General features: G+C 50.5%; 1 protein-coding gene across 2 annotated transcripts; it reads right to left on the bottom strand.

Annotated features, from left to right (window-relative positions):
• Positions 1 to 2,203: 2,203 nt before the first annotated feature.
• Positions 2,204 to 29,151, bottom strand: LOC139392196 (F-box/LRR-repeat protein 2-like). Of its 2 annotated transcripts, none has more exons than XM_071139986.1 (14): positions 28,839 to 29,151; positions 18,176 to 18,237; positions 15,644 to 15,698; positions 13,469 to 13,543; positions 13,266 to 13,360; positions 9,872 to 10,036; positions 6,577 to 6,703; positions 6,417 to 6,491; positions 6,181 to 6,311; positions 5,040 to 5,100; positions 4,865 to 4,909; positions 4,455 to 4,511; positions 4,083 to 4,295; positions 2,204 to 3,832 (listed from the first exon to the last, which is right to left on the bottom strand). In XM_071139986.1, the coding sequence occupies exons 1-14, from the start codon at positions 28,866 to 28,868 to the stop codon at positions 3,725 to 3,727; spliced, it is 1,299 nt and encodes a 432-aa protein (XP_070996087.1). In that variant the 5' UTR covers positions 28,869 to 29,151; the 3' UTR covers positions 2,204 to 3,724. The 2 variants fall into 2 exon arrangements, with proteins under 2 accessions (XP_070996087.1, XP_070996089.1); XM_071139988.1 differs by having other exon boundaries at positions 3,502 to 3,832; positions 6,181 to 6,308; positions 28,839 to 29,110.
• Positions 29,152 to 56,394: the final 27,243 nt, after the last annotated feature.

Here is a 56,394-nt window from a genome sequence, read left to right on the forward strand (position 1 = left end):
ATTTGATTTATTTATGTTATATTTATTCATTTTCAACATAAAGCTCCTGTTAGAACAGCTGTCAAAGAGAGGCGTTAGTATCATTGCCACATAGTGAGGTCAGCAGGGTTGGGATCAATTCCATTTCAAAGACTGAATTAATAAAGAACTGACCCCAACCCTAGAGGTCAGTCAGCTTATTGACCTAGAACCAGAAGCATCCGAGTCAAACACCCATATTATATACTACACGCTGTGCACATGTCTGAGACTGAACACAGACAGGCCTTGTCCCAAACCCAAGACTGGCCCCTAGCCCTGACCCCTTCCCTTAGCCCCGGAACATCTGAAAGCACATGGTAGGTAATCTCGGACACCCAGAATGAAAAATCCTGTGCAATTGCGTTAGATGCTTAATTCATTTCTGGGGGCAGACGTTTTAGAAATATATACTAGAACGAGGATACGGAAGCAGAACTAGGAGCTCCACTTCCCTCTGCAGGTTAGAGGTGTATGGGTCAAATGTTCCCTACTCTTCCGAAATTCAAAAGACGCCTGCGAAATCATGATTTGTCCAAATGACCAGTGATGAAAGACCTGCGCACCTGTGGGCGCAACCCACAGTCTGCTGACAGATGCTACGGTATCAGTTATGTTATGCACATCTGTCCACGAGAGATTACATGGTAGGTACCAGTAAACATAGCAGTCTATATCTTGACCTCAATCTCCTTCTGGTGGACTGTGTGAAGTATCTGCCATGTTGCTCGAATCCACTGCTCCAGATTTATTTTTTATTTTTTTAAATCTAAAAGATCATCCCTTAGGCTCATACCTCTCCGTTTCATTTCAGTGAGGGTGAGTCAGGAGTTGCTTAGTGGTCAAGGGGCGTGTGGTCAGTTTGGAACCAGCCTGTGTGTTCCACAGCCACACAGGAGGCCCAGAGTACACACGTTCCAGGGATTTCCTTAGATGCTCGTTTCTGACAGAGACAGTCCCATTTCTGTCCACAACAGTAACCGTTTGTTTTCGTTATCTTCAGAAGGAGAGATGCACAGATCTGATCTCCCTCTGGATAGATAAGCATGGACAATAACAATACGCACTGAACAAGAGGGAAAATAATCATTTGTTACTGGCCAACTCCAATCCGAGGGCGAGTTGCCATAATGTAGTATTTTTGTTGCCCTCATTGTAAAACACTCTTACAAACAAAAACAGTCTCAAACAGGCAGGTTCTCAGGTGCACAACAAAAATGTCAAAATGTTCAGCTTTGTACTTCTGGTTTTCTGTTTGCCTCTGGATGGGCGGGGTTTAGTGGTGTCCCCTACATCGCCGTAAGTCAGGGCTATCCCAGCATCCTCTCTGCTCACACCCAGAATCACTACACTTCCCAGAATCCCCTTTTCACGCCCAAAGAGCTGCGCGTGTCGATTGGTTGCAGCAGATTGACTCGCAGCATGATCACACAGAGGTGGCATGTGATTGGTTCAGATGAAGTTCACCCAGAGTGATGTGTTGTCCAGGGGGTGTGGTTAGAAGGGCAAGACTGTGGAAACCTTGCAGATAGAAATGTAACATATGGAGCAGACACGATTACCAACGCTCCTCATCACGTCTCTTCTACACAACGTACTTCTATGTGCACGTTCCGTACCCTTCCACCTTCCTGAATAACACTGTCCAACATTTTGTGGGTTTAGTCTTCTGCCTATTTAGGATCATCCCCCTCATCCACGAGTCCAAGTATTGGAGAGGAGGGGTCTGGAAAGGCAGGGTAGTACTGGAGAGGAGGGGTCTGGAAAGGCAGGGTGGTATTGGAGAGGATGGGTCTGGAAGGTGAGAGTAGTTTTGGAGAGGAGGGGTCTGGAAAGGCAGGGTACTACTGGAGAGGAGGGGTCTGGAAAGGCAGGGTAGTACTGGAGAGGAGGGGTCTGGAAAGGCAGGGTAGTACTGGAGAGGAGGGGTCTGGAAAGGCAGGGTGGTATTGGAGAGGAGGGGTCTGGAAAGGCAGGGTGGTATTGGAGAGGAGGGGTCTGGAAGGTGAGGGTGGTTTTGGAGAGGAGGGGTCTGGAAGGTGAGGGTAGTTTTGGAGAGGAGGGGTCTGGAAGGTGAGAGTAGTTTTGGAGAGGAGGGGTCTGGAAGGTGAGGGTAGTTTTGGAGAGGAGGGGTCTGGAAGGTGAGATTAGTTTTGGAGAGGAGGGGTCTGGAAGGTGAGAATAGTTTTGGAGAGGAGGGGTCTGGCAGGTGAGAGTACTTTTGGAGAGGAGGGGTCTGGAAGGTGAGAGTAGTTTTGGACAGGAGGGGTCTGGAAGGTGAGAGTAGTTTTGGAGAGGAGGGGTCTGGAAGGTGAGAGTAGTTTTGGAGAGGAGGGGTCTGGAAGGTGAGAGTAGTTTTGGAGAGGAGGGGTCTGGAAGGTGAGAATAGTTTTGGAGAGAAGGGGTCTGGAAGGTGAGAGTAGTTTTGGAGAGGAGGGGTCTGGAAGGTGAGAGTAGTTTTGGAGAGGAGGGGTCTGGAAGGTGAGAGTAGTTTTGGAGAGGAGGGGTCTGGAAGGTGAGAGTAGTTTTGGAGAGGAGGGGTCTGGAAGGTGAGAGTAGTTTTGGAGAGGAGGGGTCTGGAAGGTGAGAGTAGTTTTGGAGAGGAGGGGTCTGGAAGGTGAGAGTAGTTTTGGAGAGGAGGGGTCTGGGCTCTGGAAGGTGAGTGATGGTCGACTCAGAGTTCTGTCACAGAGAGAAGACCCAACCCCTCCTCCCCTGAATAGGAACCTCAAAGAGTCCAATTGATAATTTATCAGTAGTGATCAATCAGTCTGTATGGATCAGAGACCAGTAGTGATCAATCAGTCTGTATGGATCAGACACTAGTAGTGATCAATCAGTCTGTATGGATCAGACACCAGTAGTGATCAATCAGTCTGTATGGATCAGAGATCAGTAGTGATCAATCAGTCTGTTTGGATCAGAGATCAGTAGTGATCAATCAGTCTGTTTGGATCAGAGATCAGTAGCGATGGGGGTCCATGTCCAGGGTATTGATCAGAGATCAGTAGTGGTGGGGGGTGTCAGACTGTAGAAAAACATTTAACATTAAAAGTAAAAATGGTGTTTAATCATTGGAAAAAGTTTGGGAAGAACCATTTTCAAAAATCTTAGTGCCTAGTGAACACGACCTTGCGGTTATAGGTTCAGGGTGTTGTGTCGTCGTGGCGGGGTTCAGGGTGTTGTGGCGGGGTTCAGGGTGTTGTGTCGGGGTTCAGGGTGTTGTGTCGTCGTGGCGGGGTTCAGGGTGTTGTGTCATCGTGGCGGGGTTCAGGGTGTTGCGTCGTCGTGGCGGGGTTCAGGGTGTTGCGTCGTCGTGGCGGGGTTCAGGGTGTTGTGTCGTCGTGGCGGGGTTCAGGGGGTTCAGGGTGTTGTGTCGTTGTGGCGGGGTTCAGGGTGTTGTGTCGTCGTGGCGGGGTTCAGGGTGTTGTGGCGGGGTTCAGGGTGTTATGTCGTCGTGGCGGGGTTCAGGGGGTTCAGGGTGTTGCGTCGTCGTGGCGGGGTTCAGGGTGTTGTGTCATCGTGGCGGGGTTCAGGGTGTTGTGTCGTCGTGGCGGGGTTCAGGGTGTCGTCGTGGCGGGGTTCAGGGTGTTGTGTTGGGGTTCATGGTCGGTCTCATCCCATGGCGGTGGGTTATTGTTGTTGGGGGTGGGGGTCACAGCAGTAGGCCCTGTAGACAGAGCTGTCCCCCCCGGGTCCTCCACTGTCAGAGGATGACGCAGCAGCGACACAGCCTATGGCCCCCGCCGTGCACCGAGGGAGGGGGCGTCACCGGGGCAAAGTAGGCGTGGACCTTTATCTCTGGGAGATGGGCCTATAGGGAGAGGTAGGAGCTACGTCATTTCAAATGCAGCAATATGTTGTACACTGTTGTATATTCTCCCATGTATTTCATTTGACAGCCTGCAACGCTGCAATACACTAAATAGGACTATAATACAACAGTGTGGGGGTAATTCTATTATTTCCATAGGAAACTACAATTCCCACCAGGCCATGCAGGAGCTTTGACATTACAGCTATAGTGATGCAGCTTGGGAGATGTAGTGATGGTGATGGCTGACCCGTATGCGTTTGATGCCGGCCCTGGTGACCTGCTGGCAGTCGTAGAGTTCTATCCTCTCCAGACGGTGGCAGTTTTTCAGGTGCTCCAGAGTCCCGTCTGTGATCAGAGGGCAGTTATCCAACTCCACCACCGTGAGGCGCTCCTGTCCACACACACTGCTGCTCAGCGCCCTGATACCGTCGTCAGTTATCAGCTCACAGTGGGAGAGGGACTGGTGGAGAGAGGATAGACGGTTGACACTATATTACATACTGTAATGTACACCCACAACAATACATACTGTAATGTACACCCACAACAATACATACTGTAATGTACACCCACAACAATACATACTGTAATGTACACACACACCCACAACAATACGTACCAGTGCTTGCAGACGAGGGCAGTGAATAGCGAGCTGGACTAGAGTGTTGTCAGTCACCTGTGAGAGGAGACAGACTCAAATCAAACCCAGATACAGTACATAGAATCAGACAGGCTCAATCAAACCCAGATACAGTACATAGAATCAGACAGGCTCAAATCAACCCCAGATACAGTACATAGAATCAGACAGGCTCAATCAAACCAAGATACAGTACATAGAATCAGACAGGCTCAATCAAACCAAGATACAGTACATAGAATCAGACAGGCTCAATCAAACCCAGATACAGTACATAGAATCAGACAGGCTCAATCAAACCAAGATACAGTACATAGAATCAGACAGGCTCAATCAAATGCTGATGGCCTCAATCTACGGTTGCATTAAACAAGAAGATGAAATCTTACCAAAACACATTCTTCCAAATCCATTTTTTCCATCTCATGACAATGCTGTTGAAACAAACCCACATCAGTTCAACATTAGGTTTTAATTAGTGACCTTAAATGTGAAAAGATTTGAAGACAAAAAGAAACGCAACAAGTCAAGACAGAGCGCTGAAGGAAATAAAGAACCACTTACCCTGGCCAGTACAGTAAACCCAGCGTCTGTAACATGTGAACACCGTGCTGCTTCCAAGATCCTGATACAAACACATTGGTTATGTGGACGGTATGGCGTCTTTTATCAGTAGGCCTCATCGTGTGTTGTCAGGGGGGGCCTCATCGTGTGTTGTCAGGGGGGGCCCCATCGTGTGTTGTCAGGGGGGGCCCCATCGTGTGTTGTCAGGGGGGGGCCTCATCGTGTGTTGTCAGGGGGGGGCCTCATCGTGTGTTGTCAGGGGGGGGCCTCATCGTGTGTTGTCAGGGGGGGGCCTCATCGTGTGTTGTCAGGGGGGGGCCTCATCGTGTGTTGTCAGGGTGGGGCTTCATCGTGTGTTGTCAGGGGGGGCCTCATCGTGTGTTGTCAGGGGGGGCCTCATCGTGTGTTGTCAGGGGGGGCCTCATCGTGTGTTGTCAGGGGGGGCCTCATCGTGTGTTGTCAGGGGGGGCCTCATCGTGTGTTGTCAGGGGGGGCCTCATCGTGTGTTGTCAGGGGGGGCCTCATCGTGTGTTGTCAGGGGGGGCCTCATCGTGTGTTGTCAGGGGGGGCCTCATCGTGTGTTGTCAGGGGGGGCCTCATCGTGTGTTGTCAGGGGGGGGCCTCATCGTGTGTTGTCAGGGGGGGGCCTCATCGTGTGTTGTCAGGGGGGGCCTCATCGTGTGTTGTCAGGGGGGGCCTCATCGTGTGTTGTCAGGGGGGGCCTCATCGTGTGTTGTCAGGGGGGGCCTCATCGTGTGTTGTCAGGGGGGGCCTCATCGTGTGTTGTCAGGGGGGGCCTCATCGTGTGTTGTCAGGGGGGGCCTCATCGTGTGTTGTCAGGGGGGGCCTCATCGTGTGTTGTCAGGGGGGGGCCTCATCGTGTGTTGTCGGGGGGGGCCTCATCGTGTGTTGTCAGGGGGGGGCCTCATTGTGTGTTGTCAGGGGGGGCCTCATCATGTGTTGTCAGGGGGGGCCTCATCGTGTGTTGTCAGGGGGGGCCTCATCGTGTGTTGTCAGGGGGGGCCTCATCGTGTGTTGTCAGGGGGGGCCTCATCGTGTGTTGTCAGGGGGGGGCCTCATCGTGTTTATAAGAAAGGGGGGGGGCCTCATCGTATTTATAAGAAAGGGGGACATTTCTTACTTGAGTCGGGGGCAGTTGAGGCCCAGAGCGGTGAGAGAGGCGTCTGTAATGTTACTGCAGCCAGAGATACACAGCATCTGCAGTTTGTGGCACCCCCGACACAGGCTGACCAAGCCATCATCAGTTATCTGCTGTAAACACACACAAAATCATCTGTCACCGGCTTTATAAATAAACACACGTTACACACACACACACACACACACACACACACACACACTCCATCTTTGTCTTACTGAGCAGGTCTGCATGTTGATAGTGGTTAGTTCAGGACAGTGTTTCTGAAGGGGTTTCAGTGCTCCATCCTCCAACTGTAGAGAACACAACATAGAGAAACCAATCACTACTGGCAATCAATACAATCATGTTTACGTGTGTGTGTGTGTGTGTGTGTACCTGTGTGCAGCCACGTAGGAACAGGGCTTGTAGGTTGTTACAGCCCCTGGTCAGAGCCTCGATGCCATCTCTGGTGATTTGGTCACACCACGACAGGTTTAATGTCTCCAACATACTACAGCCATCACTAAGCAGAGACACACAGTTTTCTTACTAAGAATTACACTGTTTCTGTTTCCTCCAGAATGTACCCGGTAATGATACGGTAACCACGGGGGGGGATCTGTTGTACCCGGTAATGATACAGTAACCACGGGGGGGATCTGTTGCACCCGGTAATGATACAGTAACCACGGGGGATCTGTTGTACCCGGTAATGATACAGTAACCACGGGGGATCTGTTGTACCGGTAATATTACAATAACCATGGGGGATCTGTTGTACCCGGTAATGATACAGTAACCACGGGGGGATCTGTGGTACCCGGTAATGATACAGTAACCACGGGGGGGGATCTGTTGTACCCGGTAATGATACAGTAACCACGGGGGGGATCTGTTGTACCCGGTAATGATACAGTAACCATGGGGGATCTGTTGTACCGGTAATATTACAGTAACCATGGGGGATCTGTTGTACCCGGTAATGATACGGTAACCACGGGGGATCTGTTGTACCGGTAATGATACGGTAACCACGGGGGGATCTGTTGTACCCGGTAATGATACAGTAACCATGGGGGATCTGTTGTACCCGGCAATGATACAGTAACCACGGGGGATCTGTTGTACCCGGTAATGATACAGTAACCACGGGGGATCTGTTGTACCGGTAATATTACAGTAACCATGGGGGATCTGTTGTACCCGGTAATGATACAGTAACCACGGGGGGATCTGTTGTACCGGTAATGATACAGTAACCACGGGGGGATCTGTTGTACCCGGTAATGATACAGTAACCACGGGGGGATCTGTTGTACCCGGTAATGATACAGTAACCACGGGGGATCTGTTGTACCCGGTAATGATACAGTAACCACGGGGGATCTGTTGTACCGGTAATGATACAGTAACCACGGGGATCTGTTGTACCCGGTAATGATACAGTAACCACGGGGGGATCTGTTGTACCCGGTAATGATACAGTAACCACGGGGGATCTGTTGTACCGGTAATGATACAGTAACCACGGGGGATCTGTTGTACCCGGTAATGATACAGTAACCACGGGGGGATCTGTTGTACCCGGTAATGATACAGTAACCACGGGGGGATCTGTTGTACCGGTAATGATACAGTAACCACGGGGGGATCTGTTGTACCCGGTAATGATACAGTAACCACAGGGGATCTGTTGTACCCGGTAATGATACAGTAACCACGGGGGATCTGTTGTACCCGGTAATGATACAGTAACCACGGGGGATCTGTTGTACCCGGTAATGATACAGTAACCACGGGGGGATCTGTTGTACCCGGTAATGATACAGTAACCACGGGGGATCTGTTGTACCCGGTAATGATACAGTAACCACGTGGGGGATCTGTGGTACCCGGTAATGATACAGTAACCACGGGGGATCTGTTGTACCCGGTAATGATACAGTAACCACGGGGGGGATCTGTTGTACCCGGTAATGATACAGTAACCACGGGGGGGATCTGTTGTACCCGGTAATGATACAGTAACCACGGGGGGGATCTGTTGTACCCGGTAATGATACAGTAACCACGGGGGGATCTGTTGTACCCGGTAATGATACAGTAACCACGGGGGGGGATCTGTTGTACCCGGTAATGATACAGTAACCACGGGGGGGATCTGTTGTACCCGGTAATGATACAGTAACCACGGGGGGATCTGTTGTACCCGGTAATGATACAGTAACCACGGGGGGGATCTGTTGTACCCGGTAATGATACAGTAACCACGGGGGGGATCTGTTGTACCCGGTAATGATACAGTAACCACGGGGGGGATCTGTTGTACCCGGTAATGATACAGTAACCACGGGGGGGATCTGTGGTACCCGGTAATGATACAGTAACCACGGGGGGGATCTGTTGTACCCGGTAATGATACAGTAACCACGGGGGGATCTGTTGTACCGGTAATGATACAGTAACCACGGGGGGGATCTGTTGTACCCGGTAATGATACAGTAACCACGGGGGGGATCTGTTGTACCCGGTAATGATACAGTAACCACGGGGGGATCTGTTGTACCCGGTAATGATACAGTAACCACGGGGGGGATCTGTTGTACCCGGTAATGATACAGTAACCACGGGGGATCTGTTGTACCCGGTAATGATACAGTAACCACGGGGGGATCTGTTGTACCGGTAATGATACAGTAACCACGGGGGGATCTGTTGTACCCGGTAATGATACAGTAACCACGGGGGATCTGTTGTACCCGGTAATGATACAGTAACCACGGGGGGGATCTGTTGTACCCGGTAATGATACAGTAACCACGGGGGATCTGTTGTACCCGGTAATGATACGGTAACCACGGGGGGATCTGTTGTACCCGGTAATGATACAGTAACCACGGGGGATCTGTTGTACCTGGTAATGATACAGTAACCATGGGGGGATCTGTTGTACCCGGTAATGATACAGTAACCACGGGGGGGGATCTGTTGTACCTGGTAATGATACAGTAACCACGGGGGGATCTGTTGTACCTGGTAATGATACAGTAACCACGGGGGGATCTGTTGTACCGGTAATGATACAGTAACCACGGGGGGATCTGTTGTACCCGGTAATGATACAGTAACCACGGGGGATCTGTTGTACCTGGTAATGATACAGTAACCACGGGGGGATCTGTTGTACCGGTAATGATACAGTAACCACGGGGGGATCTGTTGTACCCGGTAATGATACAGTAACCACGGGGGGATCTGTTGTACCCGGTAATGATACAGTAACCACGGGGGGATCTGTTGTACCGGTAATGATACAGTAACCACGGGGGGATCTGTTGTACCCGGTAATGATACAGTAACCACGGGGGGGATCTGTTGTACCGGTAATGATACAGTAACCACGGGGGGGGATCTGTTGTACCGGTAATGATACAGTAACCACGGGGGGGATCTGTTGTACCCGGTAATGATACAGTAACCACGGGGGGGATCTGTTGTACCGGTAATGAATTGTGTTTGTTGCACTGAATCCTAAAGAAACAAACATGTCATTTATTACTATGTAACTACCATTTTACCCTTCTAGTAAATACCTTGTAATTTCTGGATCCTAAAATAAAACTGCAACCCCTGAGCCTTGGCCAGAAGTAGTGCACTACATAGGGAATACAGTGCTGTTTGGAACACTCACCTGAGAGCTTTGAGGGAGTGGTTGGTAACAGACACACAGGAAGTGAGGTCCAGCTGTTTGAGTTTGCAGCAGAACTTGGAGAGGCTGAGACAGGTGCTGTCTGTGATCTTAGTGCAGCCGTTCAGGTTCAACACCTCAATGCTACGGCAGTTCAGGGAAAACGTCCTGCCAGGGGACAGAGACAAACACCAAAGTCACGGAGAGGTAACTGAATCACGAGGGAAGTGCATCTTTCGCTTTCAAGACGATTGGATGCTTATCTAGAAACATGGGCTCCGATACGATACAGGAACGATAGGGTTTAGTTTGAAACGATTCAGTGTGATTCGGTTTGAATGGGGGAACGATAGGGTTTAGTTTGAAACGATTCAGTGCGATTCGGTTTGAATGGGGAACGATACGGTTTAGTTTGAAATGATTCAGTGCGATTCGGTTTGAATGGGGGAACGATACGTTTTAGTTTGAAATGATTCAGTGCGATTCGGTTTGAATGGGGGAACGATAGGGTTTAGTTTGAAATGATTCATTCGGGTTTGAATGGGGGAACGATAGGGTTTAGTTTGAAACGATTCAGTGCGATTCGGTTTGAATGGGGGAACGATAGGGTTTAGTTTGAAACGATTCATTCGGATTTGAATGGGGGAACGATAGGGTTTAGTTTGAAACGATTCAGTGCGATTCGGTTTGAATGGGGGAACGATAGGGTTTAGTTTGAAACGATTCATTCGGGTTTGAATGGGGGAACGATAGGGTTTAGTTTGAAACGATTCAGTGCGATTCGGTTTGAATGGGGGAACGAATCGATGCTATACAATGTACTAACATTTTTTTTGCATAAACACATACATTTTCCATTCTAAACTCAAATCTGCTGCTAATGGAACTCATTAACACGGCCTCCTGAGCTGGATCTGTCTGAGCTGACGTGTGTGTGTGTGTGTGTGTGTGTGTGTGTGTGTGTGTGTGTGTGTGGGGGGATCTGTCTGAGCTGACGTGTGTGTGTGTGGGGATCTGTCTGAGCTGACGTGTGTGTGTGTGTGTGTGTGTGTGTGTGTGTGTGTGTGTGTGTGTGAGCTCAATTGTGGGGGGGGGGATCTGTCTGAGCTGACGTGTGTGTGTGTGTGTGTGTGTGTGTGTGTGTGTGTGTGTGTGTGTGTGTGTGGGGATCTGTCTGAGCTGACGTGTGTGTGTGTGGGGATCTGTCTGAGCTGACGTGTGTGTGTGTGTGTGTGTGTGTGTGTGTGTGTGTGTGTGTGTGTGTGTGTGAGCTCAATGCACACATTGCACAATTTCTCTAGAGACAAATCAGATCCAGCATGAATTGTGAGATGTTGTGGAAGGTGTAGTTTCCAACAGGCCAATATTATACATAGTTTAGCGCATGGTAATTAACTACAATGACCATAATCCATTGCACATCTACTTGTGCGGTCTGTGTTTCTCTTTCACGCCTGCTACTGAAGAGAGAAGAATGCGTGACCCTGAGGTGATATAGAGAGCAGCTAGCTGTTGCTTAGCGAGGCATCTGAAAATACATATTATCATCAGTGGACTTTTATTAGTGGTTTTATTCTGTGTTAAACGTGACAAAGAAATGAACTATGTCCTGAACACAACGTGTTACGTTTGGGGCAAATCAAACACGACACATCACGGACTACCACTCTTCATGTTTTCAAGCATGGTGGTGGCTGCATCATGCTATGGGTATGCTTGTCATCAGCAACCACTTGGGAGTTTTTTTTTAGGATAAAACAGAATAGAGTTAAGCATAGGAAAACCTGGTTCAGTCTTTACAACATACACTGGGAGACAAATTCACCTTAACCTAATACACAAGGCCAAAATATACACTGGCGTTGCTTACCAAGAGGACATTGAATGTTCCTTAGTGGCCTAGTTACAGTTTTGACTTAAATCTATGGCAAGACTTAAATGGCTGTCTAGCAATGATCAACAACCAACTTGACCGAGCTTGAAGAATTTTTTTAAAAGAATGTGCAAATATTGTACAATCCAGGTGTGCAAATATCTTAGAGACTTACCCAGAAAGACTCACAGCTGTAATCACTGCCAAAAGTGATTCTAACATGTATTGACTCAGGTGTGTGAATACTTATGTAAATTAGATATTTTGGTATTTCATTTTCAATACATTTGTAAAAAATGTTTTACATTTTGTCATTGTGTGTAGAAGGGTGTTTTTTTAAGGCTGTAACAAAACAACATATGGAATAGGTGAAGGGGTATGAATACTTTATGAAGGTACTGTGTGTCTAGGGTTTGTTATGCATGTATCTACAGTTGAAGTTGGAAGTTTACATACACTTAGGTTGGAGTCATTGAAACTCGTTTTTCAACCATTAACAAACTATAGTTTTGGCAAGTGGGTTAGGACATCTATTTTGTGCATGACACAAGTCATTTTTCCAACAATTGTTTACAGACAGGTTATTTCACTTATAATTCACTTAAACATTTGAAATCGGGGACCGCTGCCCATGGGTGAATCGTTACACCCCTATGAGCCCATCGGTGAATCGTTACACCCCTATGAGCCCATCGGTGAATCGTTACACCCCTATGAGCCCATCGGTGAATCGTTACACCCCTATGAGCCCATCGGTGAATCGTTACACCCCTATGAGCCCATCGGTGAATCGTTACACCCCTATGAGCCCATTGGTGAATCGTTACACCCCTATGAGCCCATTGGTGAATCGTTACACCCCTATGAGCCCATTGGTGAATCGTTACACCCCTATGAGCCCATTGGTGAATCGTTACACCCCTATGAGCCCATTGGTGAATCGTTACACCCCTATGAGCCCATTGGTGAATCGTTACACCCCTATGAGCCCATCGGTGAATCGTTACACCCCTATGAGCCCATCGGTGAATCGTTACACCCCTATGAGCCCATCGGTGAATCGTTACACCCCTATGAGCCCATCGGTGAATCGTTACACCCCTATGAGCCCATCGGTGAATCGTTACACCCCTATGAGCCCATCGGTGAATCGTTACACCCCTATGAGCCCATCGGTGAATCGTTACACCCCTATGAGCCCATCGGTGAATCGTTACACCCCTATGAGCCCATCGGTGAATCGTTACACCCCTATGAGCCCATCGGTGAATCGTTACACCCCTATGAGCCCATCGGTGAATCGTTACACCCCTATGAGCCCATCGGTGAATCGTTACACCCCTATGAGCCCATCGGTGAATCGTTACACCCCTATGAGCCCATCGGTGAATCGTTACACCCCTATGAGCCCATCGGTGAATCGTTACACCCCTATGAGCCCATCGGTGAATCGCTACACCCCTATGAAATCACAGTGAATTGGTTATACTAAGAGTGAAAGAGGCCCTATGGAGAAGGACTCACTTCATGGATGCGTCTCCCACACTGATACATCCCCTCAAACTCAGCTGCCTCAGGAAGCCTCCACATCGCTTAGAGATGTTCTCCACTACTCTACCCTGGAGAGAGAGAGAGAAAGAGACAGAGAGAGGGTGTGAGAGAGAGCCTGGTGTGACCTACGAATGTGTATATATGTAGGATCAACTCCCCTCACCCTGACCTCTCACCTCTATGTCTGTCTGGAAGTTGAACAGGTCAATCTTCTGCCAGTTACTACCATCCAAGGCCAGGACATTCCACGCCTGAGAAGAGAGAAAGAAAGAAAGTGGTGGAAAGAGGAAGAGCGAGTGATGGGTGTGGTCAGTCATACACCAGGGCTGTGCTTAGGAGGCTGAAAAGATTTGGTAAGGACCCTCAGATCCTCAAAAAGTTCTACAGCTGCACCATTGAGAGCATCTGGACTGGCTGCATCACCACTTGGCACGGGCATCTGCTTGGTATCTGATGGCAAGGCGCTACAGGGGATGGTGCGTACAGCCCAGTACATCACAGGGGGCCGAGCTCCCTGCCATCCAGGACTTCTATACCAAGCAGTGTCAGAGGAAGGCCTTAAAAATAGTCAAAGACTCAAGCCACCCAAGTTACAGACTGTTCTAACCTGCTCCTGCACGGCAAGCGGTACCAATGCACCAAGGGGTACCAATGCACCAATGGGTACCAATGCACCAAGGGGTACCAATGCACCAAGGGGTACCAATGCCTGGAACCAACAGAAGCCTGAACAGCGTCTACCCCCACGCCATAATACTACTAACTAGTTAACCCCCACGCCATAATACTACTAACTGGTTAACCCCCACGCCATAATACTACTAACTAGTTAACCCCCACGCCATAATACTACTAACTAGTTAACCCCCACGCCATAATACTACTAACTAGTTAACCCCCAAGCCATAATACTACTAACTAGTTAACTCCCAAGCCATAATACTACTAACTAGTTAACCCCCACGCCATAATACTACTAACTAATTAACTCCCAAGCCATAATACTACTAACTAGTTAACCCCCACGCCATAATACTACTAACTAATTAACTCCCAAGCCATAATACTACTAACTAGTTAACCCCCACGCCATAATACTACTAACTAGTTAACCCCCAAGCCATAATACTACTAACTAGTTAACTCCCAAGCCATAATACTACTAACTGGTTAACCCCCAAGCCATAATACTACTAACTAGTTAACTCCCAAGCCATAATACTACTAACTAGTTAACCCCCAAGCCATAATACTACTAACTAGTTAACCCCCAAGCCATAATACTACTAACTAACTCACCAAATAGCTACCTGTACTATATGAATTAAACTCTTTTGACTCATCACATACACTGCTGCTACTGTCTCTTATCTATCCTTTACCCCTACTTACCCCTACTGCTGTTACTGTCTATTATCTATCCTTTACCCCTACCTACAGTATACTGCTGTTACTGTCTACTATCTATCATTTACCCCTACCTACAGTATACTGCTGTTACTGTCTATTATCTATCCTTTACCCCTACCTACAGTATACTGCTGTCTATTATATATCCTTTACCCCTACCTACAGTATACTGCTGTTACTGTCTATTATCTATCCTTTACCCCTACCTACAGTATACTGCTGTTACTGTCTATTATCTATCCTTTACCCCTACCTACAGTATACTGCTGTTACTGTCTATTATCTATCCTTTACCCCTACCTACAGTATACTGCTGTTACTGTCTACTATCTATCCTTTACCCCTACCTACAGTATACTGCTGTTAGTGTCTATTATCTATCCTTTACCCCTACCTACAGTATACTGCTGGTACTGTCTATTATCTATCCTTTACCCCTACCTACAGTATACTGCTGGTACTGTCTTATCTATCCTTTACCCCTACCTACAGCATACTGCTGTTACTATCTATTATCTATCCTTTACCCCTACCTACAGTATACTGCTGTTACTTACTGTCTACTATCTATCCTGTTTAGTCACTTTATCCCTACCTATATGTACATATCTACCTCAATTACCTCGTACCTCGCACATTGACTCGATTCTGGTACCCCGTGTATTTTGTCTAGTTATCATTACTCATTGTGTATTTATTCCCTGAATTATATATTTTTTCTCTATTTTTCTCTCTGTGTTGTTGGAAAGGGCCGTGAGTAAGCATTTAGTTATTCTATACCTGTTGTTTACAAAGAATTTAGTTAGTCTACACCTGTTGTTTACAAAGCATGTGACAAATAAGATTTTATTTCAGTAGGGAAAGTTGAGCACAATGTGGAACCTTGACAACTGACTGAAATCACATTGAGTAGTTATGATACCTGTAGGGGTGGGCCTTACCTTGGACACCTGGGCACACCTGCACAATGTGATCACATCCAGGTTGGAGAAGATTCTGCAGAGAGAGAAAGAGCATTTGTATAGTTTTACAAAGAGACTGGCCAGTCAATTTAGCAAAAGGCCAATTGAGTTAGCATGTAGCTATTAGCCAACAGGGGTAAGCCAATGGGTCAGCTCACACAGACAGTTCCTCCTGTTCCTATCAGACTGTAGTTACCCCCCCCCCCCCCCCCCCACATACACACACAACCTCCCACAGTCAGGAAACTAGCACTTCCCATTAGTCCCTCATGGACAGAGACAAATGCTGTGTGTGTGTGTGTGTGTGTGTGTGTGTGTGTGTGTGTGTGTGTGTGTGTGTGTGTGTGTGTGGTCGTGGTCAGATGGGGCAAAGTAACAGAGCACATGTCATGTACACACACCTCATTGATCAGTGGAGCAGCTGACCAATCAGACAAGAGTTGATCGATCGTCTCTGACGACTGGCTGATGAGCGTGGCAGAGGCCATTGTACACTTTAATCATGCATACTTGGTTCCATCACACACCATCCTGTGTGTTCTAGACAGCGCCTTCAGAAAATACCCCTACCCCTAGACATAGTCCACATGTTGTTGTATCACAGCCTGAATTAAACATATATTAAAAGAGACACACAATATCCCATAATGACAAAGTAAAAATATGGTTTAGAAAATTGTGCAAATGTATTGAAAATGGAATACAGAAATCTCGTTTACATAAGTATTCACACCCTTCGGGAGCGATTACAGCTGTGAGTGTTCCTGTTGAGTGAATACATTGAATCCTTTATTCCCTCCATACTGGTCCACACAGCTAAACAACAACAACAACAACTGCTGCTGCTCCCCGGGCACTGATGACGTCGATTACAGCCTCCCGGACCTCTCTGATTCAGAGGGGGTTTGGGGTTAAATGAGGAAGACACGTTTCAGTTGAATTCATTCAGTTGTACAACTGACTAGGTATCCCCCCTTTCCCTTCCCTTTTAAAACAGTTAAGAGTGCAATGGCTGTGATAGGGGAAAACTGAGGATGGATCAACAACATTGTAGTTACTCCACAATACTATCCTAAATGACAGTTAAAAGGAATCCTGTACAGAACGACAATATTCCAAAAACACATGTCCTGTTTGCAACAAGACACTAAAGTTAAACGGACAAAAAATGTGGCAAATAGATTAACTTTTTGTCCTGAATACAAAGTGATATGTTTGGGAAAACAATCAACCGAATACCGCTTTTCATATTTTAAATGACTACCTCATCTCATCTGTACCCCACACATACAGATAATTGTAGTGGTCCTTCAGTTGAGCTGTGAATTTCAAACACAGATTAGACCAGGGAGGTTTTACAACGCTTCGCAAAGAACGGCACCTATTGGTAGATGGGTAAAAAGAAAAGAAACAAGACATTGAATATCCCTTTGAGCATGGTGAAGTTATTGCACTTTGGATGGTGTATCAATACGCCGAGGTCATTATACACCTAACTCAGTTTCCGGAGAGGAAGGGATTTCACCATGAGGCCAATAGCAGGTCACCTAGCGGTGCAGAGTGTTGGGCCAGTAACCGAAAGATCGCTTGTTCAAATCCCCGAGCTGACTAGGTGAAAAAAAATCTGCCGTTCTGCTATTGAGCAAGGCAGTTAACATTGACATCACTGAGCAGACGCTCCTATCCAGAGCGATTTAAAAGTAAATGTAAAAATGTGGAAAACCTCCCTGGCCTCCCTAATCTGTGTTTGAAATTCACTGTTCGACTGAGGGACCTTACAGATAATTGTATGTGTGGGGTAAAGAGATGAGGTAAGTCATTCAAAAGTCCTGTTAAACACTATTCCACGCAATTTATTAAGCACATTTCTACTGTAATTTATTTTGGAGAGCCATAACAAAAAGGTGTTCAACACTTATTGACTCAAGACATTTCAGCTTTTAATGAATTCATTTGTAAAAAAAAAAAAACTTTGTACAAACAAAATTCCACTTGGACATTATGGGGTATTGTGTGTAGGTCAGTGACACATCATCTCTATTTAATCCACACAACAACATGTGGACTAAGTCTAGGGGTGTGAACCCTTTCTGAAGGCTCTGTGTGTGTTGTTTGTGCTATAAATAGCCTCTGTGGGAAATTCCGCAGTGCTCAGCTCCAGCTGTGTGAACTCCAGACAGACAGAACCCACCTATATACACCATTATGACAGTGTGTGTGTGTGCGTGTGTGTGTGTGTGTGTGTGTGTGTGTGTGTGTGTGTGTGTGTGTGTTTTAGACAGTGATCTCAGATTAGTAGGGTTACGTACAGCCTCCGAAGGACGTTATGATGCTCTGTAGGTCGCATAGCTAGTAGACATTTCAAAGGTGACACACACACACACACAATTAACCACTCAAGGTCAACAGTCTGCTAAGTGAGGCCAGCCGTGTCCTTTTTTAATAAGTTACCCTCACACTTTAAGCCCTGGGGCGAGCACTCAGGTGTGTGTGTGTGTGTGTGTAACTAACCTGAGCAGCAGCTCCTTGGGAAGCTTCTTGTTAATGGGAGCTTCATCGCTGTTGGAAAACACCTAGAAAGAGAATCAACATCCACATCAGAGCCACTGTCACCTTGGTAACAAGCACCCAATAGAACTCAGACACACACACACACACACACACACACACACACACACACACACACACACACACACACACACACACACACACACACACACACACACACACACACACACACACGAGAGATATAGAGAGTCCGCTGAGACACCAAACATTGATTTAGGAATGTTAAGAGTTACAGCTACATAAACAGCCCCTAGCAACACAATAGAACACCGTTACCGAGAGAGAATGGGAACGAGAGAGGAAGGAAAGCTAACGAGAGGGAGTAGCCTAATTTACTGGTGAAGACTCAGAAGACTCTGTTTTTGGGATCCCCATTACATTAGCTGACTGCAATGGTGACAGCAAGTCTTCCTGGGGTCCAACACATAATGAAAAATAAATTACTAAAAACACTTTACATCATTTTAAAAACATTAACAGACATTACAACTAGGTCAAATAGGGGAGAGGCGTTGTGTTGTGAGGTGTTTCATTTGGTTATTTTTTTTTTTAAAGCAAATTTAGCTGTTTGAGTAATTTGAGAAGGAAGGGATTTTCATGTGATCATGGATTTGTATAATAATGTAATGCCTTGAATTCGTTCTGGATTTGGGGACTGTGAAGAGACCCCTGGTGGCATGTCTGGTGGGGTATGTATTAGAGGTCGACCGATTAATCGGAATGGCTGATAAATTAGGGCCGATTTCAAGTTTTCATAACATTCGGAAATCGGTATTTTTGGGCGCCGATTTGCCCCCCCAAAAATGTTATATACCTTTATTTAACTAGGCAAGTCAGTTAGAACACATTCTTATTTTCAATGACGGCCTAGGAACGGTGGGTTAACTGCCTCGTTCAGGCAGTTAAGCATTGCGCTGTGTATCAAGCATTGCGCTGTTTATGACTTCAAGCCTATCAACTCCCGAGATGAGGCTGGTGGCTAGCTAGTTAGCGCGTGTTTCAAACGTCACTCGCTCTGAGCCTACTAGATGTTGTTCCCCTTGCTCTGCATGGGTAACGCTGCTTCGATTGTGGCTGTTATCGTTGTGTTGCTGGTTCGAGCCCAGGGAGGAGCGAGGAGAGGGACGGAAGCTATACTGTTACACTGGCAATACTAAAGTGCCTATAAGAACATCCAATAGTCAAAGGTTAATGAAATACAAATGGTATAGAGGGAAATAGTCCTATAATTCCTATAATAACTACAACCTAAAACTTCTTACCTGGGAATATTGAAGACTCATGTTAAAAGGAACCACCAGCTTTCATATGTTCTCATGTTCTGAGCAAGGAACTGAAACGTTAGCTTTCTTACATGGCACATATTGCACTTTTACTTTATTCTCCAACACTTTGTTTTTGCATTATTTAAACGAGGCTAAATTTATTTTATTGATGTATTATATTAAGTTAAAATAAGTGTTCATTCAGTATTGCTGTAATTGTCATTATTACAAATAAAATTAACATTTGGCCGATTAATCGGTAACGTCTTTTTTGGTCCTCCAATAACCGGTATCGGCGTTGAAAAATCATAAATCGGTCGACCTTTAGTATGTATGTCTGTCAGTTATATGTAAGTTGATTATGCAGGCAATCTGGAAAATTTCAATAATAATATTTCTCACAAAAACAAGAATTTATGCAGTTAATCTCAGGTCAACCCTCAACCAGGAAATACCGGCATGTTGAAGTTAGTTCTCTATGTGCAGTTAAAAGGGCACATTGCTCTGTTTTGAGACAGCTGCAGCTTTGCTAGGTCTCTCCTTGCTGCACTTGACCATATCCTCTAACCTAGTCCATTTTACCGAACAACTAGTAGTAACAACTAGTAGTTGATTTGTCAACACAGAACATACAGACAGACCTCCCCATCTTCACAACAACTTAGTCAATATGACCATGATAAATGACTATATAATGTTATGCCTGGGAGCTTAGCTTCCTGAACTTGTTGAATGGTCACACCCTTTATACACAACTACAGTTGAGGTTTAGGTCTTAGAGAATGTTGACTGGACTGGGTTGGGTTTCTCATCCATGCAGTGGCTGGTTGGGTTTCTCATCCATGCAGTGTCTGGTTGAGTTTCTCATCCATGCAGTGGCTGGTTGAGTTTCTCATCCATGCAGTGGCTGGTTGAGTTTCTCATCCATGCAGTGGCTGGTTGAGTTTCTCATCCATGCAGTGGCTGGTTGAGTTTCTCATCCATGCAGTGGCTGGTTGAGTTTCTCATCCATGCAGTGGCTGGTTGAGTTTCCAGCCTGGTTCTAAGAGGCCTTAGTTAAGGTTCTTAGTCTGCAGCAAAATTGGGAAATCCACCGTGATGGCAACACACACAGCAACCCTCTCTGTACTCACACACACCCCTTTACGGAGTGGCAAAGCAGGGCATGGACCCCCCCAGATAGAATTTGTACCCCCCCCATTTTGTTTCCGCATAAACATAAACGGTATATGAATTACTATTTCGCCAGCGTTACCTCAGCCACCTGACCACCTCGGTGATGAGGAGCCAGCGTTACCTCAGCCACCTGACCACCACAGTGATGAGGAGCCAGCGTTACCTCAGCCACCTGACCACCTCGGTGATGAGGAGCCAGCGTTACCTCAGCCACCTGACCACCACAGTGATGAGGAGCCAGCGTTACCTCAGCCACCTGACCACCTCGGTGATGAGGAGCCAGCGTTACCTCAGCCACCTGACCACCTCGGTGATGAGGAGCCAGCGTTACCTCAGCCACCTGACCACCTCGGTGATGAGGAGCCAACGTTACCTCAGCCACCTGACCACCTCGGTGATGAGGAGCCAACGTTACCTCAGCCACCTCGGTGATGAGGAGCCAACGTTACCTCAGCCACCTGGCCACCTCGGTGATGAGGAGCCAGCGTTACCTCAGCCACCTGACCACCTCGATGATGAGGAGCCAGCGTTACCTCAGCCACCTGACCACCACAGTGATGAGGAGCCAGCGTTACCTCAGCCACCTGACCACCACAGTGATGAGGAGCCAGCGTTACCTCAGCCACCTGACCACCACAGTGATGAGGAGCCAGCGTTACCTCAGCCACCTGACCACCACGGTGATGAGGAGCCAGCGTTACCTCAGCCACCTGACCACCTCTGTGATGAGGAGCCAGCGTTACCTCAGCCACCTGACCACCTCGGTGATGAGGAGCCAGCGTTACCTCAGCCACCTGACCACCTCGGTGATGAGGAGCCAACGTTACCTCAGCCACCTCGGTGATGAGGAGCCAACGTTACCTCAGCCACCTGGCCACCTCGGTGATGAGGAGCCAGCGTTACCTCAGCCACCTGACCACCAGTGATGAGGAGCCAGCGTTACCTCAGCCACCTGACCACCTCGGTGATGAGGAGCCAGCGTTACCTCAGCCACCTGACCACCTCGGTGATGAGGAGCCAACGTTACCTCAGCCACCTGACCACCTCGGTGATGAGGAGCCAACGTTACCTCAGCCACCTGGCCACCTCGGTGATGAGGAGCCAACGTTACCTCAGCCACCTGGCCACCTCGGTGATGAGGAGCCAACGTTACCTCAGCCACCTGGCCACCTCGGTGATGAGGAGCCAGCGTTACCTCAGCCACCTGGCCACCTCGGTGATGAGGAGCCAGCGTTACCTCAGCCACCTGACCACCACAGTGATAAGGAGCTAGCGTTACCTCAGCCACCTGACCACCTCGGTGATGAGGAGCCAGCGTTACCTCAGCCACCTGACCACCTCGGTGATGAGGAGCCAGCGTTACCTCAGCCACCTGACCACCACGGTGATGAGGAGCCAGCGTTACCTCAGCCACCTGACCACCTCGGTGATGAGGAGTCAGCGTTACCTCAGCCACCTGACCACCTCGGTGATGAGGAGCCAGCGTTACCTCAGCCACCTGACCACCACAGTGATGAGGAGCCAGCGTTACCTCAGCCACCTGATCACCTCGGTGATGAGGAGCCAACGTTACCTCAGCCACCTGACCACCTCGGTGATGAGGAGCCAACGTTACCTCAGCCACCTGACCACCTCGGTGATGAGGAGCCAACGTTACCTCAGCCACCTCGGTGATGAGGAGCCAACGTTACCTCAGCCACCTGGCCACCTCGGTGATGAGGAGCCAGCGTTACCTCAGCCACCTGACCACCTCGGTGATGAGGAGCCAGCGTTACCTCAGCCACCTGACCACCTCGGTGATGAGGAGCCAGCGTTACCTCAGCCACCTGACCACCTCGGTGATGAGGAGCCAGCGTTACCTCAGCCACCTGACCACCAGTGATGAGGAGCCAGCGTTACCTCAGCCACCTGGCCACCTCGGTGATGAGGAGCCAGCGTTACCTCAGCCACCTGACCACCTCGGTGATGAGGAGCCAGCGTTACCTCAGCCACCTGACCACCTCGGTGATGAGGAGCCAGCGTTACCTCAGCCACCTGACCACCTCAGTGATGAGGAGCCAACGTTACCTCAGCCACCTGGCCACCTCGGTGATGAGGAGCCAGCGTTACCTCAGCCACCTGACCACCTCGGTGATGAGGAGCCAGCGTTACCTCAGCCACCTGACCACCACGGTGATGAGGAGCCAGCGTTACCTCAGCCACCTGATCACCTCGGTGATGAGGAGCCAACGTTACCTCAGCCACCTGACCACCTCGGTGATGAGGAGCCAACGTTACCTCAGCCACCTGGCCACCTCGGTGATGAGGAGCCAACGTTACCTCAGCCACCTGGCCACCTCGGTGATGAGGAGCCAACGTCACCTCAGCCACCTGGCCACCTCGGTGATGAGGAGCCAGCGTTACCAAAGCCACCTGGCCACCTCGGTGATGAGGAGCCAGCGTTACCTCAGCCACCTGACCACCACAGTGATAAGGAGCCAGCGTTACCTCAGCCACCTGACCACCTCGGTGATGAGGAGCCAGCGTTACCTCAGCCACCTGACCACCTCGGTGATGAGGAGCCAACGTTACCTCAGCCACCTGACCACCTCAGTGAATGAGGAGCCAGCGTTACCTCAGCCACCTGACCACCTCGGTGATGAGGAGCCAGCGTTACCTCAGCCACCTGACCACCTCGGTGATGAGGAGCCAGCGTTACCTCAGCCACCTGACCACCTCGGTGATGAGGAGCCAGCGTTACCTCAGCCACCTGACCACCTCGGTGATGAGGAGCCAGCGTTACCTCAGCCACCTGACCACCTCGGTGATGAGGAGCCAGCGTTACCTCAGCCACCTGACCACCTCGGTGATGAGGAGCCAGCGTTACCTCAGCCACCTGACCACCTCGGTGATGAGGAGTCAGCGTTACCTCAGCCACCTGACCACCTCGGTGATGAGGAGCCAACGTTACCTCAGCCACCTGACCACCTCGGTGATGAGGAGTCAGCGTTACCTCAGCCACCTGACCACCTCGGTGATGAGGAGCCAACGTTACCTCAGCCACCTGACCACCTCGGTGATGAGGAGTCAACGTTACCTCAGACGCATTTTCAGTGTGAGAAAAGCGGGCTTTTTGTAGCGTCTGCAGTTGGTTGTGGTGCAGCTTTGTCATCTGAGGAGGCGATAGAGGACTTGTTCAACGTGTGTAGCTCTCTGTACGATGACTTTAGAAAACCCCATGGTGGCTGCACTATACACTGGGGAGAAACTGAAGAAGACTTCTTGATGGACTGGCCACGGTGTCAGTCATTTTGAAATCAAGTGACAACATCAGAGATGCTCGGGGGAAATCAAATCGACTTGTGCATATGGCACAGATGTCAGACTTGGGGCCATAGGCTTTATTGAAAGCAGTGACAGAGCCTAGCTTTAAGTTTTTTGCTAACAATGACTCACACAATCCTGAGGCTCTTCGACCCTCCTAACAAGTTCCTGCAATCAGAAGCTACTGATCTGCACACCGCTGTCAAACTTGTCCTCAGTATGTAGAAAAACTGCGATGTGATGCTGAATTGGAAAAGCTTTGGGAGGCATGCCAGAAAGGCAGGACCCCACCAGCTCATGAGACTCATGAGAAACTCTGCAAGAGTATGTAGTTGAAAGCACAGTGGGGTCAGCATGATGATGGAAACGAGATGGGGTTGTAGCATTACTGTTTTTTTAGCACTTTGGATGCCGCGGTGAGGAAAATGTCGTCGCGATTTACCAAAGGAAATAGTTACCTGGTGGAGGCTCTTCTACAATGGTAAGCTGCAGCCTTTATGTCCCTGGCCGCCACAACAGAATTATTCATTCATTGTTTTTCCCTCGCGTAAGCCTGATTGTTTGGAAGATTTTTTAAATGTAATGTTACATTAGGCCTTTGCTTTAGGCCTTTGCATTAGGCCTTTGCTTTTTACATTAGGCCTTTGCTTTTTACATTAGGCCTTTGCTTTCTACATTAGGCCTTTGCTTTCTACATTAGGCCTTTGCTTTCTACATTAGGCCTTTGCTTTCTACATTAGGCCTTTGCTTTCTACATTAGGCCTTTGCTTTCTACATTAGGCCTTTGCTTTCTACATTAGGCCTTTGCTTTCTACATTAGGCCTTTGCTTTCTACATTAGGCCTTTGCTTTTTACATTAGGCCTTTGCTTTCTACATTAGGCCTTTGCTTTCTACATTAGGCCTTTGCTTTCTACATTAGGCCTTTGCTTTCTACATTAGGCCTTTGCTTTTTACATTAGGCCTTTGCATTAGGCCTTTGCTTTCTACATTAGGCCTTTGCTTTCTACATTAGGCCTTTGCTTTTTACATTAGGCCTTTGCTTTTTACATTAGGCCTTTGCTTTTGGCCTTTGCTTTTTACATTAGGCCTTTGCTTTCTACATTAGGCCTTTGCTTTTTACATTAGGCCTTTGCTTTCTACATTAGGCCTTTGCTTTTTACATTAGGCCTTTGCTTTCTACATTAGGCCTTTGCTTTCTACATTAGGCCTTTGCTTTTTACATTAGGCCTTTGCTTTCTACATTAGGCCTTTGCTTTTTACATTAGGCCTTTGCTTTCTACATTAGGCCTTTGCTTTTTACATTAGGCCTTTGCTTTCTACATTAGGCCTTTGCTTTTTACATTAGGCCTTTGCTTTTGGCCTTTGCTTTTTACATTAGGCCTTTGCTTTCTACATTAGGCCTTTGCTTTTGGCCTTTGCTTTTTACATTAGGCCTTTGCTTTTTACATTAGGCCTTTGCTTTTTACATTAGGCCTTTGCTTTTTACATTAGGCCTTTGCTTTTGGCCTTTGCTTTTTACATTAGGCCTTTGCTTTTTACATTAGGCCTTTGCTTTTGGCCTTTGCTTTTTACATTAGGCCTTTGCTTTCTACATTAGGCCTTTGCTTTCTACATTAGGCCTTTGCTTTCTACATTAGGCCTTTGCTTTCTACATTAGGCCTTTGCTTTCTACATTAGGCCTTTGCTTTTTACATTAGGCCTTTGCTTTTTACATTAGGCCTTTGCTTTTGGCCTTTGCTTTTTACATTAGGCCTTTGCTTTCTACATTAGGCCTTTGCTTTCTACATTAGGCCTTTGCTTTTTACATTAGGCCTTTGCTTTCTACATTAGGCCTTTGCTTTTTACATTAGGCCTTTGCTTTTTACATTAGGCCTTTGCTTTTTACATTAGGCCTTTGCTTTCTACATTAGGCCTTTGCTTTTTACATTAGGCCTTTGCTTTTGGCCTTTGCTTTTTACATTAGGCCTTTGCTTTTTACATTAGGCCTTTGCTTTTGGCCTTTGCTTTTTACATTAGGCCTTTACATTAGGCCTTTGCTTTTTACATTAGGCCTTTGCTTTCTACATTAGGCCTTTGCTTTTTACATTAGGCCTTTGCTTTTTACATTAGGCCTTTGCTTTCTACATTAGGCCTTTGCTTTTTACATTAGGCCTTTGCTTTTGGCCTTTGCTTTTTACATTAGGCCTTTGCTTTCTACATTAGGCCTTTGCTTTTGGCCTTTGCTTTTTACATTAGGCCTTTGCTTTTTACATTAGGCCTTTGCTTTCTACATTAGGCCTTTGCTTTTTACATTAGGCCTTTGCTTTCTACATTAGGCCTTTGCTTTTTACATTAGGCCTTTGCTTTTTACATTAGGCCTTTGCTTTCTACATTAGGCCTTTGCTTTTTACATTAGGCCTTTGCTTTCTACATTAGGCCTTTGCTTTTTACATTAGGCCTTTGCTTTTTACATTAGGCCTTTGCTTTCTACATTAGGCCTTTGCTTTTTACATTAGGCCTTTGCTTTAGGCCTTTGCTTTTTACTTCAATGCATGTTAGATTTCTGCGACTTGCTTTTGGGGTCTAATTGCTATTGATAGATGTCCAGCTTTGCATTATTTTATTGGTATAGGGACAATGACCAATGTAGCCTATTGGTTGTGCTCCGAGGCGAGCCCCTGGTGTGGTGCTCCCATTGTCCTGGTTGTCCACTTCGGTGGTGCTGAAAGTATCATCCTTTCATCGCGCTCACCGGCGGTCCTGAATCCATGGTTACGCTGTGTGGTGTTTTAGGCTACCAGTCTTCGTGGGGCTTCTCTTCAACGTCACATGCTTTCTCGTGTAAGAAATGACAGTGTTGTATATGGCTGCATTTCAGGTAGGCCTACATCTTTGTACGTCGTAGTAGTTTAGGACCAATACCGTGTCCAGTCTACTAAAAAGAAGTAGGCAAACGTTCACTCTGTTATCATTTTATACTATAAAAAACGACACAGCCTACTTTTTCGCCCCCTCCCTGCTCTCTTGCTATAGCGTGTGTTACTATCTGAATAGGTGTTTACTCTTATTCGCCCCAGATTAAAAATTGTCTCCTGTCATGTAGGAAATTTCACATCAGCTATGAATACCCGCACTTAGTTTGATTTAGTTCGCTTTTCTGAAACTCTCCCACAGAAAATAGTGCGCAGCCGAAGAAGCGGCGGCTTGGCTTAATGTAGGTTACGCTCAATCACAGAGCGTCACACATTCTACAGAAATCTAGCCTATAGTTCTAAGTATTGAAGTTTAAACTATGAAGCCTGTAAGAATATATGACAGCCTAGTGGTTGCTCTTCCTGTCAGCTGACCTGTGTGTGTGTTGGTATGTCGTAGTGGGGCACATACCTTTCTGTTATTATATGAAACATTCCAGATAGATTTTTGTACATTTGAACAGTAGTAGGACCAGTCTACTTTGTTTGTTTAGGGGCTCTAAAGCGATAATAATGATTTCATCCTGGAGCCGGGCCTGACACACACACACACACTGCAAGATAACCATTACAGATCACATGCTACCCTACCTAATGTGTTCAGTAAGGCACAATCCCTATTATGTAGAACAGACACAGCCTAACTTTGTTAAGCGAGGAATCATGTTAGCTCTAGTTATGACATTTCTACTTGCAAAGGTCTGTATGTTGTGCACCCTCCGGTCTGAGCTCGAGCAGGCTGGTTCCCAGTTTCAGGAGATAGGAGCCTGGTGCCTATATAACATGTATGTTGCCGCGACGCATGACAGTGACCGTTCTACAGCGTGACCAACCCAACGAGTCTGTTACCGACAGAGAGAGGTGGGAGACGACTTACATACGACACTGAATAACACTGACTTTTGTAGGGCAGTTAGCTTTAGAGTAGTTGCCTATATGGGCTATAAACAAATTCAAGCCTCTAGGTTAAATCGTCTCGGCCTCACCCCTATTGGGCGGGGTCGGCAGGTAGCCTAGTGGTTAGAACGTTGAGCCAACCAGAAGGTTGCCAGATCGAATCCCCGAGCTGGCACGGTAAAGATCTGTCGATCTGCCCCTGAACACGGAACACTGTTCCCCGGTAGGCCATCACTGTAAATAAGAATTTGTTCTTAACTGACTTGCCTGGGTAAATAAAAGGTTAAAATAAAAAAATATAGCCCAAACCAACCTCAGTCCCTTCCCTATAGCCCCAGCCCACTCTCTCTCTCGCTACAGCCCACCACCTATACCCCAGCCTATCAATCCCCTTATACCCTGGTCCCAGCCTCATCCCTATACCCCATGTTGTTTGCTTACCCGGGCATAGCCCTACTATGGCAACCAACCCCAGCCCTACTATGGCAACCAACCCCAGCCCTACTATGGCAACCAACCCCAGCCCTACTATGGCAACCAACCTCAGCCCTACTATGGCAACCAACCTCAGCCCTACTATGGCAACCAACCTCAGCCCTACTATGGCAACCAACCTCAGCCCTACTATGGCAACCAACCTCAGCCCTACTATGGCAACCAACCTCAGCCCTACTATGGCAACCAACCTCAGCCCTACTATGGCAACCAACCTCAGCCCTACTATGGCAACCAACCTCAGCCCTACTATGGCAACCAACCTCAGCCCTACTATGGCAACCAACCTCAGCCCTATCCGTCGCTCCTGTCCCACAGACTGAGCTCGGTGTTGCAGCAGTCCGATTGTGCGTCTGTCTGGACAATAACAGGATTTCGTATTACCCATAACCAACAAAGCCCCAGCTCCCTCCAGCATGTACAATTCAAACAGTGCACGCACAAACGCCATACCGAAAATCTACTACCGTTCATAGCCGTTTACATACGCACTCCTGTCCCGTTTCTGCAGCTCTTACCTCAAACCTGCCCTTGGTGATGCCGTTCATATCTGCGGAGGGTGTTACCGTACTGCGGAGGGTGTTACCGTACACAACACGTCTGGGGCTAGCGTTAGGTTTGTCGGATACCGTATTGTTTTTGTAGCCTGTGTCGTTCGAAGGGCTGCTGGTGGGAGAGGAGCTTGGACTGGGTGCTCTCCCTTGCCGGCAACAGGGCTTCTTTCTCCGGAATTGCTGCTTAGTCCGGGGCGGCCTGGAAGAGCAATAACCTAGTCTTTGAGCCCGACGGCTCTCCAGTCCGTCTCATCACACTGCCAGCTACCAAAATAACAATAATAACATGGACGCGCTCCTGGTGACTTCACTTCCGCCTCTCAGACAGCTCGCAGCGCTAATCAGCTGGTCTCAATAACCCCCCTCCTGCTCGAGCGGGTTGAAACGTTAACATGTTTGAAAAACGTGATCCAAAAACATTTGATCAGTTTCTTCTGTTATTCTAGTATTTGTTTTCTACGGTGGACATGGAAGGGGAGGGCTGTGGCGGTGACGTCTTTTCTGCGGGAAAAGCACGTGTGTCCGATTTGTTTTGATAGTGAGTTTGCGTTGGAGAAGTTCAGCAACGCGACACCGAAATATCTCCCGGTCCGTTAACGGCGAGGTGGGTCACCGAACTGTCACAGGGGCACTGACCGGTTCTGAATCCGAAAAACACTGACTGGTATACAGGAACCACCGAATATATCGCCACGAGTTTGCTGTTTATTACAGAGAAACCGCTCCATCATTATTTTCGTCTAAAATCTCCTTTACACAAAACCACACATTCGAGTTAATTCCATGTCTTTTTATACATGTTATGCGTTAATCTCACGATAGGTACATGCGTAGCAGGCCTAATCTATTTAATCGAATGAAACGTGATGAGAAGTATACAACAACGTGACGAGTATAATAGCTATACCAAATGGTTGAAGACGAATGTAAGAGGGAGTTGAGTATCACTTACAAAAGTACTACACTGAGTCATCTGAGCCTGTTCCCAAAGCGTCTCTAGAGGGCGCATTTATACTGCTACAAACTATTACTTTACTGTAGCCTACTTTTTACAAGCAGTGTGACAGTTTAGGTTATTAGGCCTAATAGGCAGTGTGTTTGTGTGTGTATTGTTCTAGGAGTGACCCCAGCCTCGTTCCTAGTGTACGACAGTCACACCAGTCCATCTGCCCCGTTCCTAGTGTAAGAAGGTCACACCAGTCCATCTGCCTCATTCCTAGTGTACGACAGTCACACCAGACAATCTGCCTCATTCCTAGTGTACGACGGTCACACCAGTCTCTCTGCCCCGTTCCTAGTGTACCACGGTCACACCAGTCCATCTGCCCCGTTCCTAGTGTACCACGGTCACACCAGTCTCTCTGCCCCGTTCCTAGTGTACGACGGTCACACCAGTCCATCTGCCTCATCCCTAGTCTACGACAGTCACACCAGTCTCTCTGCCCCGTTCCTAGTGTACGACGGTCACACCAGTCCATCTGCCTCGTTCCTAGTGTACCACGGTCACACCAGTCTCTCTGCCCCGTTCCTAGTGTACGACGGTCACACCAGTCCATCTGCCCCGTTCCTAGTGTACCACGGTCACACCAGTCCATCTGCCTCATTCCTAGTGTACCACGGTCACACCAGTCTCTGCCCCGTTCCTAGTGTACCACGGTCACACCAGTCCATCTGCCCCGTTCCTAGTGTACCACGGTCACACCAGTCCATCTGCCCCGTTCCTAGTGTACCACGGTCACACCAGTCCATCTGCCCCGTTCCTAGTGTACCACGGTCACACCAGTCCATCTGCCTCGTTCCTAGTGTACGACGGTCACACCAGTCTCTCTGCCCCGTTCCTAGTGTACGACGGTCACACCAGTCCATCTGCCTCGTTCCTAGTGTACCACGGTCACACCAGTCTCTCTGCCCCGTTCCTAGTGTACGACGGTCACACCAGTCCATCTGCCCCGTTCCTAGTGTACCACGGTCACACCAGTCCATCTGCCTCATTCCTAGTGTACCACGGTCACACCAGTCTCTGCCCCGTTCCTAGTGTACCACGGTCACACCAGTCCATCTGCCCCGTTCCTAGTGTACCACGGTCACACCAGTCCATCTGCCCCGTTCCTAGTGTACCACGGTCACACCAGTCCATCTGCCCCGTTCCTAGTGTACCACGGTCACACCAGTCCATCTGCCTCATTCCTAGTGTACCACGGTCACAACAGTCTCTCTGCCTCATTCCTAGTGTACCACGGTCACACCAGTCCATCTGCCCCGTTCCTAGTGTACCACGGTCACACCAGTCCATCTGCCTCATTCCTAGTGTACCACGGTCACACCAGTCTCTCTGCCCCGTTCCTAGTGTACCACGGTCACACCAGTCCATCTGCCCCGTTCCTAGTGTACCACGGTCACACCAGTCCATCTGCCTCATCCCTAGTCTACGACAGTCACACCAGTCTCTCTGCCCCGTTCCTAGTGTACGACGGTCACACCAGTCCATCTGCCTCGTTCCTAGTGTACCACGGTCACACCAGTCTCTCTGCCCCGTTCCTAGTGTACGACGGTCACACCAGTCCATCTGCTCCGTTCCTAGTGTACCACGGTCACACCAGTCCATCTGCCTCATTCCTAGTGTACCACGGTCACACCAGTCTCTCTGCCCCGTTCCTAGTGTACCACGGTCACACCAGTCCATCTGTCCCGTTCCTAGTGTACCACGGTCACACCAGTCCATCTGCCTCATTCCTAGTGTACCACGGTCACACCAGTCTCTCTGCCTCATTCCTAGTGTACCACGGTCACACCAGTCCATCTGCCCCGTTCCTAGTGTACCACGGTCACACCAGTCTCTCTGCCCCGTTCCTAGTGTACGACGGTCACACCAGTCTCTCTGCCCCGTTCCTAGTGTACCACGGTCACACCAGTCTCTCTGCCCCGTTCCTAGTGTACGACGGTCACACCAGTCCATCTGCCTCATTCCTAGTCTACGACAGTCACACCAGTCTCTCTGCCCCGTTCCTAGTGTACGACGGTCACACCAGTCCATCTGCCTCGTTCCTAGTGTACCACGGTCACACCAGTCTCTCTGCCCCGTTCCTAGTGTACGACGGTCACACCAGTCCATCTGCCCCGTTCCTAGTGTACCACGGTCACACCAGTCCATCTGCCTCATTCCTAGTGTACCACGGTCACACCAGTCTCTGCCCCGTTCCTAGTGTACCACGGTCACACCAGTCCATCTGCCCCGTTCCTAGTGTACCACGGTCACACCAGTCCATCTGCCCCGTTCCTAGTGTACCACGGTCACACCAGTCCATCTGCCCCGTTCCTAGTGTACCACGGTCACACCAGTCCATCTGCCTCATTCCTAGTGTACGACGGTCACACCAGTCTCTCTGCCCCGTTCCTAGTGTACGACGGTCACACCAGTCCATCTGCCTCGTTCCTAGTGTACCACGGTCACACCAGTCTCTCTGCCCCGTTCCTAGTGTACCACGGTCACACCAGTCCATCTGCCCCGTTCCTAGTGTACCACGGTCACACCAGTCCATCTGCCCCGTTCCTAGTGTACCACGGTCACACCAGTCCATCTGCCTCATTCCTAGTGTACCACGGTCACACCAGTCTCTCTGCCTCATTCCTAGTGTACCACGGTCACACCAGTCCATCTGCCCCGTTCCTAGTGTACCACGGTCACACCAGTCTCTCTGCCCCGTTCCTAGTGTACGACGGTCACACCAGTCCATCTGCCCCGTTCCTAGTGTACCACGGTCACACCAGTCCATCTGCCCCGTTCCTAGTGTACCACGGTCACACCAGTCCATCTGCCTCATTCCTAGTGTACCACGGTCACAACAGTCTCTCTGCCTCATTCCTAGTGTACCACGGTCACACCAGTCCATCTGCCCCGTTCCTAGTGTACCACGGTCACACCAGTCCATCTGCCTCATTCCTAGTGTACCACGGTCACACCAGTCTCTCTGCCCCGTTCCTAGTGTACCACGGTCACACCAGTCCATCTGCCCCGTTCCTAGTGTACCACGGTCACACCAGTCCATCTGCCTCATCCCTAGTCTACGACAGTCACACCAGTCTCTCTGCCCCGTTCCTAGTGTACGATGGTCACACCAGTCCATCTGCCTCGTTCCTAGTGTACCACGGTCACACCAGTCTCTCTGCCCCGTTCCTAGTGTACGACGGTCACACCAGTCCATCTGCTCCGTTCCTAGTGTACCACGGTCACACCAGTCCATCTGCCTCATTCCTAGTGTACCACGGTCACACCAGTCTCTCTGCCCCGTTCCTAGTGTACCAAGGTCACACCAGTCCATCTGCCTCATTCCTAGTGTACCACGGTCACACCAGTCTCTCTGCCTCATTCCTAGTGTACCACGGTCACACCAGTCCATCTGCCCCGTTCCTAGTGTACCACGGTCACACCAGTCTCTCTGCCCCGTTCCTAGTGTACGACGGTCACACCAGTCTCTCTGCCCCGTTCCTAGTGTACCACGGTCACACCAGTTTCTCTGCCCCGTTCCTAGTGTACGACGGTCACACCAGTCTCTCTGCCCCGTTCCTAGTGTACCACGGTCACACCAGTCCATCTGCCCCGTTCCTAGTGTACCACTGTCACACCAGTCCATCTGCCTCATTCCTAGTGTACCACGGTCACACCAGTCTCTCTGCCCCGTTTTTAGTGTACCACGGTCACACCAGTCTCTCTGCCCCGTTCCTAGTGTACCACGGTCACACCAGTCTCTCTGCCCCGTTCCTAGTGTAAGACAGTCACACCAGTCCATCTGCCTCATCCCTAGTCTACGAAAGTCACACCAGTCTCTCTGCCCCATTCCTAGTGTACGACGGTCACACCAGTCCATCTGCCTCGTTCCTAGTGTACCACGGTCACACCAATCTCTCTGCCCCGTTCCTAGTCTACGACAGTCACACCAGTCCATCTGCCCCGTTCCTAGTGTACCACGGTCACACCAGTCTCTCTGCCCCGTTCCTAGTGTAAGACAGTCACACCAGACCATCTGCCTCATCCCTAGTCTACGACAGTCACACCAGTCTCTCTGCCCCGTTCCTAGTGTATGACGGTCACACCAGTCTCTCTGCCCCGTTCCTAGTGTACGACGGTCACACCAGTCCATCTGCCCCGTTCCTAGTGTAAGACAGTCACACCAGTCCATCTGCCTCATCCCTAGTCTACGACAGTCACACCAGTCTCTCTGCCCCGTTCCTAGTGTACGACGGTCACACCAGTCCATCTGCCTCATCCCTAGTCTACAACAGTCACACCAGTCTCTCTGCCCCGTTCCTAGTGTACGACGGTCACACCAGTCTCTCTGCCCCGTTCCTAGTGTAAGACAGTCACACCAGTCCATCTCCCTCATCCCTAGTCTACGACAGTCACACCAGTCTCTCTGCCCCGTTCCTAGTGTACGACGGTCACACCAGTCCATCTGCCCCGTTCCTAGTGTAAGACAGTCACACCAGTCCATCTGCCTCATCCCTAGTCTACGACAGTCACACCAGTCTCTCTGCCCCGTTCCTAGTGTACCACGGTCACACCAGTCTCTCTGCCCCGTTCCTAGTGTAAGACAGTCACACCAGTCCATCTGCCTCATCCCTAGTCTACGACAGTCACACCAGTCTCTCTGCCCCATTCCTAGTGTACGACGGTCACACCAGTCCATCTGCCTCGTTCCTAGTGTACCACGGTCACACCAGTCTCTCTGCCCCGTTCCTAGTCTACGACAGTCACACCAGTCCATCTGCCCCGTTCCTAGTGTACCACGGTCACACCAGTCTCTCTGCCCCGTTCCTAGTGTAAGACAGTCACACCAGTCCATCTGCCTCATCCCTAGTCTACGACAGTCACACCAGTCTCTCTGCCCCGTTCCTAGTGTACGACGGTCACACCAGTCTCTCTGCCCCGTTCCTAGTGTACGACGGTCACACCAGTCCATCTGCCCCGTTCCTAGTGTAAGATAGTCACACCAGTCCATCTGCCTCATCCCTAGTCTACGACAGTCACACCAGTCTCTCTGCCCCGTTCCTAGTGTACGACGGTCACACCAGTCCATCTGCCTCATCCCTAGTCTACGACAGTCACACCAGTCTCTCTGCCCCGTTCCTAGTGTACGACGGTCACACCAGTCTCTCTGCCCCGTTCCTAGTGTACGACGGTCACACCAGTCCATCTGCCCCGTTCCTAGTGTAAGACAGTCACACCAGTCCATCTCCCTCATCCCTAGTCTACGACAGTCACACCAGTCTCTCTGCCCCGTTCCTAGTGTACGACGATCACACCAGTCCATCTGCCCCGTTCCTAGTGTAAGACAGTCACACCAGTCCATCTGCCTCATCCCTAGTCTACGACAGTCACACCAGTCTCTCTGCCCCGTTCCTAGTGTACCACGGTCACACCAATCTCTCTGCCCCGTTCCTAGTGTACGACCAGTGGTGTAAAGTACTACTCCAGTAGTTTTTTTGGGTATCTTTACTTTACTATTTATATTTTTTACAACTTTTTACTTTTATTTCACTACATTCCTTAAGAAAATATTGTACTTTTTACTCCATACATTTTCCCTGACACCCAAAAGTACTAGTTACATTTTGAATGCTTAGCCGGGCAGGAAAATGGCCCAATTCACGCATTTATCAAGAGAACATCCCTGGGCATCCCTACTGCCTCTGATCTGGCAGATTCCTTAAACACAAATGCTTCATTTGTAAATGATGTCTGAGTGTTGGAGCGTGACCCTGGCTATCCGTAAATTATGAAATAAAATAGTGCTGTCTGGTTTGCACTTTGAAAATTATTTATACTTTTACTTTTGATACTTAAGTATATTTAAAACCAAATACTATTAGACTTTTACTCAAGTAGTATTTAACTGGGTGACTTTCACTTTTCCTTGAGTAATTTTCTATTAAGGTATGTTTACTGTTACTCAAGTATGACAATTGGGTACTTTTTCCACCACTGTGTACGACGATCACACCAGTCCCTCTGCCTCATTCCTAGTGTACGACAGTCACACCAGTCCATCTGCCTCATTCCTAGTGTACGACGGTCACACCAGTCTCTCTGCCCCGTTCCTAGTGTACCACGGTCACACCAGTCCATCTGCCCCGTTCCTAGTGTACCACGGTCACACCAGTCTCTCTGCCCCGTTCCTAGTGTACGACGGTCACACCAGTCCATCTGCCTCATCCCTAGTCTACGACAGTCACACCAGTCTCTCTGCCCCGTTCCTAGTGTACGACGGTCACACCAGTCCATCTGCCCCGTTCCTAGTGTACCACGGTCACACCAGTCCATCTGCCTCATTCCTAGTGTACCACGGTCACACCAGTCTCTCTGCCCCGTTCCTAGTGTACCACGGTCACACCAGTCCATCTGCCCCGTTCCTAGTGTACCACGGTCACACCAGTCCATCTGCCCCGTTCCTAGTGTACCACGGTCACACCAGTCCATCTGCCTCATTCCTAGTGTACCACGGTCACACCAGTCTCTCTGCCTCATTCCTAGTGTACCACGGTCACACCAGTCCATCTGCCCCGTTCCTAGTGTACCACGGTCACACCAGTCCATCTGCCCCGTTCCTAGTGTACCACGGTCACACCAGTCTCTCTGCCCCGTTCCTAGTGTACCACGGTCACACCAGTCTCTCTGCCCCGTTCCTAGTGTACCACGGTTACACCAGTCTCTCTGCCTCATTCCTAGTGTATGACGGTCACACCAGTCCATCTGCCCCGTTCCTAGTGTACCACGGTCACACCAGTCTCTCTGCCCCGTTCCTAGTGTACGACGGTCACACCAGTCTCTCTGCCCCGTTCCTAGTGTACCACGGTCACACCAGTCCATCTGCCCCGTTCCTAGTGTACCACGGTCACACCAGTCCATCTGCCTCATTCCTAGTGTACCACGGTCACACCAGTCCATCTACCCCATTCCTAGTGTACCACGGTCACACCAGTCCATCTGCCTCATTCCTAGTGTACCACGGTCACACCAGTCCATCTACCCCATTCCTAGTGTACCACGGTCACACCAGTCCATCTGCCCCGTTCCTAGTGTACCGCGGTCACACCAGTCCATCTGCCCCGTTCCTAGTGTACCACGGTCACACCAGTCTCTCTGCCCCGTTCCTAGTGTACGACGGTCACACCAGTCCATCTGCCCCGTTCCTAGTGTACCACGGTCACACCAGTCTCTCTGCCCCGTTCCTAGTCTACGACAGTCACACCAGTCTCTCTGCCCCGTTACTAGTGTAAGACAGTCACACCAGTCTCTCTGCCCCGTTCCTAGTGTACCACGATCACACCAGTCCATCTGCCCCGTTCCTAGTGTACCACGGTCACACCAGTCTCTCTGCCCCGTTCCTAGTGTAAGACAGTCACACCAGTCCATCTGCCTCATCCCTAGTCTACGACAGTCACACCAGTCTCTCTGCCCCGTTCCTAGTGTACGACGGTCACACAAGTCCATCTGCCTCGTTCCTAGTGTACCACGGTCACACCAGTCTCTCTGCCCCGTTCCTAGTCTACGACAGTCACACCAGTCCATCTGCCCCGTTCCTAGTGTACCACGGTCACACCAGTCTCTCTGCCCCGTTCCTAGTGTAAGACAGTCACACCAGTCCATCTGCCTCATCCCTAGTCTACGACAGTCACACCAGTCTCTCTGCCCCGTTCCTAGTGTACCACGGTCACACCAGTCCATCTGCCCCGTTCCTAGTGTACCACGGTCACACCAGTCCATCTGCCTCATTCCTAGTGTACCACGGTCACACCAGTCCATCTACCCCATTCCTAGTGTACCACGGTCACACCAGTCCATCTGCCCCGTTCCTAGTGTACCGCGGTCACACCAGTCCATCTGCCCCGTTCCTAGTGTACCACGGTCACACCAGTCTCTCTGCCCCGTTCCTAGTGTACGACGGTCACACCAGTCCATCTGCCCCGTTCCTAGTGTACCACGGTCACACCAGTCTCTCTGCCCCGTTCCTAGTCTACGACAGTCACACCAGTCTCTCTGCCCCGTTACTAGTGTAAGACAGTCACACCAGTCTCTCTGCCCCGTTCCTAGTGTACCACGATCACACCAGTCCATCTGCCCCGTTCCTAGTGTACCACGGTCACACCAGTCTCTCTGCCCCGTTCCTAGTGTAAGACAGTCACACCAGTCCATCTGCCTCATCCCTAGTCTACGACAGTCACACCAGTCTCTCTGCCCCGTTCCTAGTGTACGACGGTCACACAAGTCCATCTGCCTCGTTCCTAGTGTACCACGGTCACACCAGTCTCTCTGCCCCGTTCCTAGTCTACGACAGTCACACCAGTCCATCTGCCCCGTTCCTAGTGTACCACGGTCACACCAGTCTCTCTGCCCCGTTCCTAGTGTAAGACAGTCACACCAGTCCATCTGCCTCATCCCTAGTCTACGACAGTCACACCAGTCTCTCTGCCCTGTTCCTAGTGTACGACGGTCACACCAGTCTCTCTGCCCCGTTCCTAGTGTACGACGGTCACACCAGTCCATCTGCCCCGTTCCTAGTGTAAGACAGTCACACCAGTCCATCTGCCTCATCCCTAGTCTACGACAGTCACACCAGTCTCTCTGCCCCGTTCCTAGTGTACCACGGTCACACCAGTCCATCTGCCCCGTTCCTAGTGTACCACGGTCACACCAGTCCATCTGCCTCATTCCTAGTGTACCACGGTCACACCAGTCTCTCTGCATCATTCCTAGTGTACCACGGTCACACCAGTCCATCTGCCCCGTTCCTAGTGTACCACGGTCACACCAGTCTCTCTGCCCCGTTCCTAGTGTACGACGGTCACACCAGTCTCTCTGCCCCGTTCCTAGTGTACCACGGTCACACCAGTCTCTCTGCCTCGTTCCTAGTGTATGACGGTCACACCAGTCCATCTGCCCCGTTCCTAGTGTACAACGGTCACACCAGTCTCTCTGCCCCGTTCCTAGTGTACGACGGTCACACCAGTCTCTCTGCCCCGTTCCTAGTGTACCACGGTCACACCAGTCCATCTGCCCCGTTCCTAGTGTACCACGGTCACACCAGTCCATCTGCCTCATTCCTAGTGTACCACGGTCACACCAGTCCATCTGCCTCATTCCTAGTGTACCACGGTCACACCAGTCCATCTGCCCCGTTCCTAGTGTACCACGGTCACACCAGTCCATCTGCCCCGTTCCTAGTGTACCACGGTCACACCAGTCTCTCTGCCCCGTTCCTAGTGTACGACCAGTGGTGTAAAGTACTACTCCAGTAGTTTTTTTGGGTATCTTTACTTTACTATTTATATTTTTTACAACTTTTTACTTTTATTTCACTACATTCCTTAAGAAAATATTGTACTTTTTACTCCATACATTTTCCCTGACACCCAAAAGTACTAGTTACATTTTGAATGCTTAGCCGGGCAGGAAAATGGCCCAATTCACGCATTTATCAAGAGAACATCCCTGGGCATCCCTACTGCCTCTGATCTGGCAGATTCCTTAAACACAAATGCTTCATTTGTAAATGATGTCTGAGTGTTGGAGCGTGACCCTGGCTATCCGTAAATTATGAAATAAAATAGTGCTGTCTGGTTTGCACTTTGAAAATTATTTATACTTTTACTTTTGATACTTAAGTATATTTAAAACCAAATACTATTAGACTTTTACTCAAGTAGTATTTAACTGGGTGACTTTCACTTTTCCTTGAGTAATTTTCTATTAAGGTATGTTTACTGTTACTCAAGTATGACAATTGGGTACTTTTTCCACCACTGTGTACGACGATCACACCAGTCCCTCTGCCTCATTCCTAGTGTACGACAGTCACACCAGTCCATCTGCCTCATTCCTAGTGTACGACGGTCACACCAGTCTCTCTGCCCCGTTCCTAGTGTACCACGGTCACACCAGTCCATCTGCCCCGTTCCTAGTGTACCACGGTCACACCAGTCTCTCTGCCCCGTTCCTAGTGTACGACGGTCACACCAGTCCATCTGCCTCATCCCTAGTCTACGACAGTCACACCAGTCTCTCTGCCCCGTTCCTAGTGTACGACGGTCACACCAGTCCATCTGCCTCGTTCCTAGTGTACCACGGTCACACCAGTCTCTCTGCCCCGTTCCTAGTGTACGACGGTCACACCAGTCCATCTGCCCCGTTCCTAGTGTACCACGGTCACACCAGTCCATCTGCCTCATTCCTAGTGTACCACGGTCACACCAGTCTCTCTGCCCCGTTCCTAGTGTACCACGGTCACACCAGTCCATCTGCCCCGTTCCTAGTGTACCACGGTCACACCAGTCCATCTGCCCCGTTCCTAGTGTACCACGGTCACACCAGTCCATCTGCCTCATTCCTAGTGTACCACGGTCACACCAGTCTCTCTGCCTCATTCCTAGTGTACCACGGTCACACCAGTCCATCTGCCCCGTTCCTAGTGTACCACGGTCACACCAGTCCATCTGCCCCGTTCCTAGTGTACCACGGTCACACCAGTCTCTCTGCCCCGTTCCTAGTGTACCACGGTCACACCAGTCTCTCTGCCCCGTTCCTAGTGTACCACGGTTACACCAGTCTCTCTGCCTCATTCCTAGTGTATGACGGTCACACCAGTCCATCTGCCCCGTTCCTAGTGTACCACGGTCACACCAGTCTCTCTGCCCCGTTCCTAGTGTACGACGGTCACACCAGTCTCTCTGCCCCGTTCCTAGTGTACCACGGTCACACCAGTCCATCTGCCCCGTTCCTAGTGTACCACGGTCACACCAGTCCATCTGCCTCATTCCTAGTGTACCACGGTCACACCAGTCCATCTACCCCATTCCTAGTGTACCACGGTCACACCAGTCCATCTGCCCCGTTCCTAGTGTACCGCGGTCACACCAGTCCATCTGCCCCGTTCCTAGTGTACCACGGTCACACCAGTCTCTCTGCCCCGTTCCTAGTGTACGACGGTCACACCAGTCCATCTGCCCCGTTCCTAGTGTACCACGGTCACACCAGTCTCTCTGCCCCGTTCCTAGTCTACGACAGTCACACCAGTCTCTCTGCCCCGTTACTAGTGTAAGACAGTCACACCAGTCTCTCTGCCCCGTTCCTAGTGTACCACGATCACACCAGTCCATCTGCCCCGTTCCTAGTGTACCACGGTCACACCAGTCTCTCTGCCCCGTTCCTAGTGTAAGACAGTCACACCAGTCCATCTGCCTCATCCCTAGTCTACGACAGTCACACCAGTCTCTCTGCCCCGTTCCTAGTGTACGACGGTCACACCAGTCTCTCTGCCCCGTTCCTAGTGTACCACGGTTACACCAGTCTCTCTGCCTCATTCCTAGTGTATGACGGTCACACCAGTCCATCTGCCCCGTTCCTAGTGTACCACGGTCACACCAGTCTCTCTGCCCCGTTCCTAGTGTACGACGGTCACACCAGTCTCTCTGCCCCGTTCCTAGTGTACCACGGTCACACCAGTCCATCTGCCCCGTTCCTAGTGTACCACGGTCACACCAGTCCATCTGCCTCATTCCTAGTGTACCACGGTCACACCAGTCCATCTACCCCATTCCTAGTGTACCACGGTCACACCAGTCCATCTGCCCCGTTCCTAGTGTACCGCGGTCACACCAGTCCATCTGCCCCGTTCCTAGTGTACCACGGTCACACCAGTCTCTCTGCCCCGTTCCTAGTGTACGACGGTCACACCAGTCCATCTGCCCCGTTCCTAGTGTACCACGGTCACACCAGTCTCTCTGCCCCGTTCCTAGTCTACGACAGTCACACCAGTCTCTCTGCCCCGTTACTAGTGTAAGACAGTCACACCAGTCTCTCTGCCCCGTTCCTAGTGTACCACGATCACACCAGTCCATCTGCCCCGTTCCTAGTGTACCACGGTCACACCAGTCTCTCTGCCCCGTTCCTAGTGTAAGACAGTCACACCAGTCCATCTGCCTCATCCCTAGTCTACGACAGTCACACCAGTCTCTCTGCCCCGTTCCTAGTGTACGACGGTCACACAAGTCCATCTGCCTCGTTCCTAGTGTACCACGGTCACACCAGTCTCTCTGCCCCGTTCCTAGTCTACGACAGTCACACCAGTCCATCTGCCCCGTTCCTAGTGTACCACGGTCACACCAGTCTCTCTGCCCCGTTCCTAGTGTAAGACAGTCACACCAGTCCATCTGCCTCATCCCTAGTCTACGACAGTCACACCAGTCTCTCTGCCCTGTTCCTAGTGTACGACGGTCACACCAGTCTCTCTGCCCCGTTCCTAGTGTACGACGGTCACACCAGTCCATCTGCCCCGTTCCTAGTGTAAGACAGTCACACCAGTCCATCTGCCTCATCCCTAGTCTACGACAGTCACACCAGTCTCTCTGCCCCGTTCCTAGTGTACCACGGTCACACCAGTCCATCTGCCCCGTTCCTAGTGTACCACGGTCACACCAGTCCCTCTGCCTAATTCCTAGTGTTTGAAGATCACACCAGTATCTCTGCCTAATTCCTAGTGTACCACGGTCACACCAGTCTCTCTGCCCCGTTCCTAGTGTACCACGGTCACACCAGTCCATCTGCCCCGTTCCTAGTGTACCACGGTCACACCAGTCCATCTGCCTCATTCCTAGTGTACCACGGTCACACCAGTCTCTCTGCCTCATTCCTAGTGTACCACGGTCACACCAGTCCATCTGCCCCGTTCCTAGTGTAAGACAGTCACACCAGTCCATCTGCCTCATCCCTAGTCTACGACAGTCACACCAGTCTCTCTGCCCCGTTCCTAGTGTACCACGGTCACACCAATCTCTCTGCCCCGTTCCTAGTGTACGACCAGTGGTGTAAAGTACTACTCCAGTAGTTTTTTTGGGTATCTTTACTTTACTATTTATATTTTTTACAACTTTTTACTTTTATTTCACTACATTCCTTAAGAAAATATTGTACTTTTTACTCCATACATTTTCCCTGACACCCAAAAGTACTAGTTACATTTTGAATGCTTAGCCGGGCAGGAAAATGGCCCAATTCACGCATTTATCAAGAGAACATCCCTGGGCATCCCTACTGCCTCTGATCTGGCAGATTCCTTAAACACAAATGCTTCATTTGTAATTGATGTCTGAGTGTTGGAGCGTGACCCTGGCTATCCGTAAATTATGAAATAAAATAGTGCTGTCTGGTTTGCACTTTGAAAATTATTTATACTTTTACTTTTGATACTTAAGTATATTTAAAACCAAATACTATTAGACTTTTACTCAAGTAGTATTTAACTGGGTGACTTTCACTTTTCCTTGAGTAATTTTCTATTAAGGTATGTTTACTGTTACTCAAGTATGACAATTGGGTACTTTTTCCACCACTGTGTACGACGATCACACCAGTCCCTCTGCCTCATTCCTAGTGTACGACAGTCACACCAGTCCATCTGCCTCATTCCTAGTGTACGACGGTCACACCAGTCTCTCTGCCCCGTTCCTAGTGTACCACGGTCACACCAGTCCATCTGCCCCGTTCCTAGTGTACCACGGTCACACCAGTCTCTCTGCCCCGTTCCTAGTGTACGACGGTCACACCAGTCCATCTGCCTCATCCCTAGTCTACGACAGTCACACCAGTCTCTCTGCCCCGTTCCTAGTGTACGACGGTCACACCAGTCCATCTGCCTCGTTCCTAGTGTACCACGGTCACACCAGTCTCTCTGCCCCGTTCCTAGTGTACGACGGTCACACCAGTCCATCTGCCCCGTTCCTAGTGTACCACGGTCACACCAGTCCATCTGCCTCATTCCTAGTGTACCACGGTCACACCAGTCTCTCTGCCCCGTTCCTAGTGTACCACGGTCACACCAGTCCATCTGCCCCGTTCCTAGTGTACCACGGTCACACCAGTCCATCTGCCCCGTTCCTAGTGTACCACGGTCACACCAGTCCATCTGCCTCATTCCTAGTGTACCACGGTCACACCAGTCTCTCTGCCTCATTCCTAGTGTACCACGGTCACACCAGTCCATCTGCCCCGTTCCTAGTGTACCACGGTCACACCAGTCCATCTGCCCCGTTCCTAGTGTACGATGGTCACACCAGTCTCTCTGCCCCGTTCCTAGTGTACCACGGTCACACCAGTCTCTCTGCCCCGTTCCTAGTGTACCACGGTTACACCAGTCTCTCTGCCTCATTCCTAGTGTATGACGGTCACACCAGTCCATCTGCCCCGTTCCTAGTGTACCACGGTCACACCAGTCTCTCTGCCCCGTTCCTAGTGTACGACGGTCACACCAGTCTCTCTGCCCCGTTCCTAGTGTACCACGGTCACACCAGTCCATCTGCCCCGTTCCTAGTGTACCACGGTCACACCAGTCCATCTGCCTCATTCCTAGTGTACCACGGTCAAACCAGTCCATCTACCCCATTCCTAGTGTACCACGGTCACACCAGTCCATCTGCCCCGTTCCTAGTGTACCGCGGTCACACCAGTCCATCTGCCCCGTTCCTAGTGTACCACGGTCACACCAGTCTCTCTGCCCCGTTCCTAGTGTACGACGGTCACACCAGTCCATCTGCCCCGTTCCTAGTGTACCACGGTCACACCAGTCTCTCTGCCCCGTTCCTAGTCTACGACAGTCACACCAGTCTCTCTGCCCCGTTACTAGTGTAAGACAGTCACACCAGTCTCTCTGCCCCGTTCCTAGTGTACCACGATCACACCAGTCCATCTGCCCCGTTCCTAGTGTACCACGGTCACACCAGTCTCTCTGCCCCGTTCCTAGTGTAAGACAGTCACACCAGTCCATCTGCCTCATCCCTAGTCTACGACAGTCACACCAGTCTCTCTGCCCCGTTCCTAGTGTACGACGGTCACACAAGTCCATCTGCCTCGTTCCTAGTGTACCACGGTCACACCAGTCTCTCTGCCCCGTTCCTAGTCTACGACAGTCACACCAGTCCATCTGCCCCGTTCCTAGTGTACCACGGTCACACCAGTCTCTCTGCCCCGTTCCTAGTGTAAGACAGTCACACCAGTCCATCTGCCTCATCCCTAGTCTACGACAGTCACACCAGTCTCTCTGCCCTGTTCCTAGTGTACGACGGTCACACCAGTCTCTCTGCCCCGTTCCTAGTGTACGACGGTCACACCAGTCCATCTGCCCCGTTCCTAGTGTAAGACAGTCACACCAGTCCATCTGCCTCATCCCTAGTCTACGACAGTCACACCAGTCTCTCTGCCCCGTTCCTAGTGTACCACGGTCACACCAGTCCATCTGCCCCGTTCCTAGTGTACCACGGTCACACCAGTCCATCTGCCTCATTCCTAGTGTACCACGGTCACACCAGTCTCTCTGCATCATTCCTAGTGTACCACGGTCACACCAGTCCATCTGCCCCGTTCCTAGTGTACCACGGTCACACCAGTCTCTCTGCCCCGTTCCTAGTGTACGACGGTCACACCAGTCTCTCTGCCCCGTTCCTAGTGTACCACGGTCACACCAGTCTCTCTGCCTCGTTCCTAGTGTATGACGGTCACACCAGTCCATCTGCCCCGTTCCTAGTGTACAACGGTCACACCAGTCTCTCTGCCCCGTTCCTAGTGTACGACGGTCACACCAGTCTCTCTGCCCCGTTCCTAGTGTACCACGGTCACACCAGTCCATCTGCCCCGTTCCTAGTGTACCACGGTCACACCAGTCCATCTGCCTCATTCCTAGTGTACCACGGTCACACCAGTCCATCTGCCTCATTCCTAGTGTACCACGGTCACACCAGTCCATCTGCCCCGTTCCTAGTGTACCACGGTCACACCAGTCCATCTGCCCCGTTCCTAGTGTACCACGGTCACACCAGTCTCTCTGCCCCGTTCCTAGTGTACGACCAGTGGTGTAAAGTACTACTCCAGTAGTTTTTTTGGGTATCTTTACTTTACTATTTATATTTTTTACAACTTTTTACTTTTATTTCACTACATTCCTTAAGAAAATATTGTACTTTTTACTCCATACATTTTCCCTGACACCCAAAAGTACTAGTTACATTTTGAATGCTTAGCCGGGCAGGAAAATGGCCCAATTCACGCATTTATCAAGAGAACATCCCTGGGCATCCCTACTGCCTCTGATCTGGCAGATTCCTTAAACACAAATGCTTCATTTGTAAATGATGTCTGAGTGTTGGAGCGTGACCCTGGCTATCCGTAAATTATGAAATAAAATAGTGCTGTCTGGTTTGCACTTTGAAAATTATTTATACTTTTACTTTTGATACTTAAGTATATTTAAAACCAAATACTATTAGACTTTTACTCAAGTAGTATTTAACTGGGTGACTTTCACTTTTCCTTGAGTAATTTTCTATTAAGGTATGTTTACTGTTACTCAAGTATGACAATTGGGTACTTTTTCCACCACTGTGTACGACGATCACACCAGTCCCTCTGCCTCATTCCTAGTGTACGACAGTCACACCAGTCCATCTGCCTCATTCCTAGTGTACGACGGTCACACCAGTCTCTCTGCCCCGTTCCTAGTGTACCACGGTCACACCAGTCCATCTGCCCCGTTCCTAGTGTACCACGGTCACACCAGTCTCTCTGCCCCGTTCCTAGTGTACGACGGTCACACCAGTCCATCTGCCTCATCCCTAGTCTACGACAGTCACACCAGTCTCTCTGCCCCGTTCCTAGTGTACGACGGTCACACCAGTCCATCTGCCTCGTTCCTAGTGTACCACGGTCACACCAGTCTCTCTGCCCCGTTCCTAGTGTACGACGGTCACACCAGTCCATCTGCCCCGTTCCTAGTGTACCACGGTCACACCAGTCCATCTGCCTCATTCCTAGTGTACCACGGTCACACCAGTCTCTCTGCCCCGTTCCTAGTGTACCACGGTCACACCAGTCCATCTGCCCCGTTCCTAGTGTACCACGGTCACACCAGTCCATCTGCCCCGTTCCTAGTGTACCACGGTCACACCAGTCCATCTGCCTCATTCCTAGTGTACCACGGTCACACCAGTCTCTCTGCCTCATTCCTAGTGTACCACGGTCACACCAGTCCATCTGCCCCGTTCCTAGTGTACCACGGTCACACCAGTCCATCTGCCCCGTTCCTAGTGTACCACGGTCACACCAGTCTCTCTGCCCCGTTCCTAGTGTACCACGGTCACACCAGTCTCTCTGCCCCGTTCCTAGTGTACCACGGTTACACCAGTCTCTCTGCCTCATTCCTAGTGTATGACGGTCACACCAGTCCATCTGCCCCGTTCCTAGTGTACCACGGTCACACCAGTCTCTCTGCCCCGTTCCTAGTGTACGACGGTCACACCAGTCTCTCTGCCCCGTTCCTAGTGTACCACGGTCACACCAGTCCATCTGCCCCGTTCCTAGTGTACCACGGTCACACCAGTCCATCTGCCTCATTCCTAGTGTACCACGGTCACACCAGTCCATCTACCCCATTCCTAGTGTACCACGGTCACACCAGTCCATCTGCCCCGTTCCTAGTGTACCGCGGTCACACCAGTCCATCTGCCCCGTTCCTAGTGTACCACGGTCACACCAGTCTCTCTGCCCCGTTCCTAGTGTACGACGGTCACACCAGTCCATCTGCCCCGTTCCTAGTGTACCACGGTCACACCAGTCTCTCTGCCCCGTTCCTAGTCTACGACAGTCACACCAGTCTCTCTGCCCCGTTACTAGTGTAAGACAGTCACACCAGTCTCTCTGCCCCGTTCCTAGTGTACCACGATCACACCAGTCCATCTGCCCCGTTCCTAGTGTACCACGGTCACACCAGTCTCTCTGCCCCGTTCCTAGTGTAAGACAGTCACACCAGTCCATCTGCCTCATCCCTAGTCTACGACAGTCACACCAGTCTCTCTGCCCCGTTCCTAGTGTACGACGGTCACACCAGTCTCTCTGCCCCGTTCCTAGTGTACCACGGTTACACCAGTCTCTCTGCCTCATTCCTAGTGTATGACGGTCACACCAGTCCATCTGCCCCGTTCCTAGTGTACCACGGTCACACCAGTCTCTCTGCCCCGTTCCTAGTGTACGACGGTCACACCAGTCTCTCTGCCCCGTTCCTAGTGTACCACGGTCACACCAGTCCATCTGCCCCGTTCCTAGTGTACCACGGTCACACCAGTCCATCTGCCTCATTCCTAGTGTACCACGGTCACACCAGTCCATCTACCCCATTCCTAGTGTACCACGGTCACACCAGTCCATCTGCCCCGTTCCTAGTGTACCGCGGTCACACCAGTCCATCTGCCCCGTTCCTAGTGTACCACGGTCACACCAGTCTCTCTGCCCCGTTCCTAGTGTACGACGGTCACACCAGTCCATCTGCCCCGTTCCTAGTGTACCACGGTCACACCAGTCTCTCTGCCCCGTTCCTAGTCTACGACAGTCACACCAGTCTCTCTGCCCCGTTACTAGTGTAAGACAGTCACACCAGTCTCTCTGCCCCGTTCCTAGTGTACCACGATCACACCAGTCCATCTGCCCCGTTCCTAGTGTACCACGGTCACACCAGTCTCTCTGCCCCGTTCCTAGTGTAAGACAGTCACACCAGTCCATCTGCCTCATCCCTAGTCTACGACAGTCACACCAGTCTCTCTGCCCCGTTCCTAGTGTACGACGGTCACACAAGTCCATCTGCCTCGTTCCTAGTGTACCACGGTCACACCAGTCTCTCTGCCCCGTTCCTAGTCTACGACAGTCACACCAGTCCATCTGCCCCGTTCCTAGTGTACCACGGTCACACCAGTCTCTCTGCCCCGTTCCTAGTGTAAGACAGTCACACCAGTCCATCTGCCTCATCCCTAGTCTACGACAGTCACACCAGTCTCTCTGCCCTGTTCCTAGTGTACGACGGTCACACCAGTCTCTCTGCCCCGTTCCTAGTGTACGACGGTCACACCAGTCCATCTGCCCCGTTCCTAGTGTAAGACAGTCACACCAGTCCATCTGCCTCATCCCTAGTCTACGACAGTCACACCAGTCTCTCTGCCCCGTTCCTAGTGTACCACGGTCACACCAGTCCATCTGCCCCGTTCCTAGTGTACCACGGTCACACCAGTCCCTCTGCCTAATTCCTAGTGTTTGAAGATCACACCAGTATCTCTGCCTAATTCCTAGTGTACCACGGTCACACCAGTCTCTCTGCCCCGTTCCTAGTGTACCACGGTCACACCAGTCCATCTGCCCCGTTCCTAGTGTACCACGGTCACACCAGTCCATCTGCCTCATTCCTAGTGTACCACGGTCACACCAGTCTCTCTGCCTCATTCCTAGTGTACCACGGTCACACCAGTCCATCTGCCCCGTTCCTAGTGTACCACGGTCACACCAGTCTCTCTGCCCCGTTCCTAGTGTACGACGGTCACACCAGTCTCTCTGCCTCATTCCTAGTGTACCACGGTCACACCAGTCCATCTGCCCCGTTCCTAGTGTACCACGGTCACACCAGTCTCTCTGCCCCGTTCCTAGTGTACGACGGTCACACCAGTCTCTCTGCCCCGTTCCTAGTGTACCACGGTCACACCAGTCTCTCTGCCTCATTCCTAGTGTATGACGGTCACACCAGTCCATCTGCCCCGTTCCTAGTGTACAACGGTCACACCAGTCTCTCTGCCCCGTTCCTAGTGTACGACGGTCACACCAGTCTCTCTGCCCCGTTCCTAGTGTACCACGGTCACACCAGTCCATCTGCCCCGTTCCTAGTGTACCACGGTCACACCAGTCCATCTGCCTCATTCCTAGTGTACCACGGTCACACCAGTCCATCTGCCTCATTCCTAGTGTACCACGGTCACACCAGTCCATCTGCCCCGTTCCTAGTGTACCACGGTCACACCAGTCCATCTGCCCCGTTCCTAGTGTACCACGGTCACACCAGTCTCTCTGCCCCGTTCCTAGTGTATGACGGTCACACCAGTCCCTCTGCCTAATTCCTAGTGTACGACGATCACACCAGTATCTCTGCCTAATTCCTAGTGTACGACGATCACACCAGTCCCTCTGCCTAATTCCTAGTGTACGACGATCACACCAGTATCTCTGCCTCATCCCTAGTGTACGACGATCACACCAGTATCTCTGCCTCATCCCTAGTGTACGACGATCACACCAGTATCTCTGCCTAATTCCCAGTGTACGACGATCACACCAGTATCTCTGCCTAATTCCTAGTGTATGAAGGTCACACCAGTATCTCTGCCTAATTCCTAGTGTATGAAGATCACAACAGTATCTCTGCCTAATTCCTAGTGTATGAAGATCACACCAGTATCTCTGCCTAATTCCTAATGTATGAAGATCACACCAGTATCTCTGCCTAATTCCTAGTGTATGAAGATCACACCAGTATCTCTGCCTAATTCCTAGTGTTTGAAGGTCACACCAGTATCTCTGCCTAATTCCCAGTGTTTGAAGGTCACACCAGTCCATCTGCCTCATTCCTAGTGTACCACGGTCAAACCAGTCCATCTACCCCATTCCTAGTGTACCACGGTCACACCAGTCCATCTGCCCCGTTCCTAGTGTACCGCGGTCACACCAGTCCATCTGCCCCGTTCCTAGTGTACCACGGTCACACCAGTCTCTCTGCCCCGTTCCTAGTGTACGACGGTCACACCAGTCCATCTGCCCCGTTCCTAGTGTACCACGGTCACACCAGTCTCTCTGCCCCGTTCCTAGTCTACGACAGTCACACCAGTCTCTCTGCCCCGTTACTAGTGTAAGACAGTCACACCAGTCTCTCTGCCCCGTTCCTAGTGTACCACGATCACACCAGTCCATCTGCCCCGTTCCTAGTGTACCACGGTCACACCAGTCTCTCTGCCCCGTTCCTAGTGTAAGACAGTCACACCAGTCCATCTGCCTCATCCCTAGTCTACGACAGTCACACCAGTCTCTCTGCCCCGTTCCTAGTGTACGACGGTCACACAAGTCCATCTGCCTCGTTCCTAGTGTACCACGGTCACACCAGTCTCTCTGCCCCGTTCCTAGTCTACGACAGTCACACCAGTCCATCTGCCCCGTTCCTAGTGTACCACGGTCACACCAGTCTCTCTGCCCCGTTCCTAGTGTAAGACAGTCACACCAGTCCATCTGCCTCATCCCTAGTCTACGACAGTCACACCAGTCTCTCTGCCCTGTTCCTAGTGTACGACGGTCACACCAGTCTCTCTGCCCCGTTCCTAGTGTACGACGGTCACACCAGTCCATCTGCCCCGTTCCTAGTGTAAGACAGTCACACCAGTCCATCTGCCTCATCCCTAGTCTACGACAGTCACACCAGTCTCTCTGCCCCGTTCCTAGTGTACCACGGTCACACCAGTCCATCTGCCCCGTTCCTAGTGTACCACGGTCACACCAGTCCATCTGCCTCATTCCTAGTGTACCACGGTCACACCAGTCTCTCTGCATCATTCCTAGTGTACCACGGTCACACCAGTCCATCTGCCCCGTTCCTAGTGTACCACGGTCACACCAGTCTCTCTGCCCCGTTCCTAGTGTACGACGGTCACACCAGTCTCTCTGCCCCGTTCCTAGTGTACCACGGTCACACCAGTCTCTCTGCCTCGTTCCTAGTGTATGACGGTCACACCAGTCCATCTGCCCCGTTCCTAGTGTACAACGGTCACACCAGTCTCTCTGCCCCGTTCCTAGTGTACGACGGTCACACCAGTCTCTCTGCCCCGTTCCTAGTGTACCACGGTCACACCAGTCCATCTGCCCCGTTCCTAGTGTACCACGGTCACACCAGTCCATCTGCCTCATTCCTAGTGTACCACGGTCACACCAGTCCATCTGCCTCATTCCTAGTGTACCACGGTCACACCAGTCCATCTGCCCCGTTCCTAGTGTACCACGGTCACACCAGTCCATCTGCCCCGTTCCTAGTGTACCACGGTCACACCAGTCTCTCTGCCCCGTTCCTAGTGTACGACCAGTGGTGTAAAGTACTACTCCAGTAGTTTTTTTGGGTATCTTTACTTTACTATTTATATTTTTTACAACTTTTTACTTTTATTTCACTACATTCCTTAAGAAAATATTGTACTTTTTACTCCATACATTTTCCCTGACACCCAAAAGTACTAGTTACATTTTGAATGCTTAGCCGGGCAGGAAAATGGCCCAATTCACGCATTTATCAAGAGAACATCCCTGGGCATCCCTACTGCCTCTGATCTGGCAGATTCCTTAAACACAAATGCTTCATTTGTAAATGATGTCTGAGTGTTGGAGCGTGACCCTGGCTATCCGTAAATTATGAAATAAAATAGTGCTGTCTGGTTTGCACTTTGAAAATTATTTATACTTTTACTTTTGATACTTAAGTATATTTAAAACCAAATACTATTAGACTTTTACTCAAGTAGTATTTAACTGGGTGACTTTCACTTTTCCTTGAGTAATTTTCTATTAAGGTATGTTTACTGTTACTCAAGTATGACAATTGGGTACTTTTTCCACCACTGTGTACGACGATCACACCAGTCCCTCTGCCTCATTCCTAGTGTACGACAGTCACACCAGTCCATCTGCCTCATTCCTAGTGTACGACGGTCACACCAGTCTCTCTGCCCCGTTCCTAGTGTACCACGGTCACACCAGTCCATCTGCCCCGTTCCTAGTGTACCACGGTCACACCAGTCTCTCTGCCCCGTTCCTAGTGTACGACGGTCACACCAGTCCATCTGCCTCATCCCTAGTCTACGACAGTCACACCAGTCTCTCTGCCCCGTTCCTAGTGTACGACGGTCACACCAGTCCATCTGCCTCGTTCCTAGTGTACCACGGTCACACCAGTCTCTCTGCCCCGTTCCTAGTGTACGACGGTCACACCAGTCCATCTGCCCCGTTCCTAGTGTACCACGGTCACACCAGTCCATCTGCCTCATTCCTAGTGTACCACGGTCACACCAGTCTCTCTGCCCCGTTCCTAGTGTACCACGGTCACACCAGTCCATCTGCCCCGTTCCTAGTGTACCACGGTCACACCAGTCCATCTGCCCCGTTCCTAGTGTACCACGGTCACACCAGTCCATCTGCCTCATTCCTAGTGTACCACGGTCACACCAGTCTCTCTGCCTCATTCCTAGTGTACCACGGTCACACCAGTCCATCTGCCCCGTTCCTAGTGTACCACGGTCACACCAGTCCATCTGCCCCGTTCCTAGTGTACCACGGTCACACCAGTCTCTCTGCCCCGTTCCTAGTGTACCACGGTCACACCAGTCTCTCTGCCCCGTTCCTAGTGTACCACGGTTACACCAGTCTCTCTGCCTCATTCCTAGTGTATGACGGTCACACCAGTCCATCTGCCCCGTTCCTAGTGTACCACGGTCACACCAGTCTCTCTGCCCCGTTCCTAGTGTACGACGGTCACACCAGTCTCTCTGCCCCGTTCCTAGTGTACCACGGTCACACCAGTCCATCTGCCCCGTTCCTAGTGTACCACGGTCACACCAGTCCATCTGCCTCATTCCTAGTGTACCACGGTCACACCAGTCCATCTACCCCATTCCTAGTGTACCACGGTCACACCAGTCCATCTGCCCCGTTCCTAGTGTACCGCGGTCACACCAGTCCATCTGCCCCGTTCCTAGTGTACCACGGTCACACCAGTCTCTCTGCCCCGTTCCTAGTGTACGACGGTCACACCAGTCCATCTGCCCCGTTCCTAGTGTACCACGGTCACACCAGTCTCTCTGCCCCGTTCCTAGTCTACGACAGTCACACCAGTCTCTCTGCCCCGTTACTAGTGTAAGACAGTCACACCAGTCTCTCTGCCCCGTTCCTAGTGTACCACGATCACACCAGTCCATCTGCCCCGTTCCTAGTGTACCACGGTCACACCAGTCTCTCTGCCCCGTTCCTAGTGTAAGACAGTCACACCAGTCCATCTGCCTCATCCCTAGTCTACGACAGTCACACCAGTCTCTCTGCCCCGTTCCTAGTGTACGACGGTCACACCAGTCTCTCTGCCCCGTTCCTAGTGTACCACGGTTACACCAGTCTCTCTGCCTCATTCCTAGTGTATGACGGTCACACCAGTCCATCTGCCCCGTTCCTAGTGTACCACGGTCACACCAGTCTCTCTGCCCCGTTCCTAGTGTACGACGGTCACACCAGTCTCTCTGCCCCGTTCCTAGTGTACCACGGTCACACCAGTCCATCTGCCCCGTTCCTAGTGTACCACGGTCACACCAGTCCATCTGCCTCATTCCTAGTGTACCACGGTCACACCAGTCCATCTACCCCATTCCTAGTGTACCACGGTCACACCAGTCCATCTGCCCCGTTCCTAGTGTACCGCGGTCACACCAGTCCATCTGCCCCGTTCCTAGTGTACCACGGTCACACCAGTCTCTCTGCCCCGTTCCTAGTGTACGACGGTCACACCAGTCCATCTGCCCCGTTCCTAGTGTACCACGGTCACACCAGTCTCTCTGCCCCGTTCCTAGTCTACGACAGTCACACCAGTCTCTCTGCCCCGTTACTAGTGTAAGACAGTCACACCAGTCTCTCTGCCCCGTTCCTAGTGTACCACGATCACACCAGTCCATCTGCCCCGTTCCTAGTGTACCACGGTCACACCAGTCTCTCTGCCCCGTTCCTAGTGTAAGACAGTCACACCAGTCCATCTGCCTCATCCCTAGTCTACGACAGTCACACCAGTCTCTCTGCCCCGTTCCTAGTGTACGACGGTCACACAAGTCCATCTGCCTCGTTCCTAGTGTACCACGGTCACACCAGTCTCTCTGCCCCGTTCCTAGTCTACGACAGTCACACCAGTCCATCTGCCCCGTTCCTAGTGTACCACGGTCACACCAGTCTCTCTGCCCCGTTCCTAGTGTAAGACAGTCACACCAGTCCATCTGCCTCATCCCTAGTCTACGACAGTCACACCAGTCTCTCTGCCCTGTTCCTAGTGTACGACGGTCACACCAGTCTCTCTGCCCCGTTCCTAGTGTACGACGGTCACACCAGTCCATCTGCCCCGTTCCTAGTGTAAGACAGTCACACCAGTCCATCTGCCTCATCCCTAGTCTACGACAGTCACACCAGTCTCTCTGCCCCGTTCCTAGTGTACCACGGTCACACCAGTCCATCTGCCCCGTTCCTAGTGTACCACGGTCACACCAGTCCCTCTGCCTAATTCCTAGTGTTTGAAGATCACACCAGTATCTCTGCCTAATTCCTAGTGTACCACGGTCACACCAGTCTCTCTGCCCCGTTCCTAGTGTACCACGGTCACACCAGTCCATCTGCCCCGTTCCTAGTGTACCACGGTCACACCAGTCCATCTGCCTCATTCCTAGTGTACCACGGTCACACCAGTCTCTCTGCCTCATTCCTAGTGTACCACGGTCACACCAGTCCATCTGCCCCGTTCCTAGTGTACCACGGTCACACCAGTCTCTCTGCCCCGTTCCTAGTGTACGACGGTCACACCAGTCTCTCTGCCTCATTCCTAGTGTACCACGGTCACACCAGTCCATCTGCCCCGTTCCTAGTGTACCACGGTCACACCAGTCTCTCTGCCCCGTTCCTAGTGTACGACGGTCACACCAGTCTCTCTGCCCCGTTCCTAGTGTACCACGGTCACACCAGTCTCTCTGCCTCATTCCTAGTGTATGACGGTCACACCAGTCCATCTGCCCCGTTCCTAGTGTACAACGGTCACACCAGTCTCTCTGCCCCGTTCCTAGTGTACGACGGTCACACCAGTCTCTCTGCCCCGTTCCTAGTGTACCACGGTCACACCAGTCCATCTGCCCCGTTCCTAGTGTACCACGGTCACACCAGTCCATCTGCCTCATTCCTAGTGTACCACGGTCACACCAGTCCATCTGCCTCATTCCTAGTGTACCACGGTCACACCAGTCCATCTGCCCCGTTCCTAGTGTACCACGGTCACACCAGTCCATCTGCCCCGTTCCTAGTGTACCACGGTCACACCAGTCTCTCTGCCCCGTTCCTAGTGTATGACGGTCACACCAGTCCCTCTGCCTAATTCCTAGTGTACGACGATCACACCAGTATCTCTGCCTAATTCCTAGTGTACGACGATCACACCAGTCCCTCTGCCTAATTCCTAGTGTACGACGATCACACCAGTATCTCTGCCTCATCCCTAGTGTACGACGATCACACCAGTATCTCTGCCTCATCCCTAGTGTACGACGATCACACCAGTATCTCTGCCTAATTCCCAGTGTACGACGATCACACCAGTATCTCTGCCTAATTCCTAGTGTATGAAGGTCACACCAGTATCTCTGCCTAATTCCTAGTGTATGAAGATCACAACAGTATCTCTGCCTAATTCCTAGTGTATGAAGATCACACCAGTATCTCTGCCTAATTCCTAATGTATGAAGATCACACCAGTATCTCTGCCTAATTCCTAGTGTATGAAGATCACACCAGTATCTCTGCCTAATTCCTAGTGTTTGAAGGTCACACCAGTATCTCTGCCTAATTCCCAGT

Source organism: Oncorhynchus clarkii, chromosome 32 (assembly GCF_045791955.1).
Source record: "Oncorhynchus clarkii lewisi isolate Uvic-CL-2024 chromosome 32, UVic_Ocla_1.0, whole genome shotgun sequence".
Taxonomy (NCBI): domain Eukaryota; kingdom Metazoa; phylum Chordata; class Actinopteri; order Salmoniformes; family Salmonidae; genus Oncorhynchus; species Oncorhynchus clarkii.

Excerpts from the sequence above, each read along its gene's own strand:
- LOC139392196 (XM_071139986.1), bottom strand. The coding sequence starts at position 28,868 with ATGAACGGCATCACCAAGGGCAGGTTTGAG. Across the intron at positions 13,544-15,643 it reads GGTGTGCCCAGGTGTCCAAG|GCGTGGAATGTCCTGGCCTT; the intron begins GTAAGGCCCACC and ends CTCTCTTCTCAG. Across the intron at positions 6,704-9,871 it reads CACTCCCTCAAAGCTCTCAG|TGATGGCTGTAGTATGTTGG; the intron begins GTGAGTGTTCCA and ends GTCTCTGCTTAG.